Below are 72,089 nucleotides of genomic sequence, written 5' to 3' on the forward strand. Positions count from 1 at the left end.
TGTCTTAATAGCTAAATTGATAATGTTGACTTTATATCAAGAATCATCTAAATATGAAGCTAATACAGACATGAAGGAGCCATGTGAATGAAGCCTGTAATGTACATGCAAACATGTTAACGCTAACATGGTAAATTTCTCCAATAAAAACGAGAGATATTTTTATTTTAAATAAAAAACGTAAGTGGAAGCCACTAACTGTGCACACATGGGCTCATTTTGACACCTTTCCACAGCCCACCTCTGCTATTCCAACCTCACCAGGCAAGATGGGAGACCCCAGGTAACAGGTGTGGGCCCAGAACTGGCACCCCATCTAATATAGGTATTTGGCATACTCTATAGCTATGACAAGTCTGTGATCGTAGTTTAAATCTGAATTCCACTTGTGTCACAGATTGTCCCCCAAAAGGTGCTATCCAGGGCTGTGGAGTCAGTATCCATTTTGTCGGAGTCGGTATAAAATGGTCTGACTCCTAAAATATATAATAAATTGGGTACAGTAGTTCAATGCAGTTTGTGGGGAATATTTTTTCATAAGAATTTGGGAAAGTTATGAAATGTCCTATTCCTGATCTAAGGGTCTAGACTTTTAGCTGAGATGAATCTGTGCTGCAGTTTATGTACATGATAAGTAGTGAAGCTCCTCATCTACAGATAAGGGGGAAAAACAAACACAGGGAGGGAATGCCTGCACTCATCTCAGAACTGCTAGAGTGAACAGGAAAGCAAGATTGAGGTAAGTACTTCTTAAAGCATATCTAAACTTTCAATAAACTGCATAAATCAATAGTCCAGTAGATGTCTCTTTATGCTTGATGTTTTAGTTTTTCCTCTTAGCTCATAAATATATTTTAGGTTCTATCTAAATGGCTTGATTATTGTATCATAATAATAATTAAAAGCCTGATGTTACCATTTTACTACAGTAAATTTATCACTTAAACATGAGCCATGTATGAGGGAGTTGGAGTCGTGGAGTTAGTGTCGGAGGTTTGGCTTACCGACTCCACAACCCTGGTGCTATCACCGTATTTCTAAATTCAGAATACCCATTCTTGTATATGAATTTATCCAGGAACAGGAGGTGATACAGAGGTGCACGGGGTAAACTAGGCTATTAGTACTACACAGGACAGCGTCTACACAGGGTGTCAGATTATCTCATTTCTCATATACTTGCATCAGAATCTAGTCTTAATCCTTTATATAAGGGGAACAGGAGGTAATAGAGAGCACTAGGCTATATAGAAGGCTCTAGTGGGTCACTCCTGCACTGCAGCTTGGGGCTCTTTCTTTACAGGGTGTGGTGTGTATTGATTTTGGGTTGTGCTGAAGAGGGTCTCATGGACTATGTAATTTAAAGGCTGTATATTATGATAAATCTACCTGATGTATCTTACACGGATTTTGGCATGGTTAATTTTCAGGAGAGCACTGCTCCTCTGCTTACCAGCTCTCTGGTTGTCGGGGGGCAGTGCTCTCCTGAAGACTGACAGCTCAGGCCACTAACATGGAAGCACGGCTGGTCCACACTGAGCGCTTTCCCAGGCTGCTCATATAGGCAGCTTTGCCTTTGAAGCACCAGAGGAGAGCAGTGAGGCCGAGGCTGGATCCATCCAGCTTCACAGCAGGCTGTAAAGTACACTGCATACCTAGGCAACCACCATTCTAAGAATGCAGGGTGATCGGTAACCTTGGCAATGAGCTGTACTCTGAAATTACAAACCTGTTCGTCAGTACAGAGAAATTTTAATAAGCAGTAAAATACAAGGTTGCTTATTTTTAGTTACGTCATAGACCGGCTCCCTGACTTTGTGGGCTCAGGAGCTGAGCCTGCATCTTTGCCAGCAAATGATGGCCGTATTATTCAGCCATCATGGAGTGAACTTTCCCATTACTGAGATAGGAGATGACAGCTGCTACTGATGAGATTCTATGTAGAAAGGAGGGGAATGAAAGAGCCCCCCTAAATAGAATCTTATCAGTAGCAGCTCATCTATCTCAGTAACGGGAAAGTCTGTCTTCACTGAATACAGATTTAGGCCATGGCCCCACTATCAGTATTGGGTCAGTATTTTTTCTCAGGAGTGGGTGATAAATGCAGAATTGGTGACTTATTTCTATTATACCTTTTCTCTGATTGTTCCTCACCTGGTTTTGTCTCCTACTCCCGAGAAAAAATACTGACCCAATACTGATAGTGGGGCCATGGCCTTTACCTCAGAATTGAGAATTGTGCTAATGATCTATCAATTCTGGCAGAGAACGAAGCAGATTCCTCTGATAAGATATACAGGTACTCTTTAATGGGTGAAGAAAATCTGCAACATCAAAAACTCACCAAATACTCATGGTTGAAGCCTAACGCTATGCTCACACTAGGCGTTTTTTCATGCAAATTTTCAGCTGCGTTTTACAGTACCAGCAAAGTCTATGAGATTTCAGAAATCTCATGCACACACATTGGTTTTTGTGTCATCAGTATTTTGTGCTTTGCATGTTTTTTTGCACAATAGAGCATGTCACTTCTCTCTGCGTTTTTTCACTCATTGAAAGTGGTGAAAAAATGCTGAAAAAACGCCTAATGTGAACATAGCTATCAGGTTTTGCTGCATTTTTAGTGAAAAAAAAGTACATAAGAGTGAAACTCATTTATTTTTGTGAATTTTCCATCTTATCTTTGTCACCTGAGATGGCATCTTGGATTAGAACAGTTTAATTAAATTAGTTATGTCTACAGTGAAACATTGGCTGAGCTAGGTGTGAGATTGAACAATACCTGTGACCCAGGGAGGTGTGATATTGAACAATCTCTGAGCAACTCAATGGCAGACTATAGTGTGAAAATAAAGTGTCCTACAAACTCAATGCACTGCCAGTGTCTTAGGTAAACTATTCCTGAACATTTCACCTCCCCCACTGTTACATTTGTAATTCTGGTTAATATGGTTTCACATATGTCTTGCATTGATGATCTGTGTTCATGCTTCTGAACTTTGAGATCCTGAAAAAATGCACTAAAAACGCAGCAAAACCTGCGTTTTTGACGCAGCTTCTTTCCTGCCAAGAGATCAGGTTTTGCTGCAGAAAAAAAGCTGAAAACACCTAGTGTGAACATACCCTAATAGGTTGGAAAAGCTTGGAATTGTATTTTTTCCTACGAGATCAGTAGATGGCACACTGATGCAGGAACCATGAGCGGATGAGACCCTAATCCTGCACACTGGCTAAAGAAACGGCCATTCTCTTCTCATTTGCAAAACAAAAAAAGGTCTGACTCCGCGCTGGTGAGGAGCCGCTGGTGAGGAAGCGCCGACTCCGCGCCGGTGATGAGCCGCTGGTGAGGAAGCGCCGACTCCGCGCTGTTGATGAGCTGCTGGTGAGGAAGCGCCGACTCCGCGCTGGTGATGAGCTGCTGGTGAGGAAGTGTCGACTCCGCGCTGGTGATGAGCAGCTGGTGAGGAAGCGCCAACTCCACGCTAGTGAGGAAGCACCAACTCCGCGCTGGTGATGAGCCGCTGGTGAGGAAGCGCCGACTCCGCGCTGGTGAGGAGACGCTCCTTGGTGCTGCCTGCCTGTTACTCTTGTGCCGGTATCAGACCTGTAGAGATTATGGAAATACTGTAGAGTTTTGGCCCTGTATACATTTAGCAGCTTTTTTCCTCCAGGTAGAACAATGCTGGGGGCATCTGGTCGTTCCCATTCACAGCAGATGTGCGGCTCAGACAGCACTGAGTGCTGCGTCCTGTGACCCGGCTGTGTGCTGGAGCACGACTCTCACCGCACACAGCTCATCAGTGCACCGCCTGACAGCATGCAGTGTCCACTGTGGCCAGCACTACAGCCCCATGCTATCTGCCGGTACTCCCACTATAGGAGCCCCACTGGTGCTGTGCCCGGGCCTTCACTGCAGCGGTGTAGTGCGGACAGCAGCCACCATACACTGTACTACACCACCTCAGCACCAGGATGAGCGCACACTACAGCTGCACACACGTGACTGTCCTGTCACACTCATCAGGCTGGAGGAGCCAACACACACCGGGCGGAGCCCAGTGCCCCGGAACAGGAAAATGAGGCGTTAAAATCTCCCAGTGTCACCATAGTAACACAACTCTTTCCATAGGGAGGGAGCGTTGAAGTGGACGCTTTTGACCCAACCATCTTGCCGTAGCCGAATGACATCAGAGTCACATGACCTGGTTAAAAAAAAAAAAAAAAAATCAGTGAAGCTTAGGAAGCTGACAGCTCCGGAGGGCAGAGGGCGAGGAGCGGGGACGTCCGATGGGATCGCGGTGAGTGTCCGCCCGCCCTGCTGGGATGTCTGCGGTCTGAGGAGGGATTGTCCTCTGGACGTGGTGTATGTGCCCGGCTGGGAGCAGTCAGTGGGCGATCGGAAGGAACAGCGCCCCCTGTGCCCCGTGTTTATCAGAAGGGGGAGGGATCCCAACCCCGGGGAGGGATCCTAACCCCCTGCAGAGGGATCCCAACCCCTAACCCCCTACAGACGTGTTTACACTTTGAGACCGTGTGTATATAAGTGTGTGCCTGTGTGTATATAAGTGTGTGCCTGTGTGTATATAAGTGTGTGCCTGTGTGTATATAAGTGTGTGCCTGTGTGTATATAAGAGTGTGCATATAAGTGTGTGTCTGTGTGCATATAAAAGTGTGTATATAAGTGTGTGTCTGTGTGCATATAAGTGTGTGTGTGTGTGTGTGTGTGTGTATATAAGTGCCTGTGTGTATATAAGTGTATGTCTGTGTGTATATAAGTGTGTGCATATAAGTGTGTGCCTGTGTGCATATAAGTGTGTGCCTGTGTGCATATAAGTGTGTGCATATAAGTGTGTGCCTGTGTGCATATAAGTGTGTGTCTGTGTGCATATAAGTGTGTGTATATGAGTGTGCCTGTGTGTATATAAGTGTGTGCCTGTGTGTGTATATGAGTGTGCCTGTGTGCATATAAGTGTGTGTCTGTGTGCATATAAGTGTGTGTATATGAGTGTGCCTGTGTGCATATAAGTGTGTGTCTGTGTGCATATAAGTGTGTGTATATGAGTGTGCCTGTGTGTATATGAGTGTGCCTGTGTGTATATAAGTGTGTGCCTGTGTGTATATAAGTGTGTGCCTGTGTGTATATAAGTGTGTGCCTGTGTGTATATAAGTGTGTGCCTGTGTGTGTGCCTGTGTGTGTATATAAGAGTGTGCATATAAGTGTGTGTGTGTCTGTGGATAAGTGTGTCTGTTTGTGTGTGCACATGTCTATGTTTGTGTGTAATAAATATATATATTACACACTATGTGGCAGCACATGTCCCGTCTGATAGACACTGGGCACAGGACACAGTGGGGCCAAAAACTATCAATTGATAAGAGTTTTATTATAATCAGAGTGTGGCAATGTTTTGACTCCTCCTTGTTGGTGTAGTGGCTCAGTGGTTAGCACTGCAGGCTTGCAGCGCTGGGGTCCTGGGTTCATATCCCACCAAGGACAACATCTGCAAGGAGTTTGTGGGTTTTCTCCGGGTTCTCCGGCTTCCTCCCACACTCCAAAAGACGTACTGATAGGGAATGTAGATTGTGAGTGCCTGTAAAGCGCTGTGGAATTAATGGCGCTATATAAGTAATATAAATATTTGTTCAGTATTTTGACCATAGAACAGTTACTGTAAATGTGTTGTTATCAGGGACCTGCCATGGTAGCAGTAAGGGGCACGGCGCTGTGAGACTGATTGATTTGTGATGGGTCGGTAATGACCTGAGCGGCAGCCCCTTGCACTGTATATATGGCTCTGGGGTGAAGTGACTGAAAGCCGGGCACCCAGCCAGCAGCTTCTGTACAGCCTCGAGGACCGCTCTGCCATCGGCTTACTGTAGGTGGGTGGGACTGAGTGATTCTCTATAAATATGTGTTGATCTGCGGGCAAACTCTAAGGCTGCGTGCACACGATGCGTTTTTCATGCGTTTCTACTGCGGAATTGCTTCAAAAACGCATGGTAAGCCGCACCCTAAGGTCCCCAATGGCATTCCGCAATGTCAATGCACATGCTGCGGATTTTTCCGCAGCGTTTCTGCAGCGCTCATAAATCCGCAGCATGTTCATTAATTTTGCGGAAGCGCAGCGGAAACGCCGCCATTGACTTGCATTGAGACGCATAATATCCGCGTCTGTACAATTGTACAAGCGGATATCATGCGTCTCAATGTGCGGATGGTACCCAGTTCTGGAGGAGAGAAGACTCTCATCCAGACCTGGGTACCATTGTACCTGTAAAAAAAAGAATAAAATAAAAAATAAAGTTTCTATTCACCTGTCCGGCGGCTTCTCTCTGCTTGCCGGCAGCGCTTCTCCTTCCAGGACCTGAGATGACGTCGCGGTCATGTGACCGCAGGCTGTCTCGCGATGTGCCGGCAACTCGGAAGAAGCCAGGACGAGCGCGACAGCACACGCCGGAGCTTTATTTTTTTTATTTTTACGGTCACAATGTATAAATCCATGCTGTTTGCATGGATTTATACAGTGTGACCTAGTTGTCAAGCACTTTCCAAGTGATGCTATCGCCTGGAAAGTGCTTGTCAGTCCACATGCGTTAACACATGTGGGTACGCATGTGAATCCGCATGTATTCCGCATGTATTCTGCAGGAAAAACGCATGCACAATCTGCATGCGTTTTTTCTGCCAGGGAGATGCAGAAATGCTGCAGAAATTTTCTGCTTCATTTCTGCATCTTGGGCACATAGCCTTATAGGGATTCATGTGGGATCCAAAAGGGCAGGTTCTATTTTTGGAGAAGAGTTAAATGATTCTGATCACCAAAAAGCTCCGGATTGTCCGTCACTAATTTGTACCAGGATTCTGAGTACGGCTAGGACTACACGGCACCTTTGGTCACATAACGGCCAGGCTCAAACAAGTCACATGACCTAATCTTTGTGTGATTGTCTCTGTGACTTGTTGTGATTAGGTTATTATGGGGTATGCACGTTTCTGCACCAAAACCCAGAGTGGTGACAGGAAAAACACTGCGTATAATACGTGAGCTTTTATCTGCGTTTTTCACCCATTCATTTAAGTGGATGAAAAATGGTGCGAAAAGTGCTGAAAGAATTGTCAGGCTGGGTCGTGCCAAAAACTCAACAGGGCTCAAAATACTAGTGTGAAAAAGACGCTTGTACATGAGATTATGCTGATAATGTAAAACGCTGCGTATTTTACACACTAAATATGCTGCGTAAATACACAGCCAGAACACAACTTGTGAACGTAGCCATAGAGTTACAGTTAGGTGATTAAATTAAAAAAAATACAGGACTAATCAGAGACAGGTCACAAGTAAGTCCCAGTCTCCAAAGCAGGTATTCTTAAAGGGGTTTTCCAGGCTAAGAAGAAAAGTTTGACTGCTGAGTCATGGCAGCGTGTAATGCCCACACTGTCACAATTCCCGGTATTCCCTGTGTAAGTCACATAACCTCATGTATGCGATTTCCCTACAAGACTCCTCCGCTGCAGTCAGTGTTCTGTAGAGAGAAGTGTAGGAGAATCCTCTGGAAATCGCATCCAAGCTGTCACATACATTGAATAAGAGGAATCATGACAGTGTGTGCATTGCATACTGCTACGATTCAGCAGTCTGTAGTCACAGAGCGGGCGCAGACTTTTCTTATGACACCAGACATCCCCTTTAATAGGACTCATAGGAGAGACCATGAGTAGCCACGCTGGCTTATTGCCAGCCTTCCCTGTATCAGTGTGGACTGTCAATCACTGTGTGGGGTAATTGGGATTCTCTCTGTTTCCTCTGGGAGTCCTGTGAGGATTGAGGCTATCCTCGCACAACATTTATGGCCTAAGTTTAACAGACAGGCTGATTTATATGTTAGTTATCCATCCGAGCCTCCGCTAAACAGCAGGATCCATCACCCAGAGGGCTCGCTCACATCTATGTATTTTTCATTCTACTGTGGTCCAACATCAGATCGCACCCAGACCAATGTTATTCTATGGGGCCTCGTACATATCCGATATTTTCCACAGACCGAGACAGTCTGAGAAAAAAATCAGCATGCTCGAGTTTGATCTGATATTCAGACCGAACTCGGCCATGCAAGTCAGTGAGTGCGTGGGAACCATCAGACTTCACTCGGATGACGTCTGAGTGCTGTCAGATTTCAACGGACTGACAGAATGGAGACATTTTTTTCCCCATCTTCTTCTCATCTGATAGAATCGGATCACACTATGGTCACACTCTGATCAGAGTTTGATCTGCATAATCCCGATTCTTTCGGATGAGAGAATCTATGGCGGTCTGCACCTGCTCATCCGGGGCTACATGGCAGCAGGTGTCGCACAACAGCAATTCTCAGCACGACCAAAACCATTTGTGCTACTTGCTGAACCCTGACTATTTTAGAGCTGCAATTTTGGTGTAAAAAAAAAAAAAAGTTGCAGTTGCCTGTGTCTTTCATTGAAGTCTATGGGAATAGTGAATTGGGACCAGTGATAGAAAATCAAACACTTTTAAAGATGTATGCAACTCTGTGTCGTGGCCGGGTAACAGGTCACAATGCGAACCTATAGGAAATCATTAGATGCAATACCGCAGTCCAATGTCGCAGGCAGCCCGAACCTAATGATTTCCTATGGTGTTGGACTGCGGCTGCCATGCAGAGTTGTACATGTTTCCTAATGTGTTTGATTTTCTGTCACATGCAACTTGTCTGTATTTTGCCTGGTTTTCTTAAAGCTAAATCACAGCTGTAAATAGTTTTATGACAGCGAGTCTAAGACAAGTTTTACAGATGTTTTTTGTAGCGTGACTTGTCTGAGAATTATTGTATCATCCGCTAAGACCCGGCGTCATAGGAAGCATTTATTACTGGATCATGCGGGATGGAAAAAGTGTAGTCTGTTACGCTATTCCTTACCTGTTTTTTGCAGTGTAATAACATATGTTCACCAGACGGATGGCAATAATACCATTTTTTTGGCCTCCGTATGGCAATAGAGCCCTACGGACACATTTAGCCTTTTGGGCTCCTTTTATTGCAATGCATATGTTCATTCTTCTGTAAGGGAACCTGTCATCAGGATTTTATACCCCAAATTAATGACTTGTATGTAAAGGCTTTAAGGCTGATTAAATCCTTAGGCTGGTTCACATAGCGTTTGCTACTATATTCAGTGGCCCCATCGGACCGTTCGTCCAGACAGCCATCCAAAGATGCAGTTGATTGCGTCTTGCTGCCCACCTCCAAAACGCGTATACGGCTGTAAATGTTGCACGACAGAGCCCACTGTGACTCTGCATCATTAGTCAATGGCCCCATCCGTGCATATTCCCAAATCTTGTCTTGTAGGGGTTCGGACGTAAGCCTTGATGGGGCCACTGAGCATAGTAGGTAACTTTGTTGTAGAAATCTGCTTGCCTGACATCTGTCATACATAGTTCATATATATATATGTGCCAGTAGTTTTGGGGTATAAAATCCTGGTGACAGGGGGCCTTGTCAAGCGGGTTCCTGAGCGGACCTGCCGGAAAAAGATGTGTGCACATAGTCTTAGAGGATTCCTTTCCTATGTCTCATGTGACATTTAATATAATTTATAGCTGTAGACAACCTGATACCTTCTCTCTTACCGCATTCCTTCATAAATATAGGTCATTCTGTAAGTGCACACCTCAACCTGGAATGACAACAAAAGCAGTGTTAGGTGAGATCTTCAGGTTATTGTACAGCTGACGTATCATACCTGTAGTGTAGGTCAGATCTGCACACACACTTCTGAATGAAAATCGTGGTACTGCTGCCATCAGGGCTGTGGAGTCGGTAACCAAACCTCCGACTCTTCAATTTCCCTGACTCCCGACTCCACAGCACTGCCTCACTACTGAGCGTGTACATAAAGTGCAGCACACATTCATCTCAACTAACAGCCAAGAGATCCTTAGATCAGGAACAGAACAGACATTTATAGGACATTTCATAACTTTCCCAAATTCTTATGAAAACATTTACAGCACATCCTGCATTGTACTAATAAACCAATTTATTACGGTATATATTTTAGGAGTTGGAGTCGGTCCATTTTATACCGACTCCAACTCCACCAAAATGGACACAGACTCCGACTCCACTGCCCTGGCTGCCATGCACATCTATGTTTCCAGTAGTAAAAAAGATTATGGGCAACCACTGCTAAAACCAACATGACCCACAGGGGAATGTAGCCATGCGCCACAATCAGAAATGTACACCAGCCCGGCTCTACTTGACCCGGTCATGTCCCCCGAGCTCCGCTCGCTTCTATCAGCTGTGACTGGTGTTAAAACACCAAATGTGGCAACATTTTTGCATAACTTTCTGCTATATTTTGAGCGGTTTTATACCAGAATCCTGGCGAATACTTCTTGGAGAATCTGGGCCATAGTGTTACTCGACCCTGAAGCTTCCTAAGCGAAGGCTTCATCTGCACCTGGAAAGAGAAATCTGAGCCAGAATAAGCTGTATTGTATTTTACTAATATTCTTATTAACCTTTTATTGTTTGTTTCCTTGTTTGTCACCAGAGGAGTAGATGGCTTCTTCCTTGTGTTACAATGTGTTAGGGCAGTATCAGAGTTGTGGTGCTTGTTGCTGGAGGTCTATTTAGATACAAGCTCAAATCCTGGAGTGGATTAACATGAATGAGGTCACCCAGATTATCCATATGGGTTGTGCGGAATATACTTTCATGAAATCATACAAAATGTGTTTTTATTTGATTTTTATTAAAAAAATATGTTACATACAACTATTACATTTTATTTTTATTTAAAATTTCATGACAATGTGGAATATTGTGGGATATTAGCACCATGGAATAAATGGCGCTATCATAATAATAAATAATAATAATAACAATATTGACAGTATGTAATTTTTATGTTTTAAAGGAGTTGTCCACTACTTTTTATTATCTCCCCCCAGTGTATTCAGCTGATGCCCATAAAGGTTTTTGTAATTACCTTCTGCTGTCCTTCTTGCCTGTGAGTGGCGCTATCGCTGGCCGCTCACAGGCATCACGTAACCCCTGGCTGCAGCCGGCTCCGACATCCCAGATGTCATGTCAAGTTCTGGATGCAGCCGGGAGTCTCTCTCTGCTGTGTTCCACGGTGGCTGCTGGGTTGTGGGTGGGGTTACCCCGCGCGTCACACCAAGCATCCACCGCGTTCTCTCCCTCTCCTTGTTCATTGGGAAAGCATGCAGTGGATGCTGGGTGTGACGTGTGGGGTAAACTCGCACACAACCCGGCGTCCACCGCTGGGACCGCGTCACTGATGTCACGCCTCACTTGACGTGACATCAGCGGGGGGTCACATGATGCACGTGAGCGACCCACGGTAGCGCCGCTCACAGGCAAAAAGGACAACTAAAGGTAATTACAAAAAGCCTTATGGGCACCGGCTGAATACATTGGGGGGACAATAAAAATTTGTGGACAACTTCTTTAAGCATTTTATTTGTTGTATTTGGTACCATACATGGTTTTAGGCAGATAATAGATACTACTAAGTAATGTTATGATTCAGAAAAGCTGTGTCTGCTGACGGGGCGGACAGCTAGGACCCCCACCAAGATATGAGAACAGGTGTCGCAAAGTCCCCTAGGTCAATGAAAGCCACGTGTGCTCCTGTAGTGTATGTGGCTACATAACTGACACATACAGTATAACCAGACCCGGCCTCCATGACCTGAACGCTAAAATGGTGTAATTAAATGTATAAAAGTCTATATGATCGGCCTCTTTGGCTATCGCCCTCCAGGTCCCTCCTGTCAGTTCCTGGATCACTTTGCTGCCTGGCTTCCAAATTTTCTATCCTGCGACATCCCCACGATAATCATGGGAGATTTTCACATCCCAATTGGCGATCCTCTTTTCCCATCTGCCGCTCACCTTTTATCACTAACCTCCTCCTTCGGCCTTTTACAGCTTGCTAATTCTCCTACACATGAGGACGGGAACACATTGGGCCTGATCTTCTCCCGGCTTTGCTCAGTACATGACTTTACTAACTCTCCCCTTCCACTGTCTGACCATAATATTATTTCATTCTCTGTCAAGAACTGTGACTCTACTCAAGACCCCCCCCACTTTCCACACTTATAGACATATACGTGCCATTAACAGCCAGAAATTTATGAAAAAGTTGCAATCATTATTGGCCCCAATCTCCTCCCTCTCATGTCCCGACTCTACATTGAAGTATTATAACGAAATAATGCTATGCGCCCTGGATGAAGCCGCACCTCCTACACAAAGAACAATTCGGCATAGACGGCGACAACCCTGGCACACACCTCAAACACGTCTTCTCCAGCGGTGTTCCAGGTGCGCTGAAAGTCTGTGGAGAAAGTCTAATCTGCCTGAAGATTTCCTCCATTATAAATTTATGCTGAAAACATTTAACTCTGTTCTTCACCTCTCCAAACAAACCTACTTTAACAACCTCATAATCTCACTTTCCAATAATCCTAAACGACTCTTTGACACGTTTCATTCTCTCCTCAATCAAACAGCACAGACCCCGATCACCAACCTCAGCGCCGACAATCTGGCCAATTATTTCAAAGAAGAAATTGACCATATCCGACAGGAAATTTTCTCCCAATCCCCAAACGTTATGCATGCTCTCCCCTGCCACATTGTATCTTGCTCACTTTCTGACTTCGAACCAGTCACGGAAGATGAAGTGATCCGGCTCCTTGCATCTTCTCGCCCTACCACCTGCACCAGTGACCCTATTCCCTCACATCTCCTTCAGTCCCTTGCTCCAGCTGTCACCACTCACGTAACTAAAATTTTTAACCTCTCCCTCTCATCTGGTATCTTTCCCTCTTCTTTTAAACATGCCAGCGTACATCCATTACTTAAAAAATCATTCCTTTGACCAGAACTGCACGGCCAACTACAGACCTGTTTTCAATCTTCCCTTTATCTCTAAACTCCTGGAACGCCTGGTCCATTCCCGTCTAATCCGCTATCTCTCAGACAACTCTCTTCTTGACCCTTTACAATCTGGTTTCCGCTCTTTACATTCTACTGAAACTGCCCTCACTAAAGTCTCTAATGATCTACTAACAGCTAAATCTAATGGTCACTATTCCCTGCTGATTCTCCTGGATCTCTCTGCAGCATTCGACACTGTGGATCACCAGCTCCTCCTCACTATGCTCCACACTATTGGCCTCAAGGACACTGTTCTCTCCTGGTTCTCCTCCTATTTCTCTGATCGCTCCTTCTCTGTGTCTTTCGCCGGCTCCTCCTCCTCTCTCCTTCCCTTTACTGTCGGGGTTCCTCAAGGATCAGTCCTAGGCCCCCTTCTTTTCTCCTTATACACCGCTCCCATTGGACAAACAATCAGCAGATTCAGTTTTCAGTACCATCTCTATGCTGATGACACCCAATTATACACCTCTGCTCCGGACATCACCCCTGCATTACTACAAATACCAGTGATTGTCTTTCTGCTGTGTCTAACATTATGTCCTCCCTCTGTCTAAAACTGAACTACTCGTATTTCCTCCCTCCACTAACCTACCTGTGCCCGATATTGCCATTTCCGTTTGTGGCTCAACCATTACTCCCCAGCAACAAGCTCGCTGTCTTGGGGTCATTTTTGACTCAGATCTTTCCTTCACTCCTCACATCAAATCACTCGCTCGTTCATGTCATCTACACCTCAAAAACATCTCAAGAATCAGGACTTTTCTCACCTTTGACTCGGCAAAAACTCTTACTGTAGCTCTTATTCATTCTCATCTGGACTACTGCAACTCTCTACTTATCGGGCTCCCTCTTACTAAACTCTCCCCTCTCCAATCCGTCCTTAACGCAGCAGCCAGGATCATATTCCTGCCAACCCTTACACTGATGCCTCTTCCCTGTGCCAGTCATTGCATTGGTTACCCATCCAATATAGAGTTCAATTTAAACTTATGCTTACCCACAAAGCGCTCCATGCTTCAGTACCCCCCTACATCTCCTCCCTTGTCTCAGTCTACCACCCTACACGTGCCCTCCATTCTGCCAGTGACTTAAAACTAAAATCCTCCATAATCCGAACTTCCCACTCCCGTCTCCAAGATTTCTCGCGTGCTGCGCCAATTCTTTGAAATGCACTACCCAGGACAGTTCGATTAATTCCCAATACCCACAGTTTGAAGCGGACCCTAAAAACCCATTTCTTTAGACTGCCGTATCGCCTCCACACACTATCTGTCCATCCCAGTTTTCCCCCATATTAAAATCTTCAATTTCATGTTCATACCAACCATGCACATAATAGCCTCGGTCAGGACTGCACACATACTGGCAGGCAACCAGTCCATGTATTATTTATCGTATTTAGTATATCAAGGCTGCATTATACAATATATGTACATTCTACCTTTTGTGTCTCCCCCATTTCCTCATAGACTGTAAGCTTGCGAGCAGGGCCCTCACTCCTTTCAATATGAGATATGCTTATTCTGTATTGTCTGTATAGGTCCCCCCTAAAATTTGTAAAGTGCTGCGGAATATGTTGGCGCTATAAAAATAAAAATGATTATTATTATTATTATTGCTACATTAGGCATTAATTGATTTTTCTAGTTTCTAGCAAGGAGTGGACAACCATCCTACCAGAAACCTCCCCATAAAGTAGGCCATTTACCTCTGCAAGGCTTATGGCCCCTTTGGACCAGCCAATAATTGGATAACCAATGTTCCTAGCAATGCTCGGCCCAACTATGGACCTATCTAATAGCCTATCAATCGCCTGACGAACAAGCAAAATTGCTCATTTGTTGGGTGTGAGAGGCAGTGAGGGGAATTATATGCGAGGGACGGTATGTATCACCCAGAATGCGCATAGAAGCATATTGAACCCGCTGGAGTGCATTGCAGTTACAGACATAGCTGTGGTTACAGTGCAGAATAAAAGTAAGTTTGAACTTGGGCAAGCTATTTGACCAAGGGAGATTTAGTAAAACTCAGCATGGGCTTTTATTCTTGGAGTGGACTACAGGATGGCAGTGGGGCGGTCCACTCCCTCCAGCCCGGGTCTTGCATGTGGCTCATGTCCACAGTTTTGATTTAAAAACCTGCAGCAAAGTTTTGGGTGGGTTAGTTTTGTGCTTGCAAGCTGTAGAGCTGGAAGCTCTGCTATCTTGACCTGTGTGACGTGAACACAGAGCCCAAGAAGGCAAAGCTTCTGACAAACCTCAGAGCGACACGGCGGCGTAGTCGCCCACGGCAATTTGTTTGGAAATGGACTGTTCTTTGTGGACCCGGCTGCGAACTTAACTACAGGTGAGATGATTTGTAAGCAGGTTAGCAATCATTGTTCTTGGCATCATATCCCCTGTATGTAAACACCAGATGTGCTGCCGACACTAATGATATTCTGTCTGTACAGAACAATCATATTAACGATCGTTCTGGGTGCATAGAACGTTCATGGGTCTGTGTGAACCGGCCAGTAACGACAGCCGATTGGATATATGCGAGCCAATCGGCTAGTTTAAGGGGGCCTTTAAAAATCATCACACCTGACAAGTGTTCTGCTCGTTCATCAGGTAATTGCAGTCGGGTTTAGATAAATTCCGAGCGTTCATTCCTATATTATTGGCTCATCTGAATGAGCACCAACATGTTTGCTTTTAGGTAACCTCACATGTTGGTTTCCTTGTAGCCGAGGAGTTGCACATGTTAATTTCTTTAATACCAATATGACTGATTTCATTCTCGAGGCATTTCTGCATGACTGATACACATGTGTATAGACAGCACTGGACGGAGCAGTAGTGAAAACTCCTCTTGCACATGTGTGCAGGTAACAATACTCAGCAGTAGTCGGCCTTTGGAACCTACAAATGGATGACGTCATTGTAAATGAAGTAATAACAAGAAGGCCGATCTCCTGGTCCGTCCCTATAATATACCCTGCCTTGTGAGCCATGTTCTGTAGGGATCGGTGTGCACCGCTGACTACTCTGGACGCTTTCATGCTGTACAATATAAGCTACTTTCTAATAGATTTTTGATTATAATTGTGTCTTTTATTAGCGGAAGACATTTAGATGATAGATGTACAAGGAAATACAGAAAAGCAAACTTCTGCTGCTTCCTTTCCAGCTGTGCCAACATAATGCAGCTGCTGCCATGTTCCAGGGTGAAGCTGTCATGGCACTGTGATGATTATCATGGTCAGAGTAATACAATTTGGTGATTATGTTATACACTGTGTCTAATGGCAATGGGGCACGCGATCTTTGCAGCCATGTTTCTGGCACGGACCCAACAACCATTGCTATGAAATAAACAGTATAGCCCCCATTACTGAGGATGTGAGGCCATTAATAGATTAATATCTGTAAGTGTATATGTGAACGTTTCTTGCATTGTATCTTTATGTAACCGCACTGCTTAGAGACCATACCGCCTCTTTAAGTGTTCACTTCTGTCTTAGTCAATGTGTCTGTGTTATTCTTCCAGATTGTAGCATGAGAGTCCCACTAATTGGTCGGTGCCGGCAGAAGAGCATGAACACGCACTGAGGAGCTGTAGGGCTGCGCTGAATCTTCCCTATTGAAGTAAGTCGTCCTTTCATTTTGTTTTTCAAATTGTAAGAAAGAAAAATTCCTTGGAGTTGTCTAAGAAGCATTTATCCTAGGTTGTTTCCTTTGTTACTTTCTGCTTGTAGGTTCTCCTTTTGGAAGTTGTTGGTGGACCTGTTTACTGGCGATCTTCAGCTCCTCTGACCTGTCTGTTGTAGTAAATCGTTGCCTTTTTTGTGAAATACCAATTCTGGAGCATCTTTTCTTAGAACTGCACTGTACTGTCCCTCTTTTATTCTTCTTACAAATGTATGAATAAATTACAAGGTTCGTCCGGTGAACAAAATTTATCACCTATTCATTAGATAAATGATAACTTGCAGATCAACGAGAGACCAACCACTGGGACAAACGCGGATCACCAGAACGGAGCACTTTTCGCCTCAATACAATGGAGCGGTAGCACATGTGCTCAACCTCCACTGCATTCCTTCTCTATGGGGCTGCCAGAAAAAGCAGAGAGCAGCACAGTCCTATAGAGAATGAATGGAGGGGCGTTCACACTGTAGCTCCAATCTAACAGGGATAAAAGTGCCCTGTTCTGGCGATCGGGTGGTAGGCGCAGCAGCCAGACCTTCACAGATCTATAATTATCACCGTTGAGTAACTTCTCTTCACCAGACAACCCCTATAACATTTGGGCATTACCATCTGCAGGTATTTCCCCACACAGTCCTAGATTGTCCAATCCGTGATGACAGTGTCAGACTGTGTAGGGACAAACCCCTTTGACTAAGGGGTAATTAGTATTCACTGGAGCATGTTAGGATTGGGGTCTCTTTAAAAATATATTCAAAAATATTTCCATTACTGTCTGATTTGGGCTGTGTGCAATCTTCTACCTCCTCTATGCAGAAGTGTCCTTCATACTCAGAATACAAACCTGCAACCGTAACAAGGAGACCACCACAATGTATAGACAGCAGGTCTGATATTAGCATAAACGTGTTTTCCCTATGAGAGCTATGGGCCGGGGAAGTCTCTGCTTCTGGATCATGTTATAGGGAACAGAAAAAATAAATCTGTTCTACTGTAAATACATTTTTACATGGCCACTACCTACCTGTAGGGGGCCAAATCGTTGTTAATATGATCATTTGGTCTCCATACACTATACTTTTATCAATAATTTTTAGGCCACAAAAAATACCCAATCATCTGAAGTTTTGCTTGTACATCGGCTGGTCAGTGACATAGTTTCACTGGCCAATGGTTTGAACGACCTCATAAAGTGACCTGTGTAAGGCTCAGCAAGTGGTCATTGCTAGCAAATTAATATAAGTATGGGTTTGCAAGCTCCCGGTGGTCAACTACTTTGGTGTTTTAAAGGGGTATTGTTGCTTGAGTAAGGAATGTGTGTTTTTGTTGGTTTTTTTTTATATATGAAAAGCTATACATTTTTTCCCTATATAATTTCATCTAATACAGTTTTCAAGTTCTATTCTTGCTGCAATATTGTAGGATAGTTCTTTGTTTCCTCTCATGCACATAATGTAACAAGCCTAACCTGTGTGATCATCACATGGCCAGAACAGAAGTAAAAAATGAAGACTTTTATTGAATAACAGCAAGCAAAGGTCGTACAAACTGGGAGGAATAGAAGTTGTACTGCATCTTACAAATAATGAGAAAAACACAGGCCAAGTGTAACATACTGAACAGAACATTGTGCCAAGACCAAATGTCAGGCACCACGTCTGTAATGCCTACTCAATTAGATACATACAAAAAACAGGAGGACACTTGAGTATAGTGGCAAACAATCAATACAATTTTATTTAAATACATCATTCAAAATTATTGTTGAAAAAAGTTTAAAATAGCAGAAGGGGGTAAGGTGCAAGGTGCCCAAAGCTGGGGGGTACCCTGGGGGGAAGGGCGGTATAGAATAGTCAATTAGTCCATATAGTTATGAGAGGCAGCGGTGAGTACATATAACATGGAACAAAATCATGTTCAGTAGATATCAAAGTTGATACAGTAAAGTGTACAAAGAGGCCAAGGCCTCATACAGAGAGACCAGGTCCTGATACAAAAAGTATCCTAGCACTAACTCAGAAAGTGTGAGTCAGGTCAGGTCAGCGCTGCCTCTTGAAAAAGAACGCCGAAACGCGCGTCGGGGCGCAGGGGCGCGACTTTACCCGTTGCACTGCTGGGGACTCTCTTGTGGGGTTCTGGGCTCCTTCCATACCTTTGGCTTGTGGTGAGTCTATATTTATCTATATCATAGGGACCATTGACTCACACTTTCTGAGTTAGTGCTAGGATACTTTTTGTATCAGGACCTGGTCTCTCTGTATGAGGCCTTGGCCTCTTTGTACACTTTACTGTATCAACTTTGATGTCTACTGAACATGATTTTGTTCCATGTTATATGTACTCACCGCTGCCACTCATAACTATATGGACTAATTGACTATTCTATACCGCCGTACCCCCCAGCTTTGGGCACCTTGCACCTTACCCCCTTCTGCTATTTTAAACTTTTTTCTACAAGAATTTTGACTGATGTATTTAAATAAAATTGTATTGATTGATTGCCACTATACTCAAGTGTCCTCCTGTTTTTGTATCTTACAAATAATGACCTAGTTTTTATTTCTTTTATTTATGCTTGTTTATATAGCACTATTAAGTCTACAGCACTTAATAGATATTATCATCACTGTCCACATTGGGGCTCACATGTAAATTCCCTATCCGTATGTCTTTGGTGCACTAAGAGGAAGCCCACGCAAAACACTGGGAGAATATACAAACTCCTTAGAACAGATCCTGGGGCCTAAATTATCCAAAGCTCAGCTCTGATTTGTTGCGGTCAATCAATTTAATAAATGAGTCCTACTGTGTGCCAGACTACTCTCATCTAAAGGGATCCATTTACAACACACATCTTTTCTTTTATTCTTACTCTACAGAGGAATGGGCTCAATTCATGGAGTGACACTGACCATGCTCTAAATCAGGGGCCTCAAACATGTGGCACTCGGGCCCCACGCGGCCCGCAGACATCGGAGCCCCCGTATTGATTGCTGCCTACTCCTGAGGGCTGCCGAAGTCAGTGATTCTTTTCAGTTGAATGTTCTACAAGATGGAGACCGGCATGGGCACATTACTACAAGATGGGGACCGGAATGGGCACATTACCACAAGATGGGGAAACTAATACAAGATGGGGACATTACTATAAGAAGTCAGTCAGAATTACTATATAGTGCTAATTATAAGAAAAAAAAATCACTGTATAGGCCAATTAGGGGACACAAAAAGGAAATAAAATTGTAAAAACTATAAAACTGTACCATAGCCCATAAAATGAATGCCATTTAAAAAATCCAAAAATGTTCAAACAATGATTCTAAAGGTGTATAAAAAAACAACATGGTATCATTAAAAATTTCATATCATCCTGCAAAGAATGCGGCCCTTCAAATTCACATTTTTTCTATATGCGGCCCATATACTTAGCAGAGTTTGAGACCCCTGTTCTAAATAGTGGGTTACATTGGATAACCCAAACGATGTAATTTGACTGAATTGCATGTGGTCTGTATTATGTTGCATATTAGTCAAGCATCATAACATTGTAGACTCTCATACTTGCCATCAGTCCTAATTTTGGTGGAATAGTTCCACAATCCAGACCACAAATCGGGTTGTGTTTATGCATATATGGGTATAAATGTCCTGAGTTTGAATGGATCAGCAGTTCATAATTGTTACAGCGAACAAAATATCAGTTTATTTATGGGTGAAAGATGAGGTAACTAATAAAAAATACGAATAATGATTAAAGAACATAAAATACTGTGAATATATCTTGCCTTCAGGTATGAGCCTAATCTATAATGACTGGAATTCAGTAATCTGTTAATCTGGTTTTCTCATCTTCTTGTTCAGAAATGCACCTCTCCTTGGCTTCCTGCTTCTTTGGGGGTGTAGTGCCGGCGTCCCTGCCCTCTGCTAGGCAGGGACGCTGTTCCCCTCACCGCTCTGCTCCGTGCCCGGCGTCCCTCTCCCGCTCTGCTGGCAGCGCGCGCTCCTTCCCGGCCACTGTGCTTAGGGCGCGCGCGCGCGCCCTCCCTCCCTCTTAAAGGGGCCGCGCGCGCCGTCCTAAGGAGTCCCCGGCCAATGGCCGGAGGACTTTACCATATATAAGGCACCTCCTCCAAAATGGAGGTGCCCGAGCAATGTTGTTGCACCGTTCTACTCTGCTTCAGCCCTCAGGTCCCGTTGCCAGTTACCTGCCAGTTACCTGCCAGATTCCTGCCAGCTTGCTGTCCTAATCCTGCCTGATTTCCTGTTACCTGCCTGCCTGCCTGTGGTCCGACGGTCTGCCTTACAACTCCGGTCAGTCTGTCTAAGGACCAGCTTGCCCGCTCACCTGGGAGCGCTTCTCCGCTACCTGCCTGCTTGCCTGCCCGGAGGCTCCGCTGTCACGTGCTGTGACCACCAGCTATTCCAGACTCTTGCCCGCTCACCTGGGAGCGCTTCTCCGCTACCTGCCTGCTTGCCTGCCCGGAGGCTCCGCTGTCACGTGCTGTGACCACCAGCTATTCCAGACTCTTGCCCGCTCACCTGGGAGCGCTTCTCCGCTACCTGCCTGCTTGCCTGCCCGGGGGTTCCGCTGTCACGTGCTGGGACCACCAGCTATTCCAGAGACTCTTGCCCGCTCACCTGGGAGCGCTTCTCCGCTACCTGCCTGCTTGCCTACCTGGAGGCTCCGCCGTCACGTGCTGTGACCACCTGCTATTCCAGAGACTCTCGCTTGCTCACCTGGGAGCACACATCCTCCATCTGCCTTGCTAGCCTACCTGGAGGTTCAGCCATCACAGGTCGTACCTACCCTTTACCTAGAGACTGCCCCGGTCACTTGCCGTGACCTCCAGCCCGTTCTTCCTGAGACTGCCCCGGTCACTTGCCGTGACCTCCAGCCCGTTCTTCCAGAGACTGCCCTCATCACTTGCCGTGACCTCCTGCCCGTACACCCAGAGACTGTCCCGGTCACCTGCTGTGACTGCCTGCCTGGACGCCACCCGCTCCCTTACAAGGACCGCTCCCTTGTATAGTAGCCCAGAGGTTCCGCCTCCCAGACCCGTTACAGTTTGCTCGGGCCATGGAACCCGGTGGCACCCAAGCTCCCTCGCTCTCGGACCTGTGTCATGAACTGTCCCGTCAAAGGTCCCAACAGGAGTCCATCCTGGGTCACCTGCGGAATGTCAATACTCGCCTGGACACTCTGACTGTTCCACCAACAACCTCCACCAGTGCCATGTCTCGCAATCCGGCAGCTCCGCTGTCCACTAACACCATGATATCCTACCCCGGACCTCGGCTTTCTGCACCTCCTCGCTTCGGAGGCGACTCAGCCCAGGCTCGGGGCTTCATAAATCAGTGCACCCTGCACTTTGAACTATTGTCCCACCAGTTTAACTCCGACCGAGCCAAAATTGCATTCATCATGTCCCATCTCACCGGGGAGGCCCTGGCCTGGCTAAATCCTCTATGGGAGAGAGGAGACCCCCTGGTGTCCAACTTGCCTGCTTTTCTCACGGCTTTCCGGAAAGTCTTCGACGAACCCGGACGGAAGACCTCATCCGCATCATCGTTGCTACGCCTCCGTCAGGAAAGTCTCACCGTGGGCCAATATGCCATACGGTTCCGTACCCTTGCCTCGGAGCTGGCCTGGGATAACGACGCTCTGGTTTCCGTCTTCTGGGAGGGTCTGTCCGGCCGTATTAAAGATGAACTTGCCGGTCGGGACATTCCTACCACTCTCGATGACTTAATAACTCTTGCCACCCGGATTGACCTACGGTTCCAGGAGCGTGCCAGAGAGGTCACCCGTGAGAGGAGGTTACCACGTCTAGCTCCTACTTTTCAGAAACCCGTCACTCCTTCTGTCTCTAACCAGGTACACCCTCCTGAGCCTATGCAGGTCGACCAGACCAAGATGGTCAAGACCCGTCAGGACTTACGCCGTGCCGAGGGGACCTGCTTCTACTGTGGCAGTAAGGAGCACCGGATCCGTGCCTGCCCGGAGAGGTCGGGAAACGCCTGTGTCTAGGTTCGCTCAGAGAGGTCCACCTAGACAAGAATAAATCCTCTCCATCCCTGCTGTTGTCAGTTTCAATCGTCTACGGGGATAACCGTTATTTCGAACTAGCCCAACTGGACTCTGGAGCAGCCGGGAATCTTATTTCACAGTCCCTGGTAGAGAAATACCGCATCCCCACCAAACCTCTGGCTGTACCCTTGTCTGTTGCTGCCGTGGATGGGGGGCTCTTACCACGCCCCATCCAACTCATCACCGAATCCATTACTCTGCAGGTGGGAATGCTGCATTCTGAAAGTATCTCCTTCCATGTTCTGCCTGGACTCTCTCACGCCCTCTTGCTAGGCCTACCTTGGCTCCAGAAACATGCACCCGTTCTTGACTGGCAGACCGGAGAAGTCCTTCGCTGGGGACAGGGCTGCCATAAGACCTGTCTGGTTCCCGTTCATCCCGTCCGTCCTTCTCCTACCCCAGCTAATCTACCTGGACTTCCGATTCCTTATTGGTCTTATGCTGATGTCTTTAATAAAAAGGAGGCAGAGACACTACCCCCTCATAGACCATACGACTGCCCTATCGACCTGTTACCTGGTACTTCTCCTCCCCGTGGGCGTATTTATCCATTATCCGCTGCTGAGACCCGGTCGATGTCCGAATATATTGAGGAGAATCTGGCCAGGGGATTCATCCGGAAATCTACCTCCCCGGCGGGAGCAGGCTTCTTTTTCGTCAAAAAGAAGGACGGCTCTCTCCGTCCCTGTATAGACTATAGAGGCCTTAACCAGATCACGGTGAAGAATAAGTACCCCCTTCCGCTCATTCCGGAGTTATTTGATCGTCTGAGGGGGGCTAGAATCTTCACCAAACTGGACCTCCGTGGGGCGTACAACCTGGTTCGTATCAGTCAGGGGGATGAATGGAAGACGGCATTCAACACCCGGGACGGCCACTATGAATATCTGGTAATGCCCTTTGGCCTCTGTAACGCTCCTGCCGTCTTTCAAGAGTTGGTCAATGACATCTTCCGGGACCTTCTCTACTCCTGCGTAGTGGTGTACCTGGACGACATCTTGATCTTCTCTCCGGATCTCCAGACTCACCGGAGGGATGTTCGTCAGGTCCTGCTCAGGCTCAGGCAGAACCATCTCTACGCTAAATATGAGAAGTGCCTCTTTGAGCAGACCTCGCTTCCGTTTCTGGGCTACATTATCTCTCAGACCGGCCTACAAATGGATCCTGAGAAACTGTCTGCCATCGAGAAATGGCCCCGACCAGAGGGGTTGAAGGTTATTCAACGGTTCCTGGGCTTCGCCAACTATTACCGCCTCTTCATCCCGCACTTCTCTTCCCGGACTGCCCCAATTTCCGCGCTCACCCGTAAGGGTACTAATCCCAAAGAGTGGCCGCCCGAAGCAGAGGAGGCCTTTCTTTCCCTAAAACAGGCCTTCTCTTCCGCCCCGGTGCTGCATCGCCCGGACGGCAACAAGCAGTTCTTCCTGGAAGTTGACGCCTCCTCCTCTGGAGCCGGAGCGGTACTTACTCAAAAATCATCTTCCGGGAGAATGGTAACTTGTGGCTTCTTCTCCAAACTCTTCTCCTCTTCTGAGCGCAACTATTCCATAGGAGACCGAGAGTTATTGGCCATCAAGCTGGCGTTGGAGGAGTGGCGTTACCTACTCGAGGGGGCTCTTCATCCGGTAATAATTTACACTGACCACAAGAACTTGGCTTACCTCCAGCATACCCAGAGACTTAACCCGCGCCAAGCCCGGTGGTCCTTGTTTTTTGCTCGCTTTGATTTTGTTCTTCATTTTCGCCCGGCTGACAAAAACGTCAAAGCAGACGCCTTGTCCCGATCCTTTCTGGTGTCCGATCTCGAGGAAGAACCTAAACATATCATCGATCCCGCCAGAGTAATGCAGGTGGCTCCCGTGAGTCTAAATCGTCTCCCTCCCGGTAAGACGTTTGTTTCAGTACCTGATCGGGAGAAGATCCTACACTGGGGCCATTCGTCTAAACTAGCTGGCCACGCCGGTCAGAAAAAGACCCTCCAGCTTATTGCCCGGCACTATTGGTGGCCTACCCTGCACAAGGACATAATAGACTTTGTTTCTGCCTGTGTGTCCTGCGCCCGCAACAAAGTCCCGAGACATCTGCCAGCCGGACGCCTCCTTCCGCTTCCTGTACCTGCTGCCCCCTGGCAGCATATAGCAATGGACTTTATAACTGATCTCCCCGTCTCTGCCGGTTGTACGGTCATTTGGGTGGTCGCTGACCGCTTTTCCAAGATGGCTCACTTTATTCCCCTGCCAGGCCTTCCGTCTGCACCCGAGCTGGCTAAAGACTTTATCCGCCACATCTTCCGTCTTCATGGCCTGCCCCTCCACATCGTGGCGGATCGTGGGGTACAGTTCACCTCACGTTTCTGGAGAGCCACTTGTAAACTACTAGACGTCACCCTGGACTTCTCTTCCGCTTACCACCCACAGTCCAATGGTCAAGTGGAGCGGATCAATCAGAACCTGACCAGTTACCTCCGGCACTTCGTTAATGCCCACCATTCTGACTGGGTGGATCTCCTACCATGGGCCGAGTTCTCTTATAATAATCACGAGAGCGAATCCTCCTCCAAATCCCCGTTTTTTGTAGTCTTTGGTCAGCATCCTCGGATTCCTTTTCCTGTCTCCACCTCTGTGGACAACCCGGCTGCGGAATCTCTCGTTAGCAAATTTTCCTCCATATGGGAGAGTACCCGGTCCGCACTCCTTCTGTCATCCGAGCGTATGAAAAGACACGCTGACAAAAAACGCCTGGATCCTCCACAATTTCGTCCAGGAGATAAAGTCTGGCTCTCATCTAAATATGTTCGACTCAAGATACCTTCTTACAAGTTAGGGCCTCGGTTCATCGGTCCTCTGGAGGTCATCAGCCAGATCAACCCGGTGGCCTATAAATTGAAACTCCCGGCCAACTTACGGATCCCTAACTCCTTACATGTATCTCTCCTCAAACCCGTGGTGCTTAACTCCTTTTCCAAGTCTACAGGTACGCCTCCTGCTCCGGTTTCTGCTGAGGACGAGTTTGAGGTAGAGAACATTCTTGCCACCAAAAGGGTAAGAGGAAAGACCTTTTTTCTGGTAGATTGGAAGGGGTTTGGTCCTGAGGAGAGAACGTGGGAGCCCCGGGAGAACATCCATGCCCCTCTCATCCTAGCTAAATTTCTATCTGGCCTAAAAAAGGGGGGGCCTAAAGGGGGGGTACTGTAGTGCCGGCGTCCCTGCCCTCTGCTAGGCAGGGACGCTGTTCCCCTCACCGCTCTGCTCCGTGCCCGGCGTCCCTCTCCCGCTCTGCTGGCAGCGCGCGCTCCTTCCCGGCCACTGTGCTTAGGGCGCGCGCGCGCCCTCCCTCTTAAAGGGGCCGCGCGCGCCGTCCTAAGGTGTCCCCGGCCAATGGCCGGAGGACTTTACCATATATAAGGCACCTCCTCCAAAATGGAGGTGCCCGAGCAATGTTGTTGCACCGTTCTACTCTGCTTCAGCCCTCAGGTCCCGTTGCCAGTTACCTGCCAGTTACCTTTCAGATTCCTGCCAGCTTGCTGTCCTAATCCTGCCTGATTTCCTGTTACCTGCCTGCCTGCCTGAGGTCCGACGGTCTGCCTTACAACTCCGGTCAGTCTGTCTATGGACCAGCTTGCCCGCTCACCTGGGAGCACTTCTCCGCTACCTGCCTGCTTGCCTGCCCGGAGGCTCCGCTGTCACGTGCTGTGACCACCAGCTATTCCAGACTCTTGCCCGCTCACTTGGGAGCGCTTCTCCGCTACCTGCCTGCTTGCCTGCCCGGAGGCTCCGCTGTCACGTGCTGTGACCACCAGCTATTCCAGACTCTTGCCCGCTCACTTGGGAGCGCTTCTCCGCTACCTGCCTGCTTGCCTGCCCGGAGGCTCCGCTGTCACGTGCTGTGACCACCAGCTATTCCAGACTCTTGCCCGCTCACCTGGGAGCGCTTCTCCGCTACCTGCCTGCTTGCCTGCCCGGGGGTTCCGCTGTCACGTGCTGGGACCACCAGCTATTCCAGAGACTCTTGCCCGCTCACCTGGGAGCGCTTCTCCGCTACCTGCCTGCTTGCCTACCTGGAGGCTCCGCCGTCACGTGCTGTGACCACCTGCTATTCCAGAGACTCTCGCTTGCTCACCTGGGAGCACACATCCTCCATCTGCCTTGCTAGCCTACCTGGAGGTTCAGCCATCACAGGTCGTACCTACCCTTTACCTAGAGACTGCCCCGGTCACTTGCCGTGACCTCCAGCCCGTTCTTCCTGAGACTGCCCCGGTCACTTGCCGTGACCTCCAGCCCGTTCTTCCAGAGACTGCCCTGATCACTTGCCGTGACCTCCTGCCCGTACACCCAGAGACTGTCCCGGTCACCTGCTGTGACTGCCTGCCTGGTTGCCACCCACTCCCTTACAAGGACCGCTCCCTTGTATAGTAGCCCAGAGGTTCCGCCTCCCAGACCCGTTACAGGGGGCAGTGCGTTGTCATACTGCTGACCAATCTCAGGAACAGATACAGAGAGAATAAGACCCCTATGCAAGGAGCCCTTTCCAATCTAATCAGTTATTATAATGCCGAATTCCACCTGTTTTGGAGGAATTTTTGTTTTAATTTACAGGTTTTTATCTATTATCTGTTACTTACCTGCTATTGATAATTGGGGTGACCATACATCTGCCCATTGATATGAGATGAAGGCTTTATCTGCATCATATTATGAACATCACAGTAGAAAAATGAATAGGAGAGTATGGGTCCTCTTGGCATCTCAGATTTCTTTGGAAGCAGCCCCTTTAAACCAACTTGCCTGGACTGTACTATATATAGTGGAGAAAATACCCATTATCCACCAGCTGTATCTGTGGTATCTCTGCACTTATATATGGACTATGTCATGATAATGTTATTGTTTTTTAATGAAAAATTTCTGATGAACATATGATAAATGTACTGTAATAACCTTTTCAAATATATTGTTGGTACCACAGGGATGCGGTATGGGGATATGTATGGGATTATTGGTCATATAATGTGATATATTGTATCTAATCTTCATTGTACTATCGGTCTCATATGAAATTTTATTTTATGCTAATTGGTCATATTTAATCTTCCTTATGGGATTTCTAAAAAAGTTAATGACACAAATCTATATACTACTGCTTGATGACCATTATGTTATAAAGTTGGATAAGGAATTTTTTATTCCACTATCCTATATGTGAACGTAATGTGATATATAGTGAGCTCTTGTCTCTATATGTGATGCCTGCACGCAGTGGGGCCATGGTCCTAATATACACGCTGGCTTTCGGCGTCCTTAGCGTCTCTGTGACGTGGACGCCGACGCGGTCATGTATCCTGGTAACGATGACACCCTCTGAGTCATGTATGGGTATGCTGAACTTGCCTTGGTGCACTTCCGCCCTAATCGATGACGCGTCTGATGTAAGTCATGCCCAACCTGACGATGCGATTAACGTCACTTCCGCCACACTGGTGATGCGCTTGCGGCCACCCCTGCCCCATTTGGCGAAGCGTGGTACGTCACCTTTTGTTTGAATGGTTGGCGGCAATAGATGACACCGCTACTATATGTTCGTAAGGAGGCATGGATATACTTAAGTGGGCACATGGGAGACAATTAAGAGGCACTATGCCCATATATATAGCAGGTGTGTGACAGGTATCATTACCCCTTGAGAAAGGCAAAGCGCCGAAACGCGCGTTGGGGACTACCTCAGCGTGGTGCTCTGGTAGGTATGTAATAGGTTTATTGATACATGGTGATATATTTTTATATATGAGCTATACTTAGACTCAATTAATTTTTTGCATCTATTCCCAGTATATATGTAGAGCACAATAATTGAAATACTATGTGCCACCGCTTTTGATGGCCGCTGTTTAGTGTTTTTAAATATGTATCCTATTTTTGTATCATCTCCTGTTTATACGATGCATGTGTAGTAAAGCATTTTTAAAGTGACAATACCACCATCTTTGTCGTCCATTTTGGCTTTGGCCACTCCCACCCCCACCCCCCCCATTCAATATGTATGACGACTGGTATATTATCAGTCCCCTCTTTTGAGCAGCAACACATATATATATAATTATAATACTGTCTATCAATGTACTAATTTTTTCTTGCTGTGGTGTTCTTTCAGTCATATTCTGTTTTGGAGGTGGCAGTGGACTCCTTACCTCTTTGACCCTGTGCGGCAGCACCGGTTGCAGCCAGGGCTGTGGAGTCAAACCTCCCACTCCGACTCTTCAGTTTTCCTGACAACGACTCCAACTCCCTCATACATGGCTCATGTTTAAGTGATAAAGTTCCTATAGTAAAATGGTAACAGCAGGCTTTTCAACACCATTATAATAGCTTGATTATTGTATTTACTTGTCTTAATCCTGTTTTCTTGTACACTCTAGCAGTTCTAAGATGAGTGCAGGCATTCCTTCCCCGTGCCGTTTTCTCTGATCTGTAGAGGAGGAGCTTCCCTACTGAGCATGTACAAAAAGTACAACACAGATTCATCTCCACTAAAAGCCGAGATCCTTAGATCAGGAACAGAACAGACATTTATAGGACATCTCATAACTTTCCCAAATTATTATGAAAAAATATCCAGCACATCCTGCATTGTACTACTGTACCCAATTTATTATATACCGACTCTGACTCCACCAGAGTCTGCACCAATTCTATGTCCGTCCCTGATCTGATCGCTTTCCGTTGCTGCTAGTTGAGGCCACTTTGCCTCTGCAGCATCAGAGGATGCATGGCGTGCTGTCCTCATCCAGCCCGATTCAGAGCCATGCTTATATTCCAAAATAAAAAGCCTGTAGGCGCTTAAAAGCCTGTTCTTCTTACCTAGGAGACCAGCCACTACTAATAGATTCCAGCGGTGGCTGGTAACCTAGGCAATAAGCAATAAATTAAAATAAAAAATCCCCCTATTATTGAAAACTGAGAGGATTTTTGATAACAAGTAAATTGCAGAGCCGCTTATTTTTACAAGCAGTTATCCTATTTTAGCCTTTTAAAATGATGAGACAATTCCTTTAAATTAAAACTCTGTAGAAAGTGTGAAATTTTCTATAAAATGTCAGACTCTCTTGAGTGACGATGATGTCACATATTTTTAGTAGCCCCAGATGCAGTTTTCGCTCTTTGTTCTCCATGGTAGTTGCGTCTGTTTACTGTACCTTTTTCCCTCCACCGTCTAAACATCATTGTACTCCTGTTCTCATGTAAACAGTCTCTACCTCATTTCATCTCTCCGCTCGCTGAGGCCAGCAGCTCCGCCCGCTCGCTGAGGCCAGCAGCTCCGCCCGCTCGCTGAGGCCAGCAGCTCCGCCCGCTCGCTGAGGCCAGCAGCTCCGCCCGCTCGCTGAGGCCAGCAGCTCCGCCCGCTCGCTGAGGCCAGCAGCTCCGCTCGCTCGCCCGCTCGCTGAGGCCAGCAGCTCCGCTCGCTCGCCCGCTCGCTGAGGCCAGCAGCTCCGCTCGCTCGCCCGCTCGCTATGCCCATATCGTACCTTTTTCAATGTTCATCAATACATGTAACATACAGGTGCTTCTAACAAAATTAGAATATCATCAAAAAGTTAATTTATTTCAGTTCTTCAATACATAAAAGTGAAACTCATATTATATAGAGTCATTACAAACAGAGTGATCTATTTAAAGTGTTTATTTCTGTTACTGTTGAGGATTATGGCTTACAGCCAATGAAAACACAAAAGTCATTATCTCAGTAAATTAGAATACTTTATAACACCAGCTTGAAAAATGTTTTTAAAATCCGAAATGTTGGCCTACTGAAATGTATGTTCAGTAAATACACTCAATACTTGGTCGGGGCTCCTTTTGCATCAATTACTGCATCAATGCGGTGTGGCATGGAGGTGATCAGCCTGTGGCACTGCTGAGGTGTTAGGGAAGCCCAGGTTGCTTTGATAGCAGCCTTCAGCTCGTCTGTATTGTTGGGTCTGGTGTCTCTCATCTTCCTCTTGACAATACCCCATAGATTCTCTATGGGGTTAAGGTCAGGCGAGTTTGCTGGCCAATCAAGCACAGTGATAATGTTGGTTTTAAACCAGGTATTGGTACTTTTGGCAGTGTGGTCAGGTGCCAAGTCCAGTTGGAGAATGAAATTTCCATCTCCAAAAAGTTTGTCAGCAGAGGGAAGCATAAAGTGCTCTAAAATTTCCTGGTAGATGACTACGCTGACTTTGGTCTTGATTAAACACAGTGGACCTACACCAGCAGATGACATGGCTTCCCAAACCATCACTGATTGTGGAAACATCACACTAGACCTCAAGCAGCTTGCATTGTGTGCCTCTCCATTCTTCCTCCAGACTCTGGGACCTTGATTTCCAAATGAAAATTGGAACTCTGGAACCTTGTGGGGTGTGTCAATCACTGCCTCCTGGACATCTGTTAAGTCAACAGTCTTCCCCATGATTACGGAGCCTACTGAAACAGACTAAGTGATCCTTTTAAACGCTTAGGAAGCCTTTGCAGGTGTTTTTTGTTAATTATTTTAATTTGCTGAAATAATGACTTTTGTGTTTTCATTGGCTGTAAGCCATAATCATCAACATTAACAGAAATAAACACTTGAAATAGATCACTCTGTTTATAAATGATACTATATAATATGTGAGTTTCACTTTTTGTATTGAAGAACTGAAATAAATTAACTTTTTGATGATATTCTAATTTTGTGAGAAGCATCTGTAGATATCACGCTATCTATCTCATCACATGGCCGCATACATATTTTGACCTAACTTCCGATATACAATAAGCGATCGGGATGAAGCCATTAATCTAATTTTCTGCTCTGTACTACTTACTGACAACCTGAATTTGGAAACATTTTGTATTAGAAATTATAAATGATTATATTTTAATTTATTATAGCCATAATCTATATTACCAAACAGCTTTTCTAGAGATTTCTTAGGATTTTTAGGTTAGAACATTTTCGCAGGACACTAACGCTGCTGGATTTTCATCCGCACAGAAATGTTTAGGAGTGAAGACAAGTTTTGACTGAACGTGTGCTGAAATTAGATCACAGGCAAAAAATCTAAAAAGAAGCATCAGAGGCAAGTAACGCTGTGCAGACTGCTCTGTCCTATACATTTGTGACAGCCGGAGAGATGAAATGAGGTAGAGACTGTTTACATGAGAACAGGAGTACAATGATGTTTAGACGGTGGAGGGAAAAAGGTACAGTAAACAGACGCAACTACCATGGAGAACAAAGAGCGAAAACTGCATCTGGGGCTACTAAAAATATGTGACATCATCGTCACTCAAGAGAGTCTGACATTTTATAGAAAATTTCACACTTTCTACAGAGTTTTAATTTAAAGGAATTGTCTCATCATTTTAAAAGGCTAAAATAGGATAACTGCTTGTAAAAATAAGCGGCTCTGCAATTTACTTGTTATCAAAAATCCTCTCAGTTTTCAATAATAGGGGGATTTTTTATTTTAATTTATTGCCTCAGCGAGCGAGCGGAGCTGCTGGCCTCAGCGAGCGAGCGGAGCTGCTGGCCTCAGCGAGCGAGCGGAGCTGCTGGCCTCAGCGAGCGGGCGAGCGAGCGGAGCTGCTGGCCGCAGCGGGCGGGCGAGAGAGCGGAGCTGCTGGCCGCAGCGGGCGGGCGAGAGAGCGGAGCTGCTGGCTGCAGCGGGCGGGCGAGAGAGCGGAGCTGCTGGCCATATTTTGTTATTTTTGCTGCTTTCTAGTTTTTGCCTAACACATACATGTTTAGTTTTATATCAGAACACGTAGAGGGCTTCACTATATAGCTTAACAACCTATTAAAAGAGAAGCTTTAAGGGGGTGCGAATAGTGAACCACCCCTTTTTTAAAGCCTTTGAAACAATTTAAGATTATTGGCCTCTTTTATAGGATAAGCCACCAATATTAGATCAGTTTTGATCTGATGCCTCTTGACTTTCCATCAGTTGGTTTTGCTTTCTTGTGCCATATCTATACCACCTGCTCCACATATATTGCAGTGCCGCGAAAAGGACAGCACTGCAGTATCTTGAATGGCCGTTAAAGAAAATACAGATTAAGCAAGTGCTATACAGCCTGCAGTCAATGGAAACATTCTAGAGGTTGCGGTGCTCCCTTGAATGCTGCAGCCTCTTCAAACAAGTGATTGACAATAGTGGGACCCCCAGCTATCTATTATTTATAGCCTATCCTAGAGATAAGCGCTTGAGAACATCTTTAAAGTGCACCTTTCACCAAATTTTTCATGTTGAACTGAACATACTATGTAATAGTGGCTGCAGAGCAGAATATAACTATATTTTTTTCCTCTTCTCCGTCGTGGAGATATTGGCAATTAAAGTATTTGGCACTTAGTGAGTGGTGATCACTGTTTTCATTGTGGGCGTGTACTATTCTCCATGTATGACATTGCCCAATCACAAGCAGACAGCAACACACAGGAGAAGAAGAAAAGAAGTTGTGACTTCCTGTGCCACCAGTGCAGGTCCTGTTGCCACTCAGCTCTTCCAGGCTTCTTAATATAAATGTTCCTAGTTGTGCAGTTCTCACGCTATTACAGCATTGCTATATGTTGGCTATGACATTGGTCATGTTGGATGTTGCCCACCCCTGTACCAATTTTTCTGGGAGATGGATGTGTAGTTGTTTGTCCCCCCCCCCCCCCCATGTATATACATTACGCTTTGGATTCTTTGTGCGTACACTTATCGTCTCTTTTCTAGCTTTTGCTCTGCACAGAATCTTCCATTTCATCCCAGTAAAGTGCTGACTGTCACTTAATGCAGATCAGTCGATAAGCAGAATTTTAATAATTAACGTTAGATTTTTCTGTATTCTTGAAATGTATTTTGGAAACTTGACATAATGTCAGTGTGAAACAAGGGGAAGACACTTCAAAGATTTCTCTTGTACAGCGAGTACTCTGGAAAGTTTACTTTTTGGAAGACATTCTTTAAATATTTATAGCGGACATCAAGCATTTCCTGCAGAATGAACTCGATGTATTCATGAAAGCCACTGGATGAGCCAATAAATTCTGAGACCATTGATATTTGAAGAGGAAGTCGACGCTTTCAGATTCATATTCCACCTCGCCAGATTATAGATTTTCCATGGTCTCTCAGTAAATAAAACACCTAATAACATCAGAGAAGCTTAGTCCTGTCCACGGTCCCGTAAGCATGGTTCCTCTTGACTTCTTGGTGTGAAAAAGTATTCTTTTTCTAACCTAAAGGAGCACTGTAGATGTAAGAGGTACTCAAGGCATAACGCAGTATGATAATATTTCTCTCCATGGTGCCTTTGTGCACAGTGTGAGGAACAGATTCAATCTATCAGGGGTTTTTTTAACCATATATAAAGGTTAGCATTTCCGTACATTACCAATATGTGATTGCCTCCTATTAGTGTTCCTCTGTACTACACTGTGTATAGTAGGTCATGGCTGACCCAAGTCCCTATATGATTCATCCATGAGTATTTCCCTAGAATTGGAGTTGGCATGAACTCTGAAACCTGAAATTAGGAGGGTGCTATTTCTCCGTTATGGAGACAAACAGCCTAATTGTCCAATAAATTACAGTAATCCCTCACATTACAATGACTTCAGGTTAAACTTTTTTTTCCATTTCTAAAGGTTGCCTTGGAACAAATAGTGACTTGAATATAATATACATTGTATTGAAAATGGTATTCTCAAGTTTGGAAGTTCTCCTTCCCTGGAGATCCAACCGCAGGGACCTCCAGTGATCACAAAATTCGTTCCACCCATTCTCGTGTGAGTGCCAAAGACCGTTGAGTGCAGCCCTCGGCTGTCTCCGGTGGTCCCATTAAGGATGGATAGAGCGGCTGTGTGAGTGATCGGCCACCACTCTTCAGAGCCCCGGTTCTCTGGATTGGAGGGGGTCACTGTGGTTGGACCTCCAGCGAGTAGGAACTTATCACCTATCTGATGGATAGGGGATAACTTTCAAATTTGAGAATACCTCTTTAATATTATTTTTAAGTTTCTACCAACTTCACTTAACACTGCCTCCTGACTGTGACTCCACAGTCCTTTAGAGATCCACTAGTCTGTGCTGTGCAGTCTACCAGTAGATCGCCATCTAGTATCCGATTACCTCCGCATTGGTATGGGACATGCTCAAAAGTGTACCTCTTGCCATTAATCGATCTGTTTTCAGCCGACACAAGGTAAATGTTTTGTACTAATCTTACTGTTTTTATGAAACAGGGATCACAGATGGGTCAAGGGCTCTGGCGAGTTGCAAGAAATCAGCAATTTCAGCAAGGATACATAGATCACAGCTTCTTGTCTGCAGAGCATGACAGCAATATGAACCATCGGAGACACACACAGGGGGGCATAGACCTCTACCATCTGCTAAAAGCTAGAAAAGCAAAGGATGAGCAAGGGTTTATTAATCTTGAAATGCTGCCACCTGAATTAAGCCTTACTATATTATCCTATCTCAATGCAACTGACCTGTGCCTGGCATCCTGTGTATGGCAAGACCTGGCGAATGACGAACTGCTTTGGCAAGGGTAAGTCATAGCGGCAGTAGCATGATTGATATCAGAAACTACACTACTTACTTTTAATAGGTTAAACAAGGAGGGTTGAAAAACAAATGCATAAACCCAGTCCACTGTTTGGCATAAATCAGGCACATTATACCCTATGGCAACATTCATTGTACATGTCAGAAACATATCCTGACACATGCACCGCTGGTGGGGAAATAAGGTGTAACTATAGGCTTTTGGATGACCTGAGTATCACAGATGATCCCGACTATGATGTGCTGACGAACGCTGATATAATGGTAAGTGCTTGTCATATTGCGAGAGTGTCCTGTGTACAATGAATGGGACTTCTCATTAGGAAAGTGTCCACAGAACCGAAATATGAACCTATTAGGGCTTGTTCACCCGCTGCGCTTGTGCCGCTGTTTTTCTGCTTTTTAATAGTACCGGCAAAGTGAATGAGCTTTCTGAAATCTCATGCACAGCCTGCTTTTTTTTTCCCTGCGGATTTGAACCATCAGCGCCTTTTTTCGTATCCGCAGAATGTCAATTCTATCAGTGTTTTTACAGCAATTTTAACCCATGCAAATGAATGAGAAAAACGCATATTGCAAAGTGCGTATTTTCCACAGAATTTTTTTTTTTTTTTGGGGCCAAAATTTTGGTTTATGGTGCAGAAAAATCTGTTGGAGATACTCAATGTGTGCACACAGCCTTAATTTCCTCCACATGGTGACTGGATACATCTGAATTGTTGACGCGCAATCAGATAAGCACGTGTAGCAATTTTTCTCAAGTACAAAATGCCTCCTTGTAATTGTGGAAGACTGCCAGATCTTAATGCAAAAATACTTGATACAGCAATTAATGTTTTCTCCAAAGTCCGCAGCCTCGGCCTTTTGTTTCATATTGATGACATGTTTAGTTTCTCCTTCCATTTCCTTGTATTTTATGATAAAATATGCTAGTTTAGTGGAAACGCTAATGACCCATAACTATGACCGGGCGCTGTGTAGACGGCATGATCTTCCAGAGATCCCTTCCATGTTGTTTACTCTCCAGCCCTTGTAGTTCAATGACCTTGGTTTATGCAGTGCTGTCTATGATTATTTTACTGCTGCATTAACCTTGGCTTGGAAACCCTGCCGCTCACAGAGATATATTCTTAAGTGAACTTCGCTCCAGCCTTACGAGTGATTGAATGTACTTAAGACGTCCTCACATTCCCATACTCGTGCATCAGTCAGGACAGACGAGAACAATCATTTCTGAACGTACATCTTTTTCATATGTGCCCAGTATTAATGAAACAGTAAGTACCGAGATGGAATATCAAGATTTCCAGTTATGCCGACTTTCCAGCCATTTAGTTGCTTTGGATATGATCATGGGGCTCCGTTGTTATCCTGCCATTGGTAACCATATTAAAGAAGAACCCTGCACTCCGTACGTGAGATGCTGTAGTGCTTCTTTAATTGAAATCCAAAATCGAAAAAAAAAAAATTTCCGTCTTCTATCAGACTTTTCTCAGATACAAGGATTTCTGGCATACGTGTGAATAGATGGTAGAAAAGTGGATTATGTAAAAGTGGCTAACTTGCTGGGGGTCGCACCAGCACTTCTGAGTGGCTGACAGTTTGGATCGGTGGTATCGTTGAGCAGCTGGCCCAAGCTGTGCACTCCCCCCATGCTTTAGGCAGAGGTTGCTTTGCCTCTGCAGCATCAGAGGAGCGCAGGAACAACTGAAGCTGGTGGGATCCCGTGAATCCGAGGAGCACAGGGAGACCTAAGCTGGTCGGATCCAGTGAATTGGAGGAGCGCAGGGACACCAGAAGCTGGTGGGATCCAGTGAATCTGAGGAGCACAGGGATACTGAATCTGGTCGGATCCAGTGAATCCGAGGAGCACAGGGACACTGAAGCTGGTCGGATCCAGTGAATCCGAGGAGCACAGGGACACTGAAGCTGGTCGGATCCAGTGAATCTGAGGAGCGCACGGACACCTGAAGCTGGTAGGATCAAATGAATCTGAGGAGCACAGGGATACTGAATCTGGTCAGATCCAGTGAATCCAAGGAGCTCAGGGACATTGAAGCTGATCAGATCCAGTGAGTCAGCCGGTTTTAAAGCAGTGATTACAAGCTGTAAAGCAAAGAGATTGTAAGTACTGAGCTCCTGGCCTATAGGAAACCGGCAACTACTGATGTACTGTAGTGGTGGTTGGTAACCTAGTCAGCAAGTGGTAAACAAAATTTTAAATTAAAAAACCTTCCATTCTTGAGGACAGAGGAGATTTTTAATAACAGGTAAATTGCAAAGTGGCTTACTTTTTACTAGCATTTTGCAGTTTTAAACATTTATAATATTGAGAAAACCCCTTTTAAATGTACCCCAAAATCGGTGTAATCTTTAGGTTCCTGTTATATATCCAGTGGCATTGATGACATGGGTACTTACTCCTTGTGCTCCGTACCCAGGTGATACCCCACATACATATTCTTTTAATTTGTATTTTATGTTGTATTTTACGGATTGCTCTTTGATTTCTGTTCATATAGGAGTTTATATCTAATAGACTGGAAGAAAAGTAAATCCCATATTAGACCAATTCAAAGTATAATTTAGTCTATATTACAAAGGCTAAGAACCCTACACATCCATGGGCAGTATCTTCAATGCCTTTTAAACGTGTTTTGTATTTCTTGTATTACTTTTGTGATAATTGCATGGCACTGATTTCATGGAAACTGAGTTCCCTAGATCCTCTAGAGAGTTTTGTGGTTCACAGCTATTTGGGAACAGAGGTGGGAGCGTAGGTAAGAACAGTGGGAAACTGTACTCTAAAAATACCCCCAATGTCTTAGATTTGTACGTCAAAGGTCAATTATGTTGAGCTAAAAAGCCCAAACGTTGAAGAGTTCGCTATTTTAGCCCGGTACTCCGATTACTTGAAGTGATTGATGTGAAACATGAATGATTGGATTCAGATGTGGCTTAAATACCACAATATATGGAGGATTTATTCACAAGAATTCAAGAAATGCCTCTGTGTGAAGGATGCTACATTATTCTATAGAATCTCAGACAGCCAATGACATAATCATGAAATCATCATTTGTAAGTTTTCGCCCAAAGAAAACCATGGCGTAACCAGATCCAAAATAGAAATAACAATCTTACTTTCCTATCATGTATATTTCATAAAAAAATACCCAAAAAGTGTATGGAGATTTAAAAAATAAATAACTGGGTATGAAATACAGTTTCAAGGAAAAGGAAGGGAACCTTAGAATAACTTATAGTTTTTAAAGATTACTAATTAAATGTGCTCACTTTAATATTTTGTTTTGTCAGTAACCAGGCTTTGTGTACCTTAAATGCAATTTGTCAGTAGGATCAAGGCTTCTAAGCGGCCTATATCAGCATGTAGGTCATGGGAAGCAGAATAAAATCATACCTTGTGATCTGAGATTCGATGTCTTATTCCAGAGAAATCCACTTTTTATATAAATGACCTCTTCCAAGCTATGGGGAGCATGTTGCCTGGAAGATAACCCTCCAGAGCTTTGTTTATATAAAAGGGGGAGTTACCAGTGTGAGACAAGTAACTAACACAGATCAGGAGAACTGAAATGCTGCTTCTTGCAAACACATTTTTTTCCTTCTCTCTGAGCTCTGCTGTATTTCAACAATATTACACCCTGTCTGCCTGTGAGCTGGAAGCTGAAGCTTAGAGGAGCCTGCAGATGTGTCAGGTATAATCACACACAGCTCTGCAGTGAGAGGAACCTGCAGATGTGTCAGGTATAATCACACACAGCTCTGCAGTGAGAGGAGCCTGCAGATGTGTCAGGTATAATCACACACAGCTCTGCAGTGAGAGGAGCCTGCAGATGTGTCAGGTATAATCACACACAGCTCTGCAGTGAGAGGAGCCTGCAGATGTGTCAGGTATAATCACACGCAGCTCTGCAGTGAGAGGAGCCTGCAGATGTGTCAGGTATAATCACACACAGCTCTGCAGTGAGAGGAGCCTGCAGAGGTGTCAGGTATTATCACACACAGCTCTGCAGTGAGAGGAGTCTGCATATGTGTCAGGTATAATCACACACAGCTCTGCAGTGAGAGGAGCCTGCAGATGTGTCAGGTATAATCACACACAGCTCTGCAGTGAGAGGAGTCTGCATATGTGTCAGGTATAATCACACACAGCTCTGCAGTGAGAGGAGTCTGCATATGTGTCAGGTATAATCACACACAGCTCTGCAGTGAGAGGAGCCTGCAGATGTGTCAGGTATAATCACACACAGCTCTGCAGTGAGAGGAGCCTGCAGATGTGTCAGGTATAATCACACACAGCTCTGCAGTGAGAGGAGCCTGCAGATGTGTCAGGTATAATCACACACAGCTCTGCAGTGAGAGGAACCTGCAGATGTGTCAGGTATAATCACACACAGCTCTGCAGTGAGAGGAGCCTGCAGATGTGTCAGGTATAATCACACACAGCTCTGCAGTGAGAGGAACCTGCAGATGTGTCAGGTATAATCACACACAGCTCTGCAGTGAGAGGAACCTGCAGATGTGTCAGGTATAATCACACACAGCTCTGCAGTGATATCAGGAGAGCAGAGAGCAGCCATTACACATCACACTGGTAACTCCCCCTTCATGTATAATAATCCCTGGAGGCAGAGTTATCTTCCAGGCGGCATCCTCCCTAGAGCCTGGAAGAGGTAATTTATATAAAGTGATAAAAGATGATTTATTCACAACAAAGCATCTGATATGAGACACAGGTATCACTCTCCTCAGCAGTCTTAACCTGTATGCCCATTTTAATAATTTACATAGGTCACATGTGGTGACATATTCCCTTTAAAGAAGCACTCCAGCTGCTTTTTACACATATGGGCTCACATTTATGAAACATGATGTGCCAATTCTTTAGCGTACTCACTTCAACTACGTCGCTGTTTATCATAAGTTACACCTTGATGATAAATTTGGTACAAATTACTCCAAGGCTGCTTTTTAAGTTTGGTTGTAAACTCCCAATGTCACTATAGGAAATTTGACTTATTAGCCTTCCGGTGACTACCTCTTGAAGCTCATCAAGAGAATGCCAAGAGTGTGCAAAGCCGTCATCAAAGCAAAAGGCGGCTACTTTGAAGAACCTAGAATATAAGACATATTTTCAGTTGTTTCACACTTTTTTGTTAAGTATATAATTCCACATGTGTTAATTCATAGTTTTGATGCCTTCAGTGTGAATGTACAATTTAAAAGTCCAGAAAATACAGAAAAATCTTTAAATGAGAAGGTGTGTCCAAACTTTTGGTCTGTACTGTGTATATATGTATATGTGTGTGTAATAAATATATATATATATATATATATATATATATATATAATATATATATACAGTCATATGAAAAAGTTTGGGCACCCCTATTAATCTTAAGCTTAATGTTTTATAAAAATTGGTGTTTTTGCAACAGCTATTTCAGTTTGATATATGTAATAACTGTTGGACACAGTAATGTTTCTGCCTTGAAATGAGGTTTATTGTACTAACAGAAAATGTGCAATCTGCATTCAAACAAAATTTGAAAGGTGCATAAGTATGGGCACCCTTATCATTTTCTTGTTTTAAATACTCCTACCTACTTTTTACTGACTTACTAAAGCACTTTTTTTGGTTTTGTAACCTCATGGAGCTTTGAACTTTATAGCCAGGTGTATGCAATCATGAGAAAAGCTACTTAAAGTGGCCACTTGCAAGTTGTTCTCCTGTTTGAATCTCCTCTGAAGAGTGGCATCATGTGCTCCTCAAAACAACTGTCAAATGATCTGAAAACAAAGATTATTCAACATAGTTGTTCAGGGGAAGCATACAAAAAGCTGTCTCAGAGATTTAACCTGTCAGTTTCCACTGTGAGGAACATAGTAAGGAAATGGAAGAACACAGGGACAGTTCTTGTTAAGGCCAGAAGTGTCAGGACAAGAAAAACATCAGAAAGGCAGAGAAGAAGAATGGTGAGATCAGTCAAGGACAATCCTCAGACCACCTCCAGAGAGCTACAGCATCAACTTGCTGCAGATAGTGTCACTGTGCATCGGTCAACTATACAAGGCACTTTGCACAAGGAGAAGCTGTATGGGAGAGTGATGCGAAAGAAGCCGTTTCTGCAAGCACGCCACAAACAGATTTGGCTGAGGTATGCAAAAGCACATTTGGAGAAGCCAATTTCTTTTTGGAAGAAGGTCCTGTGGACTGATGAAATCAAGATTGAGTTATTTGGTCATACAAAAAGGCGTTATGCATGGTGGCAAAAAAACACAGCATTCCAAGAAAAACACTTGCTACCCACAGTAAAATTTGGTGGAGGTTCCATCATGCTTTGGGGCTGTGTGGTCAATGCTGGCACTGGGAATCTTGTTAAAGTTGAGGGACGCATGGATTCCACTCAGTATCAGCAGATTCTTGACAATAGTGTTCAAGAATCAGTGATAAATATGAAGTTACAAAGTGGATGGATCTTTCAGCAAGACAATGATCCAAAACACTGCGCCAAATCTACTCAGGCATTCATGCAGAGGAACAACTACAATGTTCTGGAATGGCCATCCCAGTCCCCAGACCTGAATATCATTGAACATCTGTGGGATCATTTGAAGAGGGCTGTCCATGCTCGGCGACCATCAAACTTTACTGAACTGAAATTGTTTTGTAAAGAGGAATTGTCAAAAATACCTTCATCCAGGATCCAGGAACTCATTAAAAGCTACAGGAAGCGACTAGAGGCTGTTATTTTTGCAAAAGGAGGATCTACTAACTATTAATGTCACTTTTCTGGTGAGGTGCCCATACTTATGCACCTGTCAAATTTTGTTTGAATGCAGATTGCACATTTTCTGTTAGTACAATGAACCTCATTTCAAGGCAGAAACATTACTGTATCAAACAGTTATTACATATATCAAACTGAAATAGCTGTTGCAAAAACACCAATTTTTATAGAACATTAAGCTTAAGATTAATAGGGGTGCCCAAACTTTTTCATATGACTGTATATGTATATATATATGTGTGTATATATATATATATATATATATATATATATATATATATATATATATATATATATATATATATATATATATAATGTATATGTATGTGTGTGTGTGTAAATTTACTAAATATCACATTTTATTTATTTGTGCTTGGAGCCTCATAAAATCACTATAAAATGGTTTTTAGACAAATGCTTGTGATGCATCAGAAATCTGAACCTAAAATCAAAAGAAAAATGTTATTGCTTTTTATCCGATATTAAAGTCAATCTATTAATCCTATCATTAGGGTAAATCCAAGCAGTTGTTAATCCTCCTAGGCTCCCGGTGTCCTATATTCTAACATCTGTTTTGGAACCTTTCCCATTATTCTGTCAGACTGGAGCAGCCACCACAATCCCTATGCCCTGTGTTAGTTGTCCTGTTTGTTATTGGCAGTGTTACCTCTCCATTTCCTGGTGCTATATCTCAGTACCGTATTTCAGGATTTGGGACAGCTTTGATCTATTGGGAGTTTTGAATAATTGCCTGCAATTCTGGATCATTTCCACTTATTGTGAAATTGGATTCACAAGCCTTTACTTATTAATGTAATCTATGAGCCTTCCAGGAAGACTTTCATGAAATTGTGTCTAAGGACTGGCCGCAACTATCCTGACCTTTGTATATTGGAAATTGGTGTAATTTATTCACATTATTGAATATATTAAACTCTAGGTTTAACTTTAGGTGCCCAACAAATCTCCAAGATTTCTTTAGCCATCCACTTTGAAGAGGCTTTTACCCAGTTGTCTAGTTATTACTATTTGTCCCTTGTAAAGTCACTCAAATCCATAGGCTACATAGCTGGAATCAGTGTCTATGCCCCTACAAAATGCTCATTTCAGATTCCTTTAAAAGGAACCTGTCAGCATGTTTTTAAATTTGATTGTGTAGGCCCCTGTCCCCCAATAATAATAATAATTATACTGTGTGTGTGTGTGTGTGTGTGTGTATGTATGTGTGTATATGTATATATATATATATATATATATATATATATATATATATATATATATATATATATATATATAATATTATAATAGATATATGATATATTTATAATATGAGAGAGCTATTCATGTGTGTATACATGTATGTCTTATTGCTGTTGGTTTTGTAAAAAACGAATGACATGTTTTCTAATTTCTCAGGTTATGCAAGTCTACCTGGGGACATTGTTCCATTTACAATAAAAGACACCCGCCAGGATTTTCGTATCGAAATCTCTACATGCTCCTGGATGAAGGAAGTTTAACTTTTAATGCTAACCCACATGAGGTAAGGCAGGAATCGCGTCGCTGCAGACTTATTTCCTTAATAATAAATAAGAACTAACTTGCCGTGTAGACATTGTATATTCTCTTAGCCTAAATGTAGCAGTGACTTACGGTACATAGTTACTACGGTTGAAAAAAGTCACGTCATCAAATTCAACTGAGGGATGGGAACGGCAAATGGGATTAGTTTATATTTATAACCATATTCCATGAACCTATCTGCCATAAAGAGCAAATGTTTCCCTCCTGATCCTAAGGTTTTTATTTATTTTTATATCTTTTGATAGAAACTATCCCACATAGTCTCATGGTAAAGTAGCCTTGTTTCCTCTGGAGCTTGAACTTTTTTCTTCCATATGGAGGCAGTGCCCTCTTTTTGAGTTTATGTGGTTTTTGACCATACTTTTTGTTTGGGCCATTTACTAGTTAATAATGTCCTCGTTTTAGATAACTCTTTTCAAGACTAAATAAATGTAATTCTTTTAATCTCTCCTCATAACTTACATCCTCCATTCCTCTTAGAAAGGACCCAGAAGAGCCATAAAACTATCTCCAGGTCATCCTATACCAATATGATCTAGTACCCAGAAGTAAAGTACATATTCTATATGAGGTCGCTCTGTAAAGTGGTAATATTATGCCCCTGTGCCAAGAGCTCATACCTCTTTCTATACATGACATATATATTTAATGAAAATCTTGCAGACCTGTTGGAGATATTGCAGTCCCGTGACAATGGGTAATATGTCTTTGCTAAGACCAATTAGGACATATGGCCCTATACACGGGTTCCTCCTTGTGGTGGGAGCAGAACCACAAAGTATCAGCAGCTCCAGTAAAGCTACACACATTTAACCTCTCTAAATAGTACCAGATTTACATGCTTTGAAAACCTGTATTAGCGTGGCCACTCCTTTTATACAATTAGAAAGCAGGAGAAAAAGGAGCCAGAAATGCTCAATAAAATTACACTCTTGTTCTTTGATGAATTAAAAACAGATAATGAGGTTCAAAAATTTGAGGTAAAATGAGAGACTGGGGCGAACAATGAGGTAAAATGGGGGAAGGAGTGAATCCTAAGGTAAAATGGGGGAGGGGGTGGGCGAATCATGAGGTAAAATGGGGGGAAGGGAGCAAATCATGAAGTAAAATTACCTGTAAAGACAATTTCTTGACGGAAAAAAATGGTGCACTTAGTTTTTTTTTTTTTATCTATATCCTCTATAGCAGACCGTATTTTTCTGTCAGGTAATTGTCCCTTCAGGTAATTTTACCTCATGATTCACCCCCTTCCCTCCATTTTACCTCATGATCCGTCCTATTCCCTCCATTAGATTTTTGGAAATAGTATTTATATATACATAAAGAGAGCGATATATAGATAGAGGTGTGTGTACATATGCCATGCTTTAGAATCGGAGGTGTATATACCAATATACCATACGCTGACTGGGGGTTCCCCAATAACCAGCCTGTTAGTGGAAGCAGCCAATGGCGTAATTGTCCTGACGATTGGAGGCAGCAGAGTTGTGTTCCCCTGACAAACTGGTGACGGACAGCAGTGGGATCTGCAACCCCCTTGGCTGGTATGTGTGACAGAGCCTAAGCAGCTATTTTTGGTTGCCACCATTATTACATTTTCTAATCTTTTTGTGTGTGATTTTTATTTGATTATGATGGTTTCCTTTGTTCTCTTCTAGGGAATTGAATATTTTTTATCCAGGGGTATACTTGATGACTCACCAAAGGAAATTGCAAAGTTCATCTTTTATACCAGAACTCTCAACTGGAAGAAGTTAAGGATATATCTTGATGAAAGGTAAAGGGATCCCAATACTTATACTGCCACTTATACTGTTAAATGATAAATCAGTAATGTTCAGAGTTTTATCTGTGTTCATATATTTTTTGGGATTTTTCACATTTTTGTGTGCTCCCATATTAAAGGTGCTGTCTAGTCCTTTAAAATTGATGGCTCAGCCATTAATATTACATTGGTGGAGGTCTGACTGTTAGCACCCTCTCCGATCAGCTGCCTAGTGGATAGGACGACTCTGCTATATCTTGAAAGTCCACTATAAAATAGAGCACAGGCAAGAAGGAAGGGGCATGCAGCTGCCATAACCATTGAAGAGGCTGCGGTTCTCGGATGTGCTTCATGGCTTTTAGAAACAGCTGATCAGATGAGTGCCCATATCAGACCCCCACCAATCTAATATTGATCTATTGACGTCTTATCCAAATGAGAAGTCATGCATAATCTATTATAAACCCTAAAAGCAAATCTAAAGCCTTAAAAGATACTTTCCTTATATTTTGCCTTGTTTTATTCAATATATCATAGACCTTGAATTCATAATCCTCGTTATGGGGGTCATTCCATTTGGGGGCAGATTTGTATTTACAATACTTTATATAGATCAGTGTTCCTCAACTCCAGTCCTCACAGTCCCCAACACATCTGGTTTTCAGGATTCCCTTAATATTGCACAGGTGATGGAATTATTATCAAGGCATCAACAAATGCCACAGGTTCTCTCACATGTTCAATACTAATGAGATCCTGAAAACCTGATCTGTTGGGGGGTCCTGAGGACTGGAGTTGAGAAACACTGATCTAGATGAATATGACATCCTGCCTGAATGCCGTGTTTCTGCAGCTCATGCTTTACTTCTTCCGGCTGTGGAACGGTAGAGACTAGCACACTTCTTCGACATTGCTCCCTGACGCTCTCTGTTGATGTTGTATACTTCATATTGCCCATATAAAGTATATTAAGTCATATATTTTTTTTTTCTAGGAGAGATGTATTAGATGACCTCGTGACATTGCACAACTTCAGCAATCAATTTCTACCAAATGCACTGAGAGAGTTTTTCCGGCACATACATGCACCCGAAGAACGAGGGGAATACCTAGAAACACTCATCACTAAATTTTCACACCGATTTTGTGCTTGCAACCCTACACTAGCACGAGACCTTGGTCTCAGCCCTGGTAAGAGTGCACTTTGGACCTGTCAGGTTTTAATCAGTGAAGTTCCCAACAGACATTTATCTGAGGTGGTCTGACCAGAGACTCTCAGTGAGAAAGGGTCCTATTCGCAATATACGGCCTGCTCTTTCATGGTATAGAGGTCTGAAACTCGTCGATTCTCCAGATAATGGGATCCCAGTTGTCAAACCCCTTACTAATCAGTGATATATGATCAATAATGTCAATAGTTAAACTTGGCGGGGAAATCTCTGATGGTCAACTCAAGCCTAAATAAAGATTTGGCTGAAGTTGAGTTCCTGGCCACTCTTCTGTGAGATGAGTGACTTTAGTTTCTGTTCTGTCTCTTGTTTGGCAAGATTTTCCTTTGACAGAAAATTGGGATTTATGATATATTTCAGTTAGAAGTGTATAGCGGAGTTATATAATAAGAAATAATGTTTTTTATTATTATAGTATGTACATTTTGTTTTTTATGTCTGTGTTATTCTGTAGCTCAGGAATAGATTCTTGAAGCTAAAACATGTGGAGTAGTGAAGAGGTCTAATGTAAAAAATATTATCTGTAAAATTGCCAATAATATGGGTAAGCACATACCACAGATCATCTCCTGTCACCAGGCCAGGCATGGCAACCAGTTATTCATCTCCTGTAAGCATTGCTATCCCAATAGTGGGGATGTGAGTATCATAAGTCAAAGCTTTCTGATTGTATAAGCCATAATGTTCCTGGTACTGCCAGACTGATTATACTCCACAAATTACTGCCTTCAGTTTTAGTACAAGAATTCTTCGGGTTCGGTCTCTACCAGAACTACAATATTATTATAGTTTAGTTTTCAATTCAAGAGAATGATGACTGCTTTGCACACTCTTGGCAAAGCAAAAGGTGGCTACTTTGAAGAGCCTAGAATATAAGACATATTTTCAGTTGTTTCACAGTTTTTTGTTAAGTATATAATTCCACATGGGTTAATTCATAGTTTTGATGCCTTCAGTGTGAATGTACAATTTTCATAGTCATGAAAATACAGAAAAAAATTTAAATGAGAAGGTGTGTCCAAGCTTTAGGCGTGTACTGTGTATGTATGTATGTATGTATGTATGTGTGTGTGTGTGTATGTATGTATGTATGTATGTGTGTGTGTATATATAGAGAGAGAGAGAGAGAGAGAGAGAGAGAGAGAGAGAGATAGATATATAGAGAGATAGATATAGATATATAGAGAGATAGATATAGATATATAGAGAGATAGATATATAGATAGAGAGATAGATATAGATGTATAGATAGAGAGATAGATATAGATGTATAGATAGAGAGATAGATATAGATGTATAGATAGAGAGATAGATATAGATGTATAGATAGAGAGATAGATATAGATGTATAGATAGAGAGATAGATATAGATATATAGATAGATATAGATATATAGAGATAGATATAGATATACAGTACAGACCAAAAGTTTGGACACACCTTCTCATTTAAAGATTTTTCTGTATTTTCATAACTATGAAAATTGTACATTCACACTAAAGGCATCAAAACTATGAATTAACACATGTGGAATTATATACTTAACAAAAAACTGTGAAACAACTGAAAATATGTCTTATATTCTAGGTTCTTCAAAGTAGCCACCTTTTGCTTTGATGACTGTTTTGCACACTCTTGGCATTCTCTTGATGAGCTTCAAGAGGTAGTCACCGGAAATGGTTTTCACTTCACAGGTGTGCCCTGTCAGGTTTAATAAGTGGGATTTCTTGCCTTATAAATGGGGTTGGGACCATCAGTTGTGTTGTGCAGAAGTCTGGTGGATACACAGCTGATAGTCCTACTGAATAGACTGTTAGCTGCTTTTTTCTTGCCATAATACAAATTCTAAGTAAAGAAAAACGAGTGGCCATCATTACTTTAAGAAATTACGGTCAGTCAGTGCGAAAAATTGGGAAAACTTTGAAAGTGTCCCCAAGTGCAGTTGCAAAAACCATCAAGCTCTACAAAGAAACTGGCCCACACGAGGACCGCCCCAGGAAAGGAAGACCAAGAGTCACTTCTGTTTCTGAGGATAAGTTTATCCGAGTCACCAGCCTCAGAAATCGCAGGTTAACAGCAGCTCAGATTAGAGACCAGGTCAATGCCACACAGAGTTCTAGCAGCAGACACATCTCTACAACAACTGTTAAGAGGAGACTTTGTGCAGCAGGCCTTCATGGTAAAATAGCTGCTAGGAAACCACTGCTAAGGACAGGCAACAAGCAGAAGAGACTTGTTTGGGCTAAAGAACACAAGGAATGGACATTAGACCAGTGGAAATCTGTGCTTTGGTCTGATGAGTCCAAATTTGAGATCTTTGTTTCCAACCACCATGTCTTTGTGCGACACAGAAAAGGTGAACGGATGGACTCTACATGCCTGGTTCCCACCGTGAAGCATGGAGCAGGAGGTGTGATGGTGTGGGGGTGTTTTTCTGGTGACACTGTTGGGGATTTATTCAAAATTAAAGGCATACTAAACCAGCATGGCTACCACAGCTTTTTGCAGCGGCATGCTATTCCATCCGGTTTGCGTTTAGTTGGACCATCATTTATTTTTCAACAGGACAATGACCCCAAACACACCTACAGGCTGTGTAAGGGCTATTTGACCAAGAAGGAGAGTGATGGGGTGCAGACCTGAACCCAATCGAGATGGTTTGGGGTGAGCTGGACTGCAGAGTGAAGGCAAAAGGGCCAACAAGTGCTAAGCATCTCTGGGAACTCCTTCAAGATTGTTGGAAGACCATTTCCAGTGACTACCTCTTGAAGCTCATCAAGAGAATGCCAAGAGTGTGCAAAGCCGTCATCAAAGCAAAAGGCGGCTACTTTGAAGAACCTAGAATATAAGACATATTTTCAGTTGTTTCACACTTTTTTGTTAAGTATATAATTCCACATGGGTTAATTCATAGTTTTGATGCCTTCAGTGTGAATGTACAATTTTCATAGTCATGAAAATACAGAAAATCTTTAAATGAGAAGGTGTGTCCAAACTTTTGGTCTGTACTGTAGATGTGTAATCTATATTTGGGGTATGTGTATAATATATTTATTTTTATTATTATATATGTATCTTTTTTTTTTTCTTTTTTTCTTTTACTCCGGAGCTCAAAAACTGTGCTGTATACCTGAAATCGCTTAAAAAGTGACTAAATGGTGCCACAAAATAGTGCACTAGGATGCGGTCAATCGTAACCCTCTTGAATAGGAGAAAGGCCCCCAATAACCCTTCCCTGTCCTTCTGAACCAGAAGGCCACATCAAGTGTCAGGGACTAGTAGCCTCTCTTAGCCGAATGGGGGGGCCCAATCTCGCTACCAACATCAGCCTGGGCTCCCACCCAAGCAAAACTAGGAGCCATCTATTGTCGACTCCCCTCCCGAAAGAGGTGAGCCGGGGATCAAAGAGGTGAGATCATCAGGTTCTGCCCACCCCCCCCCCACCCCCCCAGAATGATCAGGGGAGAACCTGAAAAGTCCTTGTGAGGCACACAACCTTCAATCGGGAATTCAAAAATTTCCCATCCTAGCCAAAAGGTCCAGAAAAAGGGTTGTGTGCTCCACAAAATGATAGGGTGAAGTGCCATGCAAATGTGCCAAAACTCAAGTGGGTTTCCCTCACCCAGTGAGTTAGGGTACACCAGGGTCACCCACTCATGGGGCAGTTCACACCTCGGGCTCTCAAACTTAGCCAACTTAATGGCTTTGATCCTGGAGGGCCAGGGCTTCCACCGGATGACTATATAAGCCACCCTGCGTACTAATATCTATTTACCTCAGCCGGCGTATATACCCATATAATCCAGCTAGCATCTTCTGGGTATGGTGCAGCTCTATACACATGCATGCTGACTGTGATGTTTTGTTGCTTCAGGAAGCGCAAAGGGGTTAAATGGGTTGTCCACTACTGGGCAACAGCTGCTTAAACTGAATCTGTCAGTAGGATCAACCCCCTTAAGCCGTCTATATGTACATGTAGGTCATGGGAAGCTGAATAAAATGACACCTTGATATCTGCGATTCTTTGTTTTATTCCAGAGAAATCCACGTTTGTCTTATATGTAAATGAGTTATTTCAGGCTATTGGCTGGACTCTGATCTGTATGAGAATCTGACTTCATAGATTATTTTAAATAAAAGGGGCCATTTCCAATGTGATATGTAATGGTTACCAGTGTAATAGCTGCTCTCTGCTCTCCTGATCTCACTGCAGAGCTGTGTGTGATTATACCTGACACATCTGCAAGTTCCTCACTGCAGAGCTGTGTGATTATACCTGACATCTGCAGGTTCCTCTCACTGCAGAGCTGTGTGTGATTATACCTGACACATCTGCAGGCTCCTCTCACTGCAGAGCTGTGTATGATTATACTAGACACATCTGCAGGCTCCTCTCAATGCAGAGCTGTGTGTGATTATACCTGACACATCTGCAGGTTCCTCTCACTGCAGAACTGTGTGTGATTATACCTGACACATCTGCAGGCTCCTCTCACTGCAGAGCTGTGTGTGATTATACCTGACACCTCTGCAGGCTCCTCTCCCTGCAGAGCTGTGTGTGATTACACCTGACACACCTGCAGGCTCCTCTCCCTGCAGAGCTGTGTGTGATTATACCGGACACATCTGCAGGCTCCTCTCCCTGCAGAGCTGTGTGTGATTATACCTGACACATCTGCAGGTTCCTCTCACTGCAGAGCTGTGTGTGATTATACCTGACACATCTGCAGGTTCTTCTCATTGCAGAGCTGTGTGTGATTATACCTGACACATCTGCAGGCTCCTCTCACTGTAGAGCTGTGTGTGATTATACCTGACACATCTGCAGGTTCCTCTCTCTGCAGAGCGGTGTGTGATTATACCTGACACGTCTGCAGGCTCCTCTCACTGCAGAGCTGTGTGTGATTATACCTGACACATCTGCAGGCTCCTCTCTCTGCAGAGCTGTGTGTGATTATACCTGACACATATGCAGGCTCCTCTCTCTGCAGAGCTGTGGGTGATTATACCTGACACCTCTGCAGGCTCCTCTCTCTGCAGAGCTGTGTGTGATTATACCTGACACCTCTGCAGGCTCCTCTCAGCTTCCAGCTCACAGGCAAACAGGGTTGAAGTTTTGTTGTAATACAGCAGAGCTCAGAGAGCTAAGAAGGCAAAGTTCAGGTCTCCTGTTCTGTGTTAGTTACATGTCTCACACTGGTAACTCCTATTTCATGTATAATAATCTCTGGAGGCAGGTTCTCATGCAGATCAGTGTCCGGCCCATAGTCCTGAATAACTCATTTACATATGAGAAAACCGTGGATATCTCTGGAATAAGAAATTGGATCACAGATATCAAGGTATCATTTTATTCAGCTCCCCATGACCAACATGTCCATATAGATTGCATAGGAGGGTTGATCCTACTGACAGATTCCCTTTAAGAGGTAACTAAACTTTAATGGCGTTTTTCATTTTTGGTAGACGATTTAATTATTTGCAGATCAGTGGGGGTCCTTCTCGGGGTACAGTTAATCATGTTCCTTTTATTGCCTAAAGGCTAAAGGAATTACCGTGTAGTATTAGATGGATTTTATATATTTTCATTCCTAGTAATCTCATATGTTATCCATTGTATATGTGCACTATTATTATTAACCCTTGTTTTTCTTGTGTTCTGTTCTAGATGCGGTGTATGTACTGTGCTATTCTTTGATCTTGCTTTCCATCGATCTGGCCAGTCCCCATGTGAAGAACAAAATGTCAAAGAGAGAGTTTATCAGAAACACACGCCGTGCTGCTCAGAATATTAGTGAAGAATTTGTAGGCCACCTTTATGACAACATTTACCTTGTTGGCCATGTTGCTGTTTAAAAGTTTAAAGGAGTTGTCTGGGACTAAGATATTGAAGACCTGTTCTTAGAAAAGTTCATTAATATCAGCGCGGTGGCGGACTGCCACTACTACCATGCTGCTGGAAGTTCTAAGTGCAAAGAGCCAGAGCAACACAAATCTAGTTAATAGCGTAATCTGGTATTGCAGCTCCCATTGACATGGATGTGGTCTTAGCTGCAGTTCCTGAGTGTGACCACTATGCAGTTTATGGAGCTGTGGTTTTGGTGTCTGTGGCTCCAGGTGTGAACTCGGCAGTGGGGGTGATGGGTGTCGGATATTGATGAGATATGCTAAGGATAGGTCATCAGTATGTTTAGTCCCGGTCAACACCTTTAATCTCTAGGCTCTAAGACATTAGTCAACTACTACTACAGCTCTCCAAAGCATTGACTCAGTTGGCAAATACGGGGTTACGATAGTGCTGGTCATTCTAACCTCTGTCTACAATGTAATGATGCATTCTGTCATTTCTTAGCAATCTATATTGGATAGCGAACAATTCTTGGAGAATAAGTTTTTTTTATGACTAGATTTGCTTACCATGTCTTGCACTGACCCGTGCCATTAGACTGACCTAGCCATTTATGACTGTTAAACTGACATTATAATGTAGGCCTTCTTCAGGGTGTTGGAACTAAACACTAGACTTTGTTTTGGATCGCATTTACCAATGTATTTGTTTGTTTTTTAATATTTTGCAATTTGTACATATTAAACTAAAGAGATTTATAATCATAATATAAATATTAAATATGTAAAGTATTTTAACTAAAGCTTTTATGTTTGCTGATTTATTTTTGTCTAATGGAAGTCACATTAATTATGACAATTATGCAGTCAAAATGTTCAATATCATCAAGAGGGGGATTTCTTTTTTACCCAGGAAACATATTTTCCAATCGACATTGCTGATCATTCTAGGGACAGGTTCACATATCCGTATAAAAAATCATTCAAACTTTCATCCAGAAAAGTGGGCTGATTATTTCTTTTTTTCTTAATTTTTCCTGTCCGTATACATTCCATTTCATTTTTCCAGCAACAAGTATTAACCTTTCTCTAGTCGCGTTGGGTCCATTTTGTTTGTTTGTTTTCATCATATTTCCACAAATATTGAAGGTAGGTAACTGTCTGTTTCGGTAGTTTCCTAGCTCGGATATCACTCCCTCCTCAGTGCATTGTGAGACACGGCGTAGACTACATGTGGCACCTGGAGGTGTTTGCGACTAATGTGTTACAGAATTAATAATCCTGGGTAGATAGAGGTGGAAGAAAAGAAAAATGAGCGCTACCTGAGCGTAGTATGTTAAATTCCATTTTCTATCAATCCTTATCTAAATGTGTTCACCTGAGCAGGTTGTGCAGTACAGGCTCAACACTGATCTAGAACTTAGAGGTGATGGGGTTCTCAATCCGTAGTGTGCATTTCGTCCGAGGGCAGTGGTGGCGTGTTTGTCCTAGCCTGACAGGTGACTCCACGTGGACATGGTAAGAGGCGCTCCCTTTGGATGGTAGAGATCCTGATAGTGCAAGGGGATTGTTCATCTGACTACAGGTAACTTTGAGGCCCCTTAGTGACTTGTAGTCACACGAACAATCCCCTTGCACTATCGGGACCTCTGCCATCCAACGGGAGCGCCTCCGGGTAAAATACTCCTTTCTTTGTTACAGAATTGCAAAATTATTTTTTTTTTTTTGCGCACTCATAGACTTGAATTGGAGTGTCTCATCCGATTTACAAAAGAAACTTGGCATGATTTTTTTTTTTTTCACGTGCCATTTCAATCAGTGAAAAAAATGGCTCATCTGCACTGACGCATTGTACGGCATTAGTCTGTGTGTTGTCCTTTTTTTTTCTTTTTTTTTTTTTTACACTCTGCCTGAAAATATTGTCATGTGCCCTAATGTGCAACCTGTTGTAGCAGCAAGCCTCCTGCCCTGTAAGTGACAGAGGTTTACATGGAGGGGATCTAATGAAAATGTGGGTTTTAATTGTTTGCTGACAAATATTGCTCACTTTTGGTTTAGTTTCTTATTAACTTGCCCCCAATAACTTAAGGCTAGACTTTTGAACTTGAAATTGTGTTCTGCTTATATTGAGGGACAGTGCTGTAGTCAGCTCAATCTTTACAGTGACCGTGCCCCCCCTCCCCCCACAATCCCACCTTACCTACCCAGGCTTCATAATAGTTCTAGGATAGGGTTACATAATAAACAATTTCAGTATTTAACTGTTTTCTACTATTTATCTTTGAACAAATTGAATTTACAGATGGAAGATGGTTAAAGTTCCCTTATCCTTATTTTAGATTCATTCCACTTCAGTAAAGAGCAAAACGCACACAGATCTGGGAAGTGCCAGAACAGGAGCAACAGGGGACTACTATGTCTTCTATTATTTTATTCCATTCTCAGCATTTTCTAAGAAGTTTTAAGTGGCTGGTCGACTTCTTTGGCTGAATTTCAGTCTTACTAGGCTGTAACAGAAGCCTGAATTCACCTTGTGCCCATTTGGCAACATTAAATCATAGGGTATTCGGATTAAAAAAAAACCTTTAAACTGGTGAACAGAAAACTTCATCTTGTAGTGGTATATACAAATGTCTCACCAAAATTTACCCTTAAACTTCAATTTGTATCAATTAATTAAAAACAAACCCCAACCTCTACACACGTGAATTATGTAAAATCTAGATATAATAGATATCCTAAATACCTAAGGGACACTTTCTCTATTACACTGTTCTTTCCCTACCTTGCCACGGAGGTTGGCGCCCCTGCTCAACATAGACTCACCCTCACTCATCCTGGAAAACCCTAACCTATACCAGGAATATTATTAATACACAGGCAGGGCTGAAAAAGGTTAAATAAAATTCATTTCAAATTCTGTGCATGACCATAGGAGATATATAACCACAGCAGACTGTCCCAACTGATTAATTTCTTAATATCTGAACCAATAATACATCATGTCCTCAATCAAATATATTAAATATGAAAGGCCTAGGCTGCATTGCCATACGCAGCACACTGTTACTTATCTTTGATAATTTCATATGCCGTTTTGCCTAATAATCAGCTTTAACAATACTGAAGATTATTTGTTTTTTTTTCCCATAAATTAATAGTACATGTGATAATAAAGTTTGTAGTATATCTTATAGGAGAAATCTACTTTTTTTTCTCACCATGGGTTGATTTTTAACTCACTTCACAGGTAATGTATATCTTCAGTGAATACAGATTTCAAATTACCAAGATAGAAGATGACAGTTGGTGCTCATAAGATTCTATAGAGCGGAGGAGCTGGAAGCAGACAGACATTCTGTTGCAAGTTATCCTGAAATAATAGGTATATTTTAAAAGGGTGGTTTCATCTTCTTCAAGTGGTTCTCCAAGAATGTAATAAAATGTCCGTTGCATGGGCAGCTGTTTGAATTATGTAAGTCACGTGTCAGGATGGTCTGCGGTCTGTTGAAACATTACTCCTGAGACGTGTCTTAACTGCCAGAGGAGCTATATTATAAGCACACATATCAGTGAGTTGCTTCTCTGGTCTGGCTGTATGACCAGAGAAGAAAAAAAAATCTCCTTGGCTGACTGATCCCAAGGATCTTTTTTCTTGAGCCTCAGCCTCAGTCCTCTGTACTAAGTCAGCCAAGAAAAAGAATTACTGCTTTTCCAATCACACACTTCTCATCTGCTCATGGAGATGTGTGTGTGATTACGATACAGCGCCTTTGACAGTTGACACACACTGCTCGGGAGCGGTGTTTCCTAAGACTGCCGACCGTCCTTACATATAACTAGGGACTGGTTGCTGTTTTGAATTATGTGACAAGTACCATTTTGTGACATGCTTTTAGGACCCCTTTAAATTGATAAAATTGCTAAGTTCTTGTAAAAACGTGCACTTTGCAATGTATCTTTAAGGTAAGACTGGAGAGGATTTTTAATTATATTGTTTACTGCTCATTTCTTAGATGATGGTCTGCAGAGGTGGTTGGTAACCTATCAACTTCAGTTCTCTTGTGCTCACTCGATGCTGTAGTGTCACAGCTGCATCGGAATGTGCACAATGCAGGCTAGTGGTGCAACCATGCCGCTGGTCCAAACTGTCAATCTTCAGAATTGCACCATTTTCCCAGTTGTGTGCTCTGGAGGAATGTGGATGAGAGTAACTCTTCAAATGTCGACATAAAAATACATTTCTATAGAATGATCTACATAGAACAATGCACAACATTATTAAATATGGAACTATCCATCTTTGTTACTGTGGCATTTCTAAATTATCAGTCAATTGGCAAATATGTTTTGAAGAGTAGAGGACACCCATGCAAACATACGGATATATAGGCCCTGAATCACGAATACCGGTTTTGATGAGGGTACGGGGTGGAGTTCAGGGCTCCTAATTCTTAAAATCGTTTTGATGTGAATAAAACTGAAATAACAATAAGCTTAGTAGGGTTTTATCCTGAGCGACAGTGGGGAAACCAATGGCAATGGTACTCACCTGGTATGGTTGTGTGACCACAACCACTAATAGGCTTAGGCTGATACCAATAGATCGAAATAAACAAAAATGGAAAGAAAGGGTTAATTCTGCGCCGCCAGTGGATCAAGGATGAGAGGTAATTGGTGTCCATAAACGCGGTTTGTCAACATGTTTTGAAGTTTCAAAACTTCATCAGGACAAACCATAATGGGTCTGCAGCAGCCTAAGCCTATTAGTCGTTGTGGTCGCACAACCATGCCAGGTGAGTGCCATTGGTCTCCCACTGTCACTCGAATGTGGTCTGCCCTGAAGAAGTTTTGAAACTTCAAAATGCGTTGACAAATAAACCACATTTCTGGATACCAATTACCTCTCATCCTTGATCCACTAATGGCACAGAATTAACCCTTTCTTTTCATTTTTTATAAAACCATAAAAAGGCGCATGCCTCTTAATGAATCGGGTGCGGCACGAAGTGGGGTGCACCTCATCGCAAATCTTACTCCAGTTGGGGACTGGAGTAAGATTTGTAGCGTAGTAAACACCATCACTCGTCATGAATTTAACAGTGGGGGTTGCCAATCCCATGGTTTGCCCCAGCTACACCTATTTCAGAGTTTAATGAATCCAAGCCATAATCTTTATACTAATGATAAACTGTTGTGTTGTGTAAAGGCAGGTGTACTAGTCCTAGTGCTGAATGGATGTATACATACACTGTAACCTGGAAGAGCCCCTATATTACCAAATGGACTGGTTGTGGATTAATTTAACTATAGATTTCCAGGATTTATAACAGAGGAGCTGTGCAATGCAGAGACTTAATTAGATCTGCTACATAATCCTATTTTATAGAGAATACAAGTATTTACTAATACCGACATGTCAGAAGTGCAGCCTGGTTTTCTTGTCTTGATAAGAAAAAAGGAGAACTAAACTAAAACATATGTTTTGCTTCAATTATTTAGATCTATTATATTTAACTGTATTATTGGAGTTTTGTATACTTTAGACACAATTTTTACATTGTATATTATATTTATGTGATATATATATATATATATATATATATATAATATTTTTTCTTGGGAGAAATTTTTAAGTTTGTGCAACAGCTTAATCTTTTGTATCCTAATAAAGCTTCAGCTTCTCTATAAAGGTCCTTTCCAATCTCCCAAGTACAATTACAGAGAGAAAGGACAGACACAGAGGATTTCCTGCTTCTCTCATGGATATATTATACATTTCGTTTGACAGAAGGTGGAATTTCAGGATTCTTGGGCAAGAAAGATCTTGGCATGACTGAAAACTGATTCTTTACTTTTCTCCATTTTAAACAATTTCAAACTAAATTAACTTCTGGGTTGGAAGAAGAAGGAAACTGTTTTCCAGGAAGAAAACATTCGGTCCAGTTACTGTAAATTTATGCAAACAGCGCTAACCACAACCCGGTGAAATGGCCTGATAACTGGAAAAATAGTAACGCGATACTTACATTTTCTTTTTGAATGGGGAAAGGAGAAAACATTCATCCAAGAGCAAAGGTTTTTTTCTTCTCTTTTGGGGGGAGAACGTGATCATCTCATTCATTTTTCTACGTAATTTGTATCCTGAACATTGTTTTTTTTTTTAACATTTGAAAGATTTTCCCTCCTTTTCTAATTAAACTGAAAAGCTAAAATAAAAAGGGCACACTGCTTTCTCGGAGGGAAGTTGTAATTGCAAATCTTGGCTTTCTTCTTGCCACTAAGAGACAGGAAGGTTGGATTTAATTTAAAATGATTAATGAGATTTTCTCCGACTCCCTGCCTTCAGCATCGCTGCAGTATGTCAGCAAAACAACTCGAAATAACTGGACGCCACTCTGTCGCCCAAAGCCGTGTTCCCGGAGAAAAATAAACTGCCTAACTGATGCCAGGTACATCTCAGTAGCATTGTCTCAGTATTGCTGACAGCTAATGTCAGTAGACCTCACTGTGTTAACCCCTGTGATTGACGTTTAGCACCAATATACCTAATGCAGGCAATTAGTGTTATTGCAACAATATTTATTAACTTTTTTATTTGACTTCCAAAATTGAAACCTAATTCTGCAATTAACTCTACTCTTTTCTGCAGTTAGTACTTGGCAAATAGATTTGTTTTTAAATTAATCCTTCAATAATAGTATAAATATATGAGAGCATTAGTAAAACAAAATCATGCTCTCCCCATGTTTGCCGGGGTCACCGCCAGAGAGGTTTAATGGCTTCTCTGAGACTGAGTAATTGAAGCGGAGACTGAGAAGCCCTCATAAGTACAGGGCCAACTATGAGCACACTGTGCATGCCACACTAGAGAATAATAGTGCTGTAGAAGCATGGGCTACTAACAATCCAGTAAAGCATTTTAATAATTAAAAAAACACCCATCAAATATAAATAATCTGTCCCTGCAGGGGTCCTGTTACTAGCAACACTGTATTGTATTATCTTGTATAATGAAGAAAGGGGTCATGTACTGTATTATATAGTAGCCCACTCATATGAAAGGGTAACATTTAAAGCATTGGTCTGCAGGAGCCACCCATACTAACAGGCAATAGCTAACTATACCTGCCTGTTGAGCCCGACACCGATCTCTGCCAGCACAGAGCGGTCACAGACCGCTCCTGCCAGCTATTTTGTGGCTTCCACTGACGTCACGTCCACAGAGTAGCGGCTTTCCTTCCATTCTGCTGTGTTGATGGGGCGTGACTGCTAACGTCAACCGGCTCCCCGCTGCCTAACTGTCATGCTCCGTTGACAAAGCAGCCCGGAAGAAATAACTTTTTTATGCATTAGATTACTACTTCCCCACTTTTCATATGACATACCACATTTTTCTCAGCTATATTATGTGTCACTCCTTGATCTTCCCTATGTGGCAGACTACTCTTTTCCAGTTATCTTATGAACTAGACCTCTCCTTTCCCAGTTATTTTATGTACCAAAACCAATCTCCCCCCACCTGTCCTATGTGTCAGACCACTTTATCATCCATCTTATCCACTAGACCACAGCTATATTATGTACTATGCCACTTCCATAGCTATCATATACTAGATCACTCCTTCCCCATTTATCATATGTGTCAGACCACTCCTTTCCAGGTATCTTATGCCTAACACCACTGCTTCTTTAATTATTGTCTGTAGTAGACCACTCCTTCCCAGCTAGCTTAGATGCCAGACCACTACTTTACCCTCTATCGTATATACTAGACCACTCCTTCCACAGCTATCTTATGTACTATGCCACTTCTTCCATAGCTTTCTCATATACTAGACCACTCCTCTCCAGCTATCTTATGCCCTGCACCACTCCTTTAATTATTTTCTGTAGTAGACCACTTCTTCCCAGCTACCTTAAGTGTCAGGTGCCACTTCTTCCCATGATGTCTTATGTGTACTATGATCCTCCTTACAAAGCTTTTCCAACTGCAACTACACACTTCTATGAAAAATTCTTTACTATAAGCATTCCAGTGAAGTGTTACAATGACTGATGATAGCAGGATAAACTTCTTTTTCACATTGAGATATTGAGATATCCAAGACGGTAGCCCAGGTATCTTCCTCATATTTTTATACATTATATAAAATACACTAATCTTGAGTAACTTTAAAAGATTGTATTAGGGAATTGTATTATCAAATTTGCAATGTGAGAACATTGGAATGATCCAATAAGGGTTGCAGAAAGTGTCAAATTCCCATGAGCATCAGCAGAATACAGACATCCTTTATGGCAGTCTGTATTATGACAAAATACTTACTATTGTAGCTGCAATCTGTTGTGTTCATTATTTGCGTTCACTAGATCGTTTTCCAGGGATATAAAATCCCCCTCTGCTGCATGCCATCCTCTATACATTGTGGGGATTCGCTCTGGTAGGCAATGGCAGGAACGCAGTAAAAAGACACGTGAGTTTTCAGTCCAAGCTCAGTGTTTCATTCACAATGGCAGCAGAAAAAAACAGTCTTACATCAAACAAAGCAAAAGTCCAGCTTTGGTTAGGGACCAGACTTGCCAGTCTGTTCAGGTCTGATATTGCCACAAAACATCCCTCAGCTTTTTCCCAACTAAAAACACACACAGAGGAGTTCTGAAATAGCAAGGGGTTAAAAAACTATAACTTTATCTCACTGGAAACTGATAGATATCATATATCTAAAGTGCAATGTGCATAACCACAACACGGACAGGCAATTATGTAGCCGTAACCGTATAATGACAATAAAAACGATGCCTGCAGAAGCCTCTTTTGTCATAGAATACAGGCCTGGTTAGGCAACAGAAATATCCGTCAGGACATACTGAGAAAACTCCAAAAGCATATCATAACCAGCGTTGTCTATACACTCAATTTGCCATCATCTGACAGGATTATACAGCCTCCAAACATCTGACAGGATGGGAAAGGCATATGGCACCAACTCCCCTGATGAATAAATGAAACGCGTTGGGAGCCTACGCAAGATGGAACTAGCACTGACACCAATGAAGGGAGCATATACAGTAACAGGAAAAGTTATCCCCTATTGGAAAGGATTGGTGAGATTGTTCCAACTTTCTATGCCTAATATGTCATGTGATCTGGGGGGATTGCTTTGTCTGGGTAAAAAAGAATAAGACAACTCATCACCCAATACTGTTTTTTTACAAAGGATTGTGTCTACTTTAAATCAGCGTTGACACGATACTTACAAAATCTGGTTGCTTGAATATTGTGAACACAGGTGACATTTGGTCAAGAGAATGTGGTGTCACTGTTTCAGAGATGAGTGCGATTCATCAGCAGTCATGTGACAGGTCACGTGACCTGTCACATGACCGCTGATGTCATGGAAGGTCCTTTTACATTACTGGTACCCGCCACGGAGCTAGCAGCGACGCCGGGAGCAGACCGAGGCCGCCGGAAAGGTGAGTATAAGGTTATTTTTTATTTTTTACATTCTAATTCTTTTTTTTTTTAACATTATGTTAGTCACACAACGTCGGTTGCATGGATTTATATAGTGTGACCAACTTTCAAGCACTTTTCCAAGTGATGCTAAAATCGTTTGGTAAAGCGCTTGACAAACGCTTGTCCCTGGCAGAGAAAAAGCGCATGTACAATCCGCATGCGTTTTTTCTGCCAGGGAGATGCAGAAACGCTCAGGAAAAATCCGGAGCATTTCTGCATCGTGGGCACATAGCCTTACACCTCTATGTGTGCGTACTCAGGCAGGAGCTGTGCTCTGTCGCTGAGGGACACACCCCTCGAGGTTGGGGGCAGGGGGTTTTGACCCATCTGCTTGCAATGAATCGGGTACTCGGGTATAAAAAAGTTATAAAGGTTTTAGAATTGTTGATAATCCAGTGCCAAAGTAAAACCACATAAGATATCAGGTAATTGCCATACAGCACAGGAAAAATACATTTTATTTTTCAGATGTATATAATTTGGTTTTCTCTCTTATCTATTTGCAAGACATTGACCCTTCATGTGCCCTTGATGAACTAGGACTCAGCCTTTGTTCTCCAGGGTCATAACCCTTTTGATAAGAGCATGTAACGAAATGCTGCCATACTCTTCCATGAACCTTTGATGTAGACATATTACTTGTATTCTACAAAGCCTGTATTCCTTTTCGGACATTCTTCTAAACATGACAAATGTTACTTGGAAGAGAAGGCTGAGGCTTTGAACCTTCTGTGATCACGTCTATGATCATCAATGTAATCGCGGTTAAACGTGAATCATTTGGAGTTAATCAAATATTGAAGTAACAAGCTACAATAGGAGCATTATATCTCCTTACATACCTGTTATCTGGACACTTGTTGTATTATTTCTTAATATACAAATTTATTTTATAATCCCTTCAGAAAACGTCTCATCACTAAAATAACTTAGTTATTATTTTCTATAGAAGTCCATATTGCCTAAGGCAAGTAAAAATATCAATAATGAAATAGTCTTGACCAATTTCTGGGCAGATTATGGGCATTGTAGGTTTCAAAAATGATAGATAATACTGTCCTTTTCCGTTCAATTACTATAATATAGTTTCATAGTATTGTTAAAACAGAAGTTCGTAAGATGCGATTCTATAGCGCAGATCTTGGTCATACAGTTTAACACTAATTTCAGCGGGGCACATACAGACATAGCATATGAAAATCATGTGCTTTACTTGTCCTAGCTATGAAAGCAGTCAATAACCCCCATAAGTCCATCAGCTTCAGTCAGAGAATGCTAAAGAATTGAAATAATTTTTATTGACTTTATTATTATTGACTTTAACTCTTTTTCTAAGTGGACAAAGGCAAAAAAAAACTATAAAATCATCAGCTATTTCTATTAAAGGCAAACTGTCCCAAAAAATCATTTCACTTCAATAGAAAAGCATTTTCTATACTGCTAGAAATGTAACAATTTTTCTTTCAGTCTTCAGGCCCGACACATGCTGATATCGACAGATTTGGCCTACAGTCTAATGAGTATGGGGGCCTCCCGAAGTGATGTTGGTGGAGATAAGGATCCAGGATGTTTGGTTTTGAACTGGCGATCCTTTTGTTCTCAACGAGATAAGTCACCGCCAGAGGATTCTGGCAGCGACTCTCTTGTAGAGAACTGTTAGATACAGCTGGCCAAGCCATCGTTCAGCTATCTATTGTGTATGGGGCCCCTTATACTCTATTACTTACATTCTGCTTAAATTAAAATTATGGGTCTGTTTACAAGAACCAACCAGCGGCATTAAATAACCGCCAGTCAGAAAACTTTTACCAATCAGCGGTCGATGAATAACCTGTTTATACAGGTTTGCAGGTTTGCTAAATATGTTGATTAATCATTGTGTGGATCCTGTGGCTTTGTGACTAGCAGAGGAGTATAAGTTATGCAAATTGATTAAATGCTCAAACAATGAGACATGAACCCTGCACCTTCCTCCCTGACCTGAGAATGATGACCTGAGCCACAGATGTACATATAAACAGGGATTTCTATCGTGCTGCTAAGAGAATCAGACTCTTCAGAACAGTAGTTTGGTAGCATAGCTCCATCCAGAGAGACAGAGATTTGGATTCTACAGGATTCCAGCCTAAGGGTACATGGCCCTGGCTGGGAGGATACAGATCTACTCCATATACCATCAAAGAACCCATGGATACATTTAGGGAAATCAGGTTGGAACAATGAGGTCACCTGGCCCCATGGATATGTTGTTTGGGGTTGCCAGGTTTGGACCATCTGGTCACCTGGAACCCATGGAGACATTTGTAGAAAGCCAGGTTGGGACAATGAGGTCACCTGGAACTCATGAAGTTCTGAGAGGCCAGGGTGGGACCCTTGGGTCTCCAGGCCTTGTACCTCAATGGACTGTCAGCTTCCTAAGCTTCCTGCTACCTCCTCTCTGTGGGTGCCCAACCAAAGCGGGGTGCTACTGGTTGAGGTAGTTGGCCCTGGAAGTCCCAAAGTCGCAGTTGCTCTATTTCCTGCGGGCCAGCGAAAAGGTGAGACTGTGTAATTTTGCACCATCTTGGGTATTTGCTGGGACTGTTCTTATTTTTGTTGTCTGGTGGTTCAATAAAGTATTGCCACACCGTTTTACCCTCACCATATATTGTCTGAGTAGTATTATGCCCACGGAAGACCCAGTGTCTTCACAATGATCATTCACAATAGTCTTTCAGTGTAAATGCAGGTTAAGACTAAATCATTTTAAAACCGTTTTTCACAGGTCACCAATTCACATGATAGGTGGTAAATGTTTACTCTCTGATAGATCCATGCCTAGTGCAGGGGTCTTTGGACCTCTGTTCTAGTGTTCAGTGGGGCCCCAGGGATCAGACTTATATAACTTATCTTGTAGATAAGTGATAAATATCCATTGTTAAAACCACTTTTACTCTTCTAATCTTTCCCAGTAACAGAGGTTTCCATGCCCCTTATCAATTTACCATTCTTTGCACGTGTTATGCCCAACTCTGCATATTTAGTGGGAGAGTTAAGGTCCCCATACAAATTATACTAAATCTTGCCAAACTCTGGGGGAGTCGAGTGATGTAGTTGTTGAATGAGCACATGCTTATAGGGTCCCTTAAAATTAAGCACCTTAAAGTGGTAAAATTATATTACTGTCACTCCAGATAATGTGTGTTTTAATGCCCAACAGTCATGAAAAGCATGTACAAGGTGTAGATTAGTCTGTGATCACCCAGTACAATCACTACAAGTGCAGATAATTAGTTCAAAAATGCACAACTGTACATCTATCTGCATTAAGTCTGATGCCAAGTGGATGCTCAAAGGTATAGTACAATCAGACGTTGTGGCCTTGGGGCATTCTTTACCATGATTGCAGTAAAACCGCAACATTTTTTATGCCATTTTCAAAATTCGCTTCAACCGAAGAGGGTTTTTTTTTTACTGCTATTGGAGAAAAAATACACACAGCCGTAACGCGTGAATGCAGCCTTACATTGCAGGAGGAGGGGGAGGGAGCTTCACCCTGAATCCATGCCGAAGTGAGTATGTATCTGCAAAGGGTGCTGGTCCCGCTGGTAAGCACAGCAAACAATAGTGGAACGTAGAAGGAGGAATGGTCGGCACTCCAACGATAAAGTCAGGTACTTTATTCAGATCATATTAAAAGGATTAAAACAGTCTGACTCGTTTCTGGCGCTATAACTGCGCCCTTAGTCATGGAGTGCAGCCTTACATTAGCCGATCACCATAAAAGAGTGGTTCTAGGAACGCTTGTATTCCAACAATAGGCCAGTTGTAAACATGCTGCCAATCACCTGAGAAATATGCAAAACACTTGTTCGTCAGGTGAAATGATTATTAAGCTTGTTTAAGCAAATCGTCATGTATAAATAGGACAAGTACTGCCGAGAGCAAAGTCTATGCATAAGTGCTGCTGAGTACAATTATAGCCTATGTGTGCAAAACGATCCATTACTGATCATTCTGTGCACATTATATTCTGGGGGAATATTCACATGTCGGGTTTTTTTTTGCAGATTGATACTCCACATAATAAAAAGAGTTAAGTCCTACTTTGGTCCAATGTGCTGACCAAACTCGCTAATTCATTTAAATAGGCCACAAAAAAACAGACACCGCGCATTGATGAAAAATGGTCCATTTTTGCAGACGAGAAAAACAAACTAAGGTGTCGATTTTGCCTTTGTAGTAGAAGAATTTTTGTCTACAGGAACGCAAAGTAAATTTTCACAGGATTTGCTGAACTTTACTTGTGATAAATCTCCATTTGACTGAATGGCACAGCTCCCATACTGTCAATTCTAGAATGAAATCTGGATGAAAAAGGCATCAAATTTCTTTAAATACAAAGGCTCCGATGTAAAACTAATGGATGACTACTGCACAGAAGTTTCCTATCCTGTGTTTTCTTCCCTGGAGCCATATAAAACATAAACACTGATAAACGCATTATCTGGTAGAGGCTTGGCCAAAGAATGGACCAAGGCAATCATAATTTTTCTTTTGGTATTAACAAAGATTGAACTTTGATCTAATCTTTGTGGTCAAAGGGCTAAGACCCTCATAAATAACAGCGAGTGTTACAAATCCTCAGATTGTCAAGCGCTCTAAGGATAGTAGATTGTGAAATGCTTTGTGAATGGAAGAACACAGTGGTTTGTGATTCTGCCGTGGTATCAATTGTTGACATTTTCTTCCTCCCAGCTATCGAGAATATGAAATTGCCATTTTCAGATAGTGGCATTAAAATAAATTCAGAGCAGCCAAAAATTTGTTCACATATGGTTTTCAACAGTTGAAACACATTATTGGATGTCAGACATACTGCTTCATTCTTTAGGGGCTTTCCAAATTATATTTTTCTTACCTAAATGTGTCAAACAACTTCATTGGAGGGAGTCTTGGGATAGGGACTCTACTGTTAAACATCAGGAATCCTGACTCTCAAAGTGGTTTTCCAGGTTATTTAAGAAGATGCTCATAGCCACCAATAATGATACAATAACTAAAAATGTATTGAATTTCTGCCTTCCCAGCACCACTTCACAACTTGATTCTCTGTTTTCTGTTTACATTAGCTGTGATGGTTATAATCTGTATATCCTACAAGACCGCTGCAGCCAATCACTGGCCTCATCAGTGTATGGTACAAGACCACTGAAGCCATGGTCGACTTTCAGTCAGAGCCGGGGGTGTGGGTACAGCTGCTGCTCTCAATACATAGAGTGGTGTCAGCGTCACCCTTGTAACTGGAAGGTGAACGCTGCCAGGGAATAAAGTTAATTTCCTCTCCGCAGCGGGGCTCTCAGTGCCGGCGCTATACTGTGTCAGAACACTATTAACCTGCAGATTAATCCTATATCTGCAGGTTAATAGTGTTATTTTCCATGACAGGCTCCCTTTAAGGTGCACATACATCCTAGATAGCTGTCAGGCAGACACGTGTTTCATTGGGGAGTACATGAAGTAATTTGGTTAGACTGGAGTCCAGTAACAATGAACATGTTCCCTGTGCAAAGAAATTCATACGAAAAATTGCAAACCAGAATTATAAACCTTACAAAATGACCCCACCCTACATACCCCACATATACACTGGGTTTATCATGGCAGCAGCTTCAATTATACCACAGAACCATCCACACCCAACTGAAGAATCAAGTGTAAATGTCCATCTTATGACACACCGGTGTATGGAAGAATGAGACACAGATTTACCTTGATGTAATATCAAAAAAATAGTTTACAGATTGATGACTCCTATATTGTAAGGTCTTGTGTATGGGTTCCCCTTCTTTGTTCATTTGTTACCATTACTTGTAATTTTTTGTGTTTACAGCGATTGTAATGCTGCCCATATGATTGACAAATACTAACCAAAGCAGATACAGTGGGTATGGAAAGTATTCAGACCCCTTTAAATTTTTCACTCTTTGTTTCATTGCAGCCATTTGGTAAATTTTAAAAAGTTCATTTTTTTTTCTCATTAAAGTTCACTCTGCACCCCATCTTGACTGAAAAAAACAGAAATGCAGAATCTTTTGCAAATTTATTAAAAAAGAAAAACTGAAATATCACATGGTCATAAGTATTCAGACCCTTTGCTCAGACACTCATATTTAAGTCACATGCTGTCCATTTTCTTGTGGTCCTCCTTGAGATGGTTCTACTCCTTCATTGGAGTCCAGCTGTGTTTAATAAAACTGATAGGACTTGATTTGGAAAGGCACACACCTGTCTATATAAGACCTCACAGCTCACAGTGCATGTCAGACCAAATGAGAATCCTGAGCTCAAAGGAACTGCCCAAGGAGCTCAGAGACAGAATTGTGGCAAGGCACAAAAGTTACAAAAGAATTTCTGCATTACTCAAGGTTCCTAAGAGCACAGTAGCCTCCATAATCCTTAAATGGAAGAAGTTTGGGACCACCGGAAGTCTTCCTAGACCTGGCCGTCAAGCCAAACTGAGCAATCGTGGGAGAAGAGCCTTGGTGAGAGAGGTAAAAAAGAACCCCAAGATCACTGTGGCTGAGCTCCAGTGATGCGGTAGGAAGATGGGAGAAAGTTCCACAAAGTCAACTATCACTGCAGCCCTGCACCAGTCGGGCCTTTATGGCAGAGTGGCCCGACGGAAGCCTCTCCTCAGTGCAAGACATATGAAAGCCTGCATAGAGTTTGCTCAAAAACACATGAAGGACTCCCAAACTATGAGAAATAAGATTCTCTGGTCTGATGCAATGAAGATAGAACTTTTTGGTGATAATTCTAAGCGGTATATGTGAAGAAAACCAGGCACTGCTAATCACCTGTCCAATACAATCCCAACAGTGAAACATGGTGGTGGCAGCATCATGCTATGTTTTTTTTATTCAGCTCCAGGGACAGGACAACTGGTTGCAATAGAAGGAAACATGAATGCGGCCAAGTACAGACATATTCTGGATGAAAACCTCTTCCAGAGTGCTCTGGACCTCAGACTTTGCCGAAGGTTCACCTTCCAATAAGACAATGACCCTAAGCACACAGCTAAAATAACAAAGGAGTGGCTTCAGAACAACTCTGGGACCACTCTTGACTGGCCCAGCCAGAGCCCTGACCTAAACCCAATTGAGCATCTCTGGAGAGACCTGAAAATGGCTGTCCACCAACGTTCACCATCCAACCTGACGAAACTGGAGAGGATCTGCAAGGAAGAATGGTATCCCCAAATCCAGGTGTGAAAAACTTGTTGCATCATTCCCAAGAAGACTCATGGCTGTACTAGCTCAAAAGGGTTCTTCTACTCAATACTGAGCAAAGGGTCTGAATACTTATGACCATGTCATATTTCAGTTTTTCTTTTTTAATAAATTTGCAAAAATTTCTACATTTCTGTTTTTTTTCAGTCAAGATGGGGTGCAGAGTGTACTTTAATGAGAAAAAAAAATGAACTTTTTAGAATTTACCAAATGGCTGCAATGAAGCAAAGAGTGAAAAATTTAAAGGGGTCGGAATACTTTCTGTACCCACTGTATCTGTGGAAAATGTGATCTGATTTGCTAAATTTTTTTCTTGTTGGGTGCTGTGTTTGTAAAAGTCATTTATGGCTAAATACAGATCTGCATCCTATCAATTGAAGCCCAAACCAGATCTCAACTGAGATCAATCATGATTTATCTTTTTAACTCATTGCTTTGTTGTTCAAAACAACAACTTTCACTGACCAACCAAGGACAGCAAGCATTAATCTTAGAGACCGAAGAAGTTTGGAAAATTACATATTCAAAAACCTCAATGTATTAAAAAGAATGTCAAGACAACAAAACATTAGAGACAATATGTAATCTTGTATCTATTTTAAGCCAAAGTGCTCCAGTCAATGTTTAACTTGTAGCTCCATGTCCCCTACAAATTTTGTAACAGTGTCCTTCATCTACCATGTGCCATTTATATCAATGTTTTGTTTTATGTCAGCAAATTGCCTCTTCAGAGAAAAAGAGGACTTGAACCCCCTATGGCACCATGATTAATGATTTGCTTACTTCTGCTTACTCTATAACTACAGTATGTTGTACCTGAGGTTAAACTAAATGTTCCAATACAACTAGTATAGCCATTGGCTGAACGCTCATGTAACTGACAACTATCTCTTCTCACTTCTCCATAGAGATTGGTCAAATGTTCAAGGGTTTTCAATAGAAAGAAGGATAAAAGGTGCGACCAGACACCTCCAGCAGTGGCTTATGTCTCTTGAAAACAAAAAGATTAGCCTTGTAAATACAAAATGCCCGATCCTTATCTCCCCTGACCATCTGTTAAAGGAGAGTTAGACGGCCCCCATACATTACTGCTCACCATTATTGGCACCCCTTCATTTTTTTCATAGACTGAACAATATCTTCAGAAATAAATAGAAATGTACCAAAGTTATATCCTCAGGATTTTTTAATTAGTGGTCCAAAGTAATACAAGAATAAACAATAATGCTAATAAATAGTTTTTCAACTTCCATGTTACAGTTTCAAAGAAGAAATAGAATAAACAGCATGTGCAGCAATAAAGGAAGCCCTAATTAAATCTTGGTTGCACATACTTTGACATTACAACCGGCAATGACCATGCTGCCTCCTCAACACCACTGGAGCTGCTGCCTTACCAACACCAGACCTGCGCCTCACCACCACCAGAGCTAAGCAACCCCCCAACCCACTGTCTCCTTCCCTATCATCCTGTAGAATGTAAGCCTGCAAGGTCAGGGTCCTTTTCCTTCTGTACCAGTCTATCATTGTTTATTTGTTATGGTAAGTGATATCTGTATTTTGTATGTAACCCCTTCTCACGTACAGCACCATGGAATCAATGGTGCTATATAAATAAATAATAATAATTGCTGACAGCCTCCAAACGTTTCTTGTAGCCATCTATAAGCTTCTTGCACTTCTCAGCTGGAATTTTCTCTCACTCTTCCTTTGCAGTTTGTTCACGCTCTTGAATGTTTGCAGGGTTCTTTTTTCCAATGGCAGATTTCAGGTCACTCCAAAGATTTTCAATGGGATTCAGATCAGGACTCATTACTGGCCATTTTGTACAGTCCATTTTTTCATTTTCAACCATTCCTGTGTACTTTTGGATGTGTGCTTTGGGACATTATCTTACTGAATGATCTTTGACTCAAACCAAGTTTTATTAGACTGGGTAGAACAATTCGCTCTAAAATCTCTTGATAACTCTCTGATTTCATGATTCCTGTGATACGGTCGAGACCTCCAGTACCAGACGCAGCAAAAGCAAAAACCTAGCATTATAGATCCTCCACCATGCTTAACTGTTGGTAGGGTGTTCTTTTCCTTATACGCTTCATTGCGAAGTCTGTAAACAAACTGTTGCTTTACATTGCCAAAAAGCTTTATTTTTGTTTCATCTCTCCACAGAACATTTTCCCAGAAGGATTATGGTTTGTCAAGGTACTCTTTGACAGAGATCAGTCATTTCTTTTTGTCTTTTCTTCAGCAATAGTTTCTTCCTTGGCCTTCACCCATAAAGCTCTGCTTGGTTTAGTGTGCGGCGTGTGGCACTTGTTGAAATCATGACCCCAGATTTTTCCAGGCTGGCCTTCAGGTCTTTGGATATTTGAGCTAGTGTTTTTTACACCATTCGCACCAACCTTCAAAGACATTTCTTGTCAATTTTCCTCTTTCTCCCAAGTCCAGAGAGGTTCTTGACGGTTCCATGCTTGGCAAACTTCTTAATAACATTGCACAGTGTTGAAACTTGGACACCAAGGTCTTTGGAGATGGCCTTATACCCTTTGGAAGTCTTGTGTTTGCTAATAATAGCAGTTCTGATGTCCTCAGACAGCTCCTTTTTCTTCACCATTGTGACAAAGGAACAGGGCCTATCATGTGGCTATTTAAAACACTGAAGTCATCATTCATTGGCTAATTCATATCAAATGGGC

The 72,089-nt window shown here is 42.8% G+C and overlaps 1 protein-coding gene across 4 annotated transcripts; it reads left to right on the forward strand.

The window, feature by feature from the left end:
- The first annotated feature begins 4,102 nt into the window (after window positions 1-4,102).
- FBXO8 (F-box protein 8) lies at window positions 4,103-53,371 on the forward strand. Of its 4 annotated transcripts, none has more exons than XM_073643901.1 (8): window positions 4,103-4,298; window positions 16,528-16,625; window positions 16,736-16,916; window positions 35,032-35,342; window positions 43,591-43,717; window positions 45,417-45,535; window positions 46,518-46,714; window positions 52,421-53,370. In XM_073643901.1, exons 4-8 carry the CDS (start codon window positions 35,041-35,043, stop codon window positions 52,606-52,608), a joined length of 933 nt encoding a protein of 310 aa, XP_073500002.1. In that variant the 5' UTR covers window positions 4,103-4,298; window positions 16,528-16,625; window positions 16,736-16,916; window positions 35,032-35,040; the 3' UTR covers window positions 52,609-53,370. The 4 variants fall into 4 exon arrangements, with proteins under 4 accessions (XP_073500002.1, XP_073500011.1, XP_073499994.1 ...); XM_073643910.1 differs by having other exon boundaries at window positions 16,736-16,867; XM_073643893.1 differs by lacking the exon at window positions 16,736-16,916 and having other exon boundaries at window positions 4,106-4,298; window positions 52,421-53,369.
- The last annotated feature ends 18,718 nt before the right edge of the window (window positions 53,372-72,089 follow it).

Source organism: Phyllobates terribilis, unplaced genomic scaffold, assembly GCF_046119375.1.
Source record: "Phyllobates terribilis strain yellow unplaced genomic scaffold, ASM4611937v1 Scaffold_1__5_contigs__length_1240528914, whole genome shotgun sequence".
Lineage (NCBI taxonomy): Eukaryota > Metazoa > Chordata > Amphibia > Anura > Dendrobatidae > Phyllobates > Phyllobates terribilis.

Bases quoted from the DNA above. Each gene is read 5' to 3' on its own strand.
- FBXO8 (XM_073643886.1), top strand. From the start codon at position 35,023: ATGAAACAGGGATCACAGATGGGTCAAGGGCTCTGGCGAGTTGCAAGA. The intron at 43,718-45,416 runs GTAAGGCAGGAA...GTTCTCTTCTAG, and splicing joins TTAATGCTAACCCACATGAG to GGAATTGAATATTTTTTATC. The intron at 46,715-52,420 runs GTAAGAGTGCAC...GTTCTGTTCTAG, and splicing joins AGACCTTGGTCTCAGCCCTG to ATGCGGTGTATGTACTGTGC.